A 68,832-nucleotide genomic window follows, 5' to 3' on the forward strand; every position below is an offset into this window, starting at 1 on the left:
ATCCACTCCAATATTCTTGCCTGGAGAATTCCATAGACAGAGGAGAGCCCAGTGGGCTACAGTCCATGAGGTCACAAAGAATCACACACAATTGAGCATGCACGTGAATCACTAAAGCTAACTCTACCAAAAGGCACAATTAATTAAGACAAATGATGGCAAGATGCCTTGGGTGAGACAAGAGCCAGACCCTAAGAGAGCATCAGTTGACAGAGACAGACAAGGAACCTCCCTGGTGGCCCAGTGGTTAAGAATCCGCCTTGCAATGCAGGGAACATGGGTTCTATCTCTGGTCTTGGAAAATTCCATATGACTCGGGACAATTAAGCCCGTGCACCACAACTACTGAGCCCACGCTCTCACACTCTAGAGCCCAGAAGCTGAAACTACTGAACCCGTGTGTGCTGAAGTCCATGCTCTGGAATAAGAGAAGCCACTGCAATGAGAAGCCCAGAGACCACGGCTAGAGAGTAGCCCCTGCTCACTACAACTACAGTAAGGCTGTGCAGAGCAATGAAGACCCAGCGCAGCCAAAACTAAAAATAAATAAATAAAAAGGTAAAAAGAAAGAAAGACACAGACAGGACACAGTTCACTGATTTATTCTCAGACTTGAGATGCCAATTATGCCCTGTGGCCTGGGGCAGGTGGTGGTATGGAGGAGTTAGGGTGGGGGATGGGGATTTCTCTCATCATATCCCAGCCTTCCCTAAGGAGGAAGCAGATTAAATATACAACAGAGGGGATTCTCCCTTTTAATACAGACCCAGGTATAAATAGGGCAGCACCATTAGAATCCTGGTTTCCCCCCAACCCCACCAGTTTGGTCCCCACGCCACCTGGCATGGCAAGGTGTATTTGGGGAGGCATGGAGGGAGACAGTATTCAGAGCTAGGCTGAGGCAGCAGAAAGGGTACGCAGCTCAGTCCAGGGAAGTCCCACTTCCCTCCGTAGTCTGACATCAATCCCTTCACTGCGAACCCACCTGAAAAGAAGAAATGAGCGAGGGGATCCCAGTTTGGGTTCAGGAGACATCCAGTGCTTAACTATGGAGAAGGTAGCACCAAAGGGTGTTGAGAGCACTGACTGAGGGGGTGGGAGGCGGGCGTGGGTGGGGGCATTCATCAGCTCTGAGTTAGAAGTTCATTGCTGGGGTGGGGGTTCAGGGGAAGGAGATGAGTGATGGGCACCGAGGGGAGAAAGAGCCAGACTACAGTTATGCCAGCCGGGGCGCAGTGCAGAGAAATGGGACCCATGGACCAGGGTAGTCCAGCCCCCAGACCCCCTGGAACGGAGAAGGAATACTGTTTGACCGTGATGAGCAGACCGTTTCCTGGCTCCACGCAGTCACAGGAGACAATAAATCCGACGGCTTCAAAGCCTCAGCACCAAATGTGGCCCATCTGGGGGGCTCCCTCATCGTCCCTCCAGCCCCCGAAGCTCTCAGCTGCTAAAGCAGACAGGGCCCAGTTCAAACCCAAACTTCTGGTTCGTCTGGCCAAAGTCAGCAGCTGCCACATCCAACAAGGGCAGAAATCCCACTCGGGAGGAGTTGAACTCAAAGAGGGTCTTCGACTGTCCCTTCCGGAGCTGACACGGGAAGACACGGATGGTGGGTGAGTCAGGGGGAGGGGAGAAATCACAGGCTCCCCTCCCCAATCTGGCCAGTCCCTGCCCTCTTCCTTACCCTGCAGCCATCGTAGGGGACCGTGATGGTGGCGGCTGCCGTCTGGTTGAAGGACAGCTCCTCCCCATTGGCCCCGAGGAAACGGGCAGAGCGGCTGTGGTCACCTGCAGCTTCGTCCAGCCAGGCGGCCGAGTTCTGGCAGGTGAACGTGAAGCTCTGGCGGGCCGTGGCACTCAGCAGCTTCAGGAAGGTCAGCTGTACCACACTCACCGGGGCCCCATCGGCATCCACGTAGGAGAACTGGAGGTGGGACAAAGAGGAGGTGAGGGTATGTCTTTCGCCTCGACTCTCCGAGGTACCCACCTCCCAGGATCTCTATCCACTGCCGACCCGCCCCTGCTGCCCTGACTCCCTCTTTGGCTGCCCCACCAGCCATCTGATCATCCCTGGTTCTCCTGCAAGCCCCTAGGCCTGTGTGGCTATTGAGCACTTGAATGGTGGCTGGTGAGACTGAGAAACTTTTCATAATTTCAGTTAAATTTTAATTTTTTGGGGGGGCACTCATTTCTTAAGAATTGAAGTATAGTTGATTTACAATGCTGTGTTAGTTTCAGGCTTATAGCAAAGTGACTTAGTTATATGTATATATATGTATATAGATATACACACACCCATATACATACATATTCTTTCTGATTACAGTTTACTACAAGATACTGAATATATAGTTCCCTGTGCTATAGGAGGTCCTCGTTGCTCATCTGTTTTATATATAGCAGTGTGTAGTGTGTATATGTTAATCCCAAACCTCTAATATATCCCTTTCTCCCTTTCCCTTCTGGTAACCGTAGGTTGGTTTTGTGTGTCTGTGAGTCTATTTCTGTTTTGTAAAGAAGTTCGTGTGTGTCATATTTTAGCTTCCACATGTAAGCAATATCATCTGATTTTTGTCTTTTCTGACTTACTACACATAGTATGATAACCTCTGGGTCCATCTATTTAAATGATCTAATTTTAAAATGTTTAACTTGATTTAATTTATAACTAACAACTGAGCCTCAACCCATTTATCAGAAAACTGAGGTCTGGAACAACTTGCAGATGCAAATCTACCTTTTCAACTGCAGGTTTTATGCAATCTAAGTATTTCCAAGGAAATTTAGTATCAAAATTATGATGTGCTATAAATATAAAATATGCACCAGACTCTGAGGAACTCACGGGGAAAAAGTTGAAAATGCTTCAGTAATCTTTATATTGATACGACAATATTTTGGATATATTGGGCTACATAAAATATATTATTAAGTTATCACTGGCTTGAGATAACTAGCCCAGTAACGCATCTTTTTTGGCTTCCTTCTCTTCCCTGTATCATTTCACATGTCCTGATTTATGTTTTCTGGACTCACATCACAGATCAACCCCTCGCAATTGAGTCTCAGTGTGTTTTAGGGGAACCCAAACCCATATACCACTTGGCATTATATGATAGCTTTATTTCCTTGGTTATTCTCTGTCTGCTTCCTTGGTCCCATTCCCAATAGAATAGTAACTTCAGGAAGTCAGGAACTGTGTTTCCTTGGCTGCTATGTTCCCAGTGCTTAGCACACATATGTATGTTACACAAACAAGTCTCAAGTGGACCCAAGACCCCCCACCACTGCATAAACCTGATCCTCTTCCCATTTATATATCTCAGAATCTCACTAGACTGTTCTTCAAACCAGGAGCCTGGGCATCATTTCTATCTTTCTTTTCCTCCCCTCCATCTCATCAATTAATATTGATAGGTCCTATTGACTTGCCATCTCATCAATTAACTAGGTCCTATGGACTTGCCCTCTTAAATAACGTTCTAAGCCATTCCTTCCTCTTCATCCCCCATGCCACTAGCTCCAGCCTCTTCCCTTCCTTGCCTTTCTAAACTAACACATCAGTCTCCTCCTGGGTCTTCCAGCCTCCAGTTTCCCCACCACCACCACCAGCAGCCCAGAGGCATTTTCCTATAATAGAGACTGAATCTCAGTCCCTCTCACTTAAACACGTTCCATGGCTCCCTGCTGCCCATAGTCTTTCTGAGGAGGTGGTCTTAGCTCTCACCTACCTGCCCAGCCTCTTCTCCTACCACATTCCCCCTCATTCTCTCTAGAGCAGAGCAAGTCGCTTTTTCTTCTTTTAATCTACCAGGCTTTCTCTTGACTCTGGGACTTTGTATATGCTGTTCCAACTCTCCAGAACACCCTTCCTTGTCCTCCCAAACTTGCAAACCAGTTAATTCCTTAGGCCTCAGCTGAGCTGTAACTTCCCTCAGGAAGCCTTCAGGTCCTTCCAGCACTGCCTTTAGATCACCACCATGCCCTGTGTTTCCCCCCATATCACACATCTGATGCTGCTCCCTCCCCCCCCACCGCCCCCTCAACAAGCCTATGATCAGCATAAAGGCAGAGATGAGGCTATCCTGTTCATCTCACCTCCTCCAATTCCCCATGCTGGTTTACACCAATTTTTATACCATCCCCACCCTGGCTTTGCAGGCAACTCACCTTTTTCCCTCGACGGAATGTGCTATACCAGCCACCTGGCTTTTCTTTGGACCAAGAGGCCAGTTTCACCTGGGGGACAGAGGGAAGGGTGTAACAGGTGCCCTGGCGGGCGGGACTGGCAATGTGTTAATTTTGCATTTACCACCCCACACTGAAAGCCATGAAATTAAAAGACGCTTACTCCTTGGAAGGAAAACTATGACCAACCTAGAGAGCATATTCAAAAGCAGAGACATTACTTTGCCGACTAAGCTCCGTCTAGTCAAGGCTATGGTTTTTCCAGTGGTCATGTATGGATGTGAGAGTTGGACTGTGAAGAAAGCTTAGCGACGAAAAATTTACGCTTTTGAACTGTGGTGTTGGAGAAGACGCTTGAGAGTCCCTTGGACTGCAAGGAGATCCAACCAGTCCATTCTGAAGGAGATCAGCCCTGGGATTTCTTTGGAAGGAATGACGCTGAAGCTGAAACTCCAGTACTTTGGCCACCTCATGCAAAGAGTTGACTCATTGGAAAAGACTCTGATGCTGGGAGGGATTGGGGGCAGGAGGAGAAGGGGATGACCGAGGATGAGATGGCTGGATGGCATCACAGACTCGATGGACATGAATCTGAGTGAACTTCAGGAGTTGGTGATGGACAGGGAGGCCTGGCGTGCTGCGATTCATGGGGTCACAAAGAGTCGGACACGACTGAGCAACTGAACTGAACTGAACTGAAAGCTACTGACTGTAGGGGACTTCCACGGTGGTCCAGAGGCTAAGACTCCGCACTCCCAATGCAGAAGGCTCGGGTTCAATCTCTGGTCAGGGAACTAGGTCTCACATGCTGCAACTAAGATCCAGTGCAGCTAAATGAATAAAAAGAAATCTATTGACTATAAATATCAGGAACTCTTAGGTTACTCTCTGGCTGTGGGACTGGGCTTGGCTGGTACCCAGGACAGATCCAAGAGGCTGGGGGTTTCTGACTTCTGAGGGTGCCTCCACTAATGATTGACAAGAGCTGGTGGATAAATGCTCTGGCTCCCACCTCCCCCCACCCCCCGAACTGAGGTAACTCCCAGGAGCCTGCCCTACACTGTCTCCCTGAAGCCCGCTGTGGACTGGAGCCTTGGGTGTCCAATGGTGATGTTTTAACAATACACCCCTTGGGATTTTCCTGGTGGTCTAGTGGTTAAGAATCCACCTGCCAATGCAGGGGATACGGGTTCAATCCCTGGTCTGGGAAGATGCCACATGTTGCATAGCAACAAAGCCTGTGTGCCAAACTAATGGGCCTATGGGCCACAACTACTAAGTCTGTGCGCCTAGAGCCCATGCTCCTCAAAAAGAGAAGCCACTGCAACGAGAAGCCTGTGCACCACAGCAAAGAGTAGGTCCCGCTCACCACAACTAGAGAAAGCCCACACACAGCAACGAAGACCCAGTGCAGCCAAAAAATAAATTAACTAAAAAAAGAACAACATTACTGTGCACTTTTGCAGGCCCTGTGCTCACTATGTGGTTTACCAGCAGTAGAGATATTAACAAAATGTGTTAGTCAAGTGACTCAGTCGTGTCCGACTCTGCAACCCCATGGACTGTAGCCCGCCAGGCTCCTGACTGTCCATGGAATTCTTCAGGCAAGAATACTGGAGTGGGTAGCCATTCCCTTCTCCAGGGATCTTCCCAAACCAGGGATCAAACCTGGGTCTTCTGTATTGCAGGCAGATTCTTTGCCATCTGAGCCACCAGGGAAGCCCCAAGAGGTATTAACACAGCCCTGCGCACAGTCAGTGTATCAGTGCCATCTGATATGTGTGCTGGTAACATGAGTGCTCAACTACCCTATGAGGTAGATACTTTCTTGAGCCCCCACTTTACAGATGAAAAAACTGAGATAACAGATCTGGATTCCAACCCAAGCAGTCCAGGGTCCAGAGGCTCACTGCTCACCCACTGCTCTCTACAGCTAAGCCTGGTTCTTAGTGTCAGAGACGGTTAGGCTCCCTGATGGAGAACCCCAGGATTTCTGGGGGACCAGATGGGGTCTGGAGAAGGCAATGGCACCCCACTCCAGTACTCTTGCCTGGAAAATCCATGGACGGAGGAGCCTGGTAGGCTTCAGTCCATGGGGTTGTTAAGAGTCGGAGCGACTTCACTTTCACTTTTCACTTTCATGCATTGGAGAAGGAAATGGCAACCCAATCCAATGTTCTTGCCTGGAGAATCCCAGGGATGGGTAAGCCTGGTGGGCTGCCGTCTATGGGGTCGCACAGAGTTGGACACAACTGATGTGACTTAGCAGTAGCAGTAGCAGATGGGGGAGGGGGGCAGTTAACCCATGGGACCTATAAGAGAGCAGGTTAGGAGGCAGTATAGATGGGTGGTTAAGGGCTGAGACAAGGGCCAGGTGGTCATGGGTAATCTTGTCCTTCGTGCCTCAGTTTCCCTATCTGGGGGATGATAACAGAATTGTTATTTTTTTAAATGGAAACAGAGCTGACTTCCAATGTTGTGTTAGTTGCAGGTGGACAGCAAAGTGATTCAGTTACACACATATATCTTTTTTTCTTTTCAGATTCTTTGCCCTGATGGTGTTTAGTCTCAGTTGTGTCCAACTCTTTTGCAGCCCGATGGACTGCAGCCCAGCAGGCTCCTCTGTTCATGGGATTTCCCAGGCAAGAATACCAGAATGGGTTGTCATTTCTTTCTCTAGGGGATCTTCCTGACCCAAAGATCTGACTCAGATCTCCTGCTTAGCAGGTGGATTCTTTGCCACTGAACCACTAGGGAAACCCTTTCTCCCCTTATAAATTATTACAAGATATTGAGTATAGTTCCATGAGCTGTACAGTAGGTTCTTGTTGGTTATGTATTTTAGGGATAATAATAAAATGACCGCATCGGTGGCTGGGACTCAGTAAGTTAATGCAGCTGAGTGCTTAGGGCTGGCACATATATCCTACTATTTCAAGGTTCACCACTATTATTGATTTCTTTACTATTTTTTCTTATCTGTCTTTCCCCACAGAAAATAAGCTCCATAAAACAAAACGAAGCAAAGAAGGGTTTTGTGGGGTTTTTTTGGTTTGGTTTGTTTGTTTGATTCTCTGCCGTAGCCCCAGCATTTCAAGGACTTTGACATACAGAAGATGCTCAATAGACGTTGGCTGAAGGGAAAATAAAATCTCAGTCAACTCCTGGTTGGGGGGAGGGGTTGGGAGCGGTGAGGTATGAATGAGATATTTTCAAGTCCCTCCTTCCACCAACTCCTCCCAGCCCCCATCGCAGGTACTCACGGTCTCAAACTTCTTGTCTGGGTAGAGGCAGGTTTCTCCTCCTGCCGTGAAGTTACAGAAAACCCTGAGTGCATCCCGCGCGCAGCCTTGATTGGGATCAATCCAGTATTCCCCTGCCGCAGAGCCAGTGGGGAGAGGATGAGCTGGGGGCTGGATCCCACGGCTCCCCGCCCTCCGGGGGGAGGGGCGGGACCTCACCATCGGGCAGATGTGGATGGCTGCGGTGCAACTCTTTGCACACGAGGCCCGGGCGCTCAGCCGTGCCGGGAGGGCGCCGCAGCTGCTCTAACTCGAAGTTCAGCGACGCCATCGAGGCCAGCACCTCCTCCAGGCCGCCCTCCGGGGTCCCCAAGCCTGGCAGGGAACGTCGGCGCCGGCGCAGCCCGTGCAGCTCCGCAGAGGGACCCTGGGCAGAGGTGGGGATGGAGGAGAGGAGGACGGCAAGAAGAAGAGACAGGGAGAGAGACAGGCAGAAATGAGAGATGGGGGAGGCAGAAAGACACATTGGTGTCGGGGGAAGAAAAAGAGTAGAGAGAGATACAGACAGGAACCGGGGACATGGACAATCAGAGACAGAGGGAGACGCAGGAAGGAGAGGGACAGAAAGGCTCAGAGATGGGAAGTGGAGAGAGGAAAAAGAAGAGCCAGAACCACAGTCAGGCAAAGGAGAGAGAGACAGAGAAAGACCCGAAAGACAAAAATAAAGATAAAATAGTGAAACAACGTTTTGAGGTAGAGACAGAGAAAGGCCAGAGAGATGGACAGACAGAATCCAATCAGAGCCCCCATGGAGGTCCCCCCAACCCCCTACACACAGCCCAGATCATCCTCCAGCTTTTGAGCCACCTCCCTTCCCACCTGCAATCCCTGAACACGTGGTGTGCACTCCGCCCACTTCTAGTCACTGAGAGACCAGGGGAGACACTGGGACAGAGCCCCATGGGGAACTTACCGGGGGACCAGGAGGACCTGGGGGGCCGGTGTCTCCACGAGGACCTTGGGATCCCTGTAGGGAGAAGTCACTCGGGTGTGAACTCTGTCTATGGAGACCCCTGCCTGCCCACACACACACACACACACACACACACACACACACACACACACACCACTGGAGGAAGGACAGGCAATTTTCAGCCCCAAGCATAAAATGCAAATTTTCTTTCCATAGTTGAACATCTCTGAAATCAGCATCTTAACATCTATGACAAGTCATCATTTACTTGGCAGAACTGTTTTCTTCTGCGCAGTTCATAAAACAATGGCGCATCTTACAATGGAGGACATCTTAGATTTGATAAAATACAATGGTAAGTGTTGAAGAAATAGTCAAATGCCTGACTGAATAAATAAACGAATGAACCCAAAGGCATTGAGGGTTCTGGTACAGTGAAGGGGGCTGGGGAGTTGGGAGGTGAGAGCCCAAGGGAGCAGTGACTACTTACTGGGGACCCCTTTGAGCCTTTCTGTCCTGGAGGACCCTGTAGGGTAGAAATAGGAGGGCTTGGACTCCTGGCCCAACAGGGTGACCCCCCCACCCCCGCAAACCCCTCATACTCACCACCACGCCTTGGGGCCCAGGGTGGCCCAGAGAGCCAATGGGGCCAGGGGAACCCTGGGGAAAGGACATCAGAATCATCACTGACGGGGTTCATCCTTATGGTCCAGACGCATCCCCCAGACCCCATGGACTGCAGCCTACCAGGCTCCTCCATCCATGGGATTTTCCAGGCAAGAGTACTGGAGTGGGGTGCCATTGCCTTCTCCGATCCCCCAGACAAGTCCCCTCAAAAGAAGGCCCTCAACCCCAGACACAACCATCAAGTCCCCCAGATAGAGCCCCACATTTCCTTCAGACACAATCCCTATTGTTCGAGACCCAGGCTTCCCAACCCCCCACACCCAAACAAGCCCCATTTCTGCTTTCCCATCCCCCTCGAACACAATCTTCCCTCTTGGGGCAAGACGAACACTCACCGGTTCTCCCTGGAGGCCAGGGGGGCCTTGCACTCCTGGCAACCCCTGATCCCCTTTCTCACCAGCCTCCCCAGGGGGGCCGATGAGACCAGTTAATCCAATGTGGCCCTGGAGGATATGAGAGACACATGTGGGGGAAGAATGGGGGCAGGGAGTTGACAGACTGTTCCCTTCCAGCCTTGGGGCAGTGAGTTTGGGAGCAGAGGAGACCCCAATCTCCTAGCCCTCTGGCTACGGAGGGAGGTAGCTGGGGGAGAAGGAGAAGAGAATAAAAAGAGGCATCCTTACCTTTTCTCCCTTGGGGCCAGCATCTCCCTTCAGCCCTGGTAGGCCAGAGGGCCCCTGGAAGGAGAGTTAGGATCAGTTGAAAGAGAAAATATTAGTCACTCAGTGGTATATGACTCTTTGCAACCCTATGGACTGTAGCCCGCCAGGCTCCTCTGTCCATGGGATTCTCTAGGCAAGAATACTGGAGTGGATTGCCATACCCTCCTCCAGGAGATCTTCCCAAACCATTGACTGGACCCAGGTCTCCTGCTTTGCAGGCAGATTCTTCACTGTTTCAGCTACCCAGGAAGCCCTAGGGTCAGTTGTTAAGTCTCAAACAGAAAGCCTCATGTGAGTGACTGGGGGGTGGTCAAATGGGAGATTACCTAGATTTCAAATGGAATTACCAGGAAAGTGGTCATGGGGGTGGTCAGGAGAGAAGAGAGATGATGAGAGATGAATGGAGGGGTTTTTGGAGGATGGTCAAGATAAATGATCTGTAGTCCACACTGGTGTGGGTAGTCAGTGTAGACTGTTAAGATAGATGGTCAGTTTGGTCAGTGTAGACCATCAAGATGAGTGATCTGAAGAGATGGTTAGTATAGATGGTCAGGGCAGACAATCAGAAGGATAGTCAATGAGGGGTCAGTCTGCACTATCAGTACCCAAGGTCACTAGATGGTCACTGGATGGATGCCCAGTGTGATTCTCAGTGCTGGGACCTCAGGGATGAAGGAGTCTCTTACCAGGGGACCAGGAGGGCCTAGCAGTCCAGGAGGTCCCAGGAGGCCTGGTTCACCCTAGGGCAAAATAGAACATGAGGGGCCTGCACTCTGCCAGAACTCAGTGTGGCGCCCCACCTCCCACCCCGACCAGGGTCAGCTCCTCCCAACTGTGATGACAAATTACAAGAAGCGAGCAGACAGGGAGGGCCTGATCCCGCACCCAACCCCAACCCTATTCCCAGTCCACTCACCACAGGTCCAGGGATCCCACGAAGACCCTCAGGTCCAACACGTCCAGGGGGCCCTACAGCCCCCACTGGGCCTGTCCTCCCTGGGGGTCCATCGGGACCTGGTTCCCCCTGAAAAGGAGCAAGGTGGAAGGGAAGAGGCAGAGAGAATCAGGGGGAGCCTGCCTCCTGACCCTCCAGCCAAGAACCATCAGGGAGTGGGAGAAATTGGGGCAACTGTGGTGGTCACAGGTCCCTCCCCATTCTGCTGGCCCAACTGTTGACCAACGGGTCAGGACAAGGACCATTCCCTGGGACTTCCCTGATGGTCCAGTGGTTAAGAATCCACCCGCCAATGCAGGGGCTGCTGCTGCTGCTAAGTCGCTTCAGTCGTGTCCGACTCTGTGCGACCCCATACACGGAGCCCACCAGGCTCCCCCGTCCCTGGGATTCTCCAGGCAAGAACACAGGAGTAGGTTGCCACTTCCTTCTCCAATGCATGAAAGTGAAAAGTGAAGTCGCTCAGTCGTGTCCGACTCTTAGCGACCCCATGGACTGCAGCCCACCAGGCTCCTCCGTCCATGGGATTTTCTAGGCAAGAGTGCTGGAGAGGGTTGCCATTGCCTTCTCCACCAATGCAGGGGACACGGATTTGATCCCTGCTCTGGGAAGATCCCACATGCTGCAGGGCAGCTAAGCCTGAGCACCACAGCTAGAGGGTAGCCCCCACTTGCTGCAACTTAGAGAAAGCCCACACACAGCAATGAAGACCCAACACAGCCAAAAATAAAAGGAACTCACCTTGGCACCTTTCTCTCCTTCTCTGCCTTCTCGACCCATGCGACCAGAAGGACCCTGAGGGGTGAGTAGAAAGTGTGAGTAGAGGGCTGTGAGCTGAGTAGGGGGCTGTGAGCTGACTAGGGGGTTGTGATGGTGAGTGGAGGGCTTGTTGGGATGAGTGAGGGCCTCTAGGTATGAGGGGGGCTTGTGGAGGTAAGGGGGGCCTATGAGAGTGAGTGGAACCAAGTTAGAGCCAGGGGGTGGGGTGTCATCACTCACCCTTTTACCAGGAGGCCCAGGGGCACCAGGCTCCCCAGAAGCGCCAGGTGGACCCTATGGAGATTGTAACCAGCATGGGAGTCAAGGATGACGGTTTCAGGATGCCTTTGATGGGAAGACAGCCTTCCCCAAACATCACCCCAGCACCAGCCATCCCTCCATCCCCCTGCCTCCTGCTCACATTCATGGTACAAAGCAGATGCGTCTCTGGGGGCCCTGGGGCCCTCACTAACCCATTCTCCTGGCCCTCAATTCACCCACTCACCTGCCCCGACACCCCTCTTTAGGCACCACCTCCTCTGTTCCCCTACTCACCGGTCCCCCCACATCTCCAGGGTTTCCCTTCTCCCCTGGGGGGCCACCTTGACCCTGTGGTAGAGGAAATGAAGTTGGGAGGGATCGTGAGGGCACAGCAGAATGTTGGGGTGATGCTTGGAGGAAAGCGGAGGTTTTTTGCTTCATTGACCTTACTCAGGTTTGTGATGAGACTGGGGACAGAATAGGGAATAGGCTGGGCTTTTGAGGAAGAGGGGGTAACACTCACCGAAACTCCAGGGTCTCCGGGGGGGCCTAGGTCTCCTGGGAGGCCTGCGGGGCCCTGGGACACAGAATGATGACAAATCATATCTCTGAGTGAGGGAGCATTCATCCATCCATTCATTTATTCACTCATCCAGCTGTCCTCAGACACAGCTCTGGTTGCTGGGGATGCATTGGTAAAGAAAACACAAAACCCCAGCCCTGCTAGAAGGAACATTCTGGTGTTTAATGGGAGCTAAAAATGTTCCATGAATCATTTCACTGCATCCTCCCAGCTAGGGATTCACAGATAAAAATCAGAGAGGGGACCCGGTAAGGGGTGGGGTACTGAAATTCAAATCAAGGTCCCTCAGACTCTGAAGCTCCTCACCACCCTCCCTCCCCACCCGGAGCCCCATCACCGTGGCGGAGCCCCATCACCGTGGCAGGAGGGGTCAACCTCTACCCTGATGGCAAATCCCAATCAGCCAACCCTGATCCCTCATCAGTTGCAACTTTGACCTTTCCAGCACTGTTAGAATGACTCGATGTGGAAGCAAGTTTCCCCTGCTGCCACGACCAATTACCACCGTATGTTTACACTGACTCATTCTTTCATTCAACCATTCATTCATTCGGCCACGTTCTGGGTTGCTTGTGGAATCAGCACACTGATCAGCACACAGGACCCCTGGCTGGAAGTTGGGGAGCAGGTTCGAGTTGACACATGTGCCCCTCCCTGGGTCATGGCCTCCATGTGCCCCAGGACTCACCACATTCCCCTTTGCTCCATCCTCTCCAGGGGGGCCTTTCTTGCCTGGGGGTCCAGCAGCCCCAGATGGGCCTGTATCCCCCTTTTCACCAACTTCTCCCCTGGGGCCCTTGGCAGAAACAGAGATCAGAGGTCAGAGTAGCCTGGACTCTCCAGGGGTCAAGGTTAGCATACCTGAACTCAGGAATCTGTGTGGCTTGGGACTTTCCTGGGGTTAGGGGTCAAAGTAGCCTAGACTGCCCAAGGGTCAGAGGAATCTAGGATTTACCGGAGTCAGGGGTCAGGGTGATCCAGTTGACCAGAGGTCATGGGCAAGTTTGGGCTAGCCCATGTGCCACCCTGGGGTGAATCAGAAAAGAGATCCCAGGACCTCCCTAGTGGCCCAGTAGTTAAGAATCTGCCTTGCAATGCAGAGAACACAAGTTCAATCCCTGGTAGGGGAACTAAGACCCCACACGCTGTGGAGCAACTAAGCCCACATGCCACAACTACTGAACTCTCGCGACACAACTGGAGCGTCTGTGCACCCCAAGGGAAGCTCCCACACGGCCCAGCGAAGCTCCCACGTGTCCCAGCTAACACTGGACACAGGCGAACAAATGAACGTCAATACTTTCAAAAGGAAAAAGAGGGATGCCCTGCGGGCAGCTCATCCCCAAGCCAGGGCTTGTGCTTTAGGTCTGAGCCCCCCTGCCCCCCAGCCGCGCACCCTTGCGCAGTGCACAACCTAGAGAACTTGATGTAGCAACCCTGACACTTTCCAGGTCTCTGTCATCAAGATAACGGGGGATGCCCAGAGGTCTGGGCCCATGAGTGACCTAGGGCTGCCCAGAGGTCATGGGGGCCCAGGATGCCCAAGGGTTGGGGATTCCCTGAGATGGGTGCAGGGGCCCAGAAGAAAGTCACTCACCGGGGTGCCTGGGGTCCCTGGGGGTCCTGGGTCTCCAGGCTCTCCTGGCTCACCCTGCGGGAGGCAAAGTGAAAGTGAAGAGGGGTCCCCTCCTGGCAGCCAGAACTGCCACCACCCCCCACCCCCCCGCAACCAGGCAGGACTGGTTGAGCCTCCCAGACCCTGGGCAGCCCCTTGTTCTCTCTCTCACCTTCTCACCCACAGCGCCGGGCTGACCAACTCCCCCAGGCAACCCTGGAGGACCCTGGAGAGACAACGAGGGGTATGGGTGGGATGGAGGGATTCCAACAGCCCCTTCTTGGGAAAGTGATGTCCTGAGGCCTCCTGAGGCCCTCCCCCCAAGTCCTCACCTCTGATCCGCTGGGGCCCTGGGGGCCCCGAGGGCCTGGAGCTCCATGGGGACCCTGTGGGACAGTCAGAATAGCATCAGTGACCTCACAGCCCCTCAAAAAGCTCCAAGCAAGAGGAGAAGGGAGCAACAGAGGAGATGGTTGGATGGCATCACTGACTCAATGGACATGAATTTGAGCAAACTCAAGGAGACAGTGAAGGACAAGGAAGCCTGGCGTTCTGCAGTCCATGGGGGTCACAAAGAGCCCAACACAACTGAGTGGCTGAACAACAAACCACAAACACCACCCTTGATACTGGTGACCCACACGATCCTTAAAACAATGTGCCCCATGACCCCCCAAACAGATCTGATGGCCAACCCTGCCCTACCACCCCTCCCACTTCCCCCCATAGTTCATACCATGGACCCTACATCTCCAACTTCTCCCTTTTCTCCAGCAGGGCCTGGCATTCCCTGTGGAGCAAAGAAGCAAAATTGGGGCACAAAGTGGGGAGGACCAGAGGCCATACCCTCAAACTCAGACACCCACCTGTAGGCCAGGAGGACCAATCGTGCCAGGGAAGCCCCTCACTCCATCATCTCCTTTCTGCCCAAAGAGGCCTGGGGGTCCCCGGCGTCCCTGAGCCCCATCTGCTCCCTAGAAGGAGGACAGGGTAGGACACAGTTAGGGTCTGTGTCAAGGGTTGGAGTTAGATTCAAGGTCAAAATCAGGATGGAAGTTCAAGGTTGGAATGAAGTTTTGGGAGGGTCAGGGTTGGGTCTGAAGCTAGGGGTGCAGGTTAAGGGTCAGGGTTTAGGAATGAAATCTAGGACGGAGTCAAAGTTTTGAGATGAGCCTTGGTGGAGAGTCAGGGTCAAGCTGAGGTCAATTAAGGTCCAAGTGGGTTGAGAGGTAGGGTTGGGCTTGAGCTCAGGTCCGAGGTAAATTCAGAATTGGAGCTCAGGTTTGGGGTCAGTATTGGAGGGTGGGTCTGGACTGAGGTCAAGCGTAGGACTGGGTCAGGTTCAGCTAATGTTGGATGTGAAGATAAGGTCTGAGTTGGGATTGAGGTTAAGGTCACAGTTAAAATTAGAGTGTTAAAATTAGGGCTGTGATGGAGTTTGAGGGTTGAGGTCAAGACTGAATCAAATTCTGGGGTGAGTTTGAATTGAGCAATGACACGAAGGAGTAGGGGTTAGGGTTGAACTGGGGCCTGAGTCACAGTGGAGAACACTGTCCCTTCCCATAAGGGATCCAGAGGAGGACCACAAAGCTGGGAGTACTCACTGGAGAGCCTGGGTGTCCCACCAGACCCCGTATCCCTGTTGGTCCAGGCGGGCCCTGGAGGCGGGAACAGAGTAAAGAAACCCTCAGGTTTAAGATTAAGGTCGCAGGTGGGGAACGTCCCTGGTGGTCCAGTGACTAAGACTCTGCACTCCCAAGGGGGTCAGGATTCGACCCCTGGTCAAGGAACCGGATCCCATGGGCCACAACGAAGATCAAAGATCCCATAAGCAGCAACTAAGACCCAGTGTAGCCAAATAAATAAATATTTTTTTTTTAACTGAAAAAAGATGAAGGGGGAACACTAACGACATCAATCACTGCACCCCTGTCCACTCCCCACTCCACTAGAAAACTGCATTTCTCTCCCCACAACCCTGTCTTCCTCGCCACCAACTCATGGGACCAGACACAGCATCTCTCATAAGCTTGGCCCATCAGAACGTTGGCCCCAAAGTCCCATCGATTTCCCAGAACTGAGCTGGCTTCCAGGTGATGGGTGCTGAGACTGAATTCCTGGAGGGAATTTGGGAACGCAGTTGGCCCCTTTATTCTGGGTAGCTTAAGTGACTTCTGTTACTTGCGAATGTCAAGATGGGGCTCAAGAAGGCAGGAAACCCCTTGACCCACGCCCCTGCCCATCCTCTCAGTATCCCTTTTACCCTCTCCAAAGACAAAGACCAGCTCCCTCTCTGGGTGCCCCACTCACCGCATCTCCCTTGTCTCCTTTGCTGCCTTTGTGACCGGGGGCACCCACTTCTCCCTGCAAAGGAAACAGGATGAGCAACGACCCAGCGTCCCTCTTCCCCTGTCCTCCCCCAGCCCCTCCCCTCTGCCTCAACTCTCTCTCACCTTGTCCCCTTCCTCGCCAGAAGGCCCCGCAGCTCCAGGGGGTCCAGGAAGGCCCAGGGGCCCGGGGATGCCATCTTTACCAGTGGGGCCAGGGGCGCCACGTTCACCCTGTTAGGGGGAGTAGAAAGAGTCAGGGCAGAAATGCAGTCCCGGTATGTGGAGGGCTGGTTCTTGGGGATGAATGGAGGGGGCAGGAACTTACCGGGGAACCCTTCTCGCCTGTGGGGCCCACGGGGCCTTGGCCTCCACTTTGACCAGGAAGCCCAATGCCCCCTGCTGGGCCTACAGGACCACGCTCCCCAGGGGATCCCTGAAAACGGGGGGGGGGGGGGGAGGGTCAGGAATGATAGCAATAACAGTAGATCTCATTTATTGGAGGGTTTGCAAGCAGCCTGAGTTAGGTGGTTACCACCAATCCAGGCCGTTCCCCACACAGCAGCCAGAGGGCGCTGTGAACATCCAAGTCAGAGCACGTGACTTCCTCTGCCGGAAGCCCTCCAAGGCTTCCGCTCACGTGGAGCAAAAAAGCTCTCCCAGCAGCTCATGAGGCCCTCCGCGACCTGCCCCTATCTCCTCCTTGCCCTCACCTCCTCCCACTCACTTCCCTCCAGCCACACGGCCCCCCTCACTGCTTCCTCCAGCCTCAGGACTTTGCAAGTGCTGTTCCCTCTGCCTGGCACCCACTCCTCCTAGCCAACCACATGGCTCTTTCCTCAGGTCTCAGCTCAAATGTCATCTTCTCAGGAGACTCTCCCTAGTCAGCTTTTTAATTTATTTTTTGGTGCCTCAGGGTGGCATGTGGGATCTTAGTTCCCCCACAAGGGTTTGAACCAGCGCCCCCTGTACTGGAGGCACGGAGCCTTCACCACTGCACCTCCAGGAAAGTCCCCTGGCCAGACTATTTAAGGGCTCTTCCCTGCTCCTCACTAGCCTGTGGTGTTTGGCTTTGTGGCATTCACTGCCGCTGATCCATTATCTCCTTGACTAGATAGTAGTAAGCTCCAGAAGAAAGGAGCTTTTTAAAGGGGCTCATGTCCAACTTCCCTGAGGTCCAGTGGTTAAGACTTTGCCCTTCCAATTCAGAGGGCACAGGTTTGATTCCTGGTCAGGGAACTAGGGCCCACATTTAAACGGTAAGGTCTGGGATGCCAGTAAGTATGTGTTGGACAGATCATCTCATTGAGGTTTACAACCTAGAGACAGGACTATTTTACAGACAAACCAACTGAGGCTGGTGGAATGATAGACTGCCTGGCCAGTGAGTGGCAGAGAGGAGTGTGACTCAAGCCTGTTTGGCTCCCAAAATAGCTGAACATGATCATGACCATACCCAGCTTCCCAGATATTTTGAGACCTCTCCACCCTGCCCACCCCCCCATAGCAGATGGATTTACACTTACGTTGGCACCAACAGGACCTGGGGGGCCCTTGTCACCCTTTAAACCAGTTGGTCCCTGAGGAGGAGATGATTCATAGTCAAGAGACCCCCAAAGGTAATTCACTGGTAGTCCAGTGGTCAGGACTCTGCTCTCATTGCTGAGAGTCTGGGCTCAATCCCTGGTTGGGAAACTAAGATCCACAGTTCAGTTCAGTCACTCAGTCGTGTCCAACTCTTTGCGACCCCATGAATCACAGCACGCCAGGCCTCCCTGTCCATCACCATCTCCTGGAGTTCACTCAGACTCATGTCCATCGAGTCCATGATGCCATCCAGCCATCCCATCCTCAGTTGTCCCCTTCTCCTACTGCCCCCAATCCCACAAGCCCCCATGAATTGCTTCCCCAGAAAGAGAGACCCCCCCAAAGTGCTCCCAGGACCTGTGTTTACTCTGGGGGGCTCAGAGTTCCCACCCCCTTCCTGGCACTGAGATTCAGGGATCCATCCCTCCTCCTCCATGGTCAGGAGGCTATAGCCATGTCCCTCCTCAGCCCCCCTTTCTTTCTCCATTTCACAGCCCAGCCAGGCACGTGCAAACCATACTTACTGGTTCCCCGGGGGCTCCATGAGGACCAGGGAAACCTCTGGGTCCAGGTGGCCCTTCCTTCCCAAGGGGTCCCAGTGGTCCCACGTCCCCCTGCAGGAGTCCAGGGGAGGGAAGTCAGACTGTGGAGGAGGGGGCGTCTCCCCTCAATCTGTGAGTCTGGCTCCCCTCCCCCACAGGGTTGATGCTGAGCCTGGGGATGACAGTAAGGCCATTCCAGGATCTTTGAGGTCACTCAACTGAGATGTCCTGTGGGGTGGTGGTCTCACCTTGGCCCCCTCTCTGCCTTCCAGGCCCGGAAGACCTTGTTCACCTGGAGGTCCAGGGGGCCCTGGAGGCCCCCTCTCACCCAGAGGCCCTGCTTCTCCTGTCTTTCCCTGGAGAGGAAGAAGGCTCATCTTGAATGGAGGTGGCCTGGGGTAGTGGTTCTGTCTGGGATCACCATCTCCCCTCCCCCCAAATATCCCCAAACTGGTGCAAAACTGGGGAGACCTGTGGGGGCCACGCTGACCTGAGGACCCACGACTCCAGCTGGTCCAGGTGGGCCTGTCTGACCTTGGAAACCCTGAGGAGAAACGTTGAAAGAAGGTGTCATGGCACTTCCCTGGTGCTGCAGTGGTTAAGACAGCATCCGCTGCACAGGGTGCAGGCTCCCTTCCTGTAAGGGAACTAAGATCCCACATGCCACAAGATGTGGCCAAAAAAAAATTTTTTTAATAAAATATAAATGAAAAAAATATCATGGAGTAGAAGAAATGAAGAGCCCAATGGGGTCAGGGGTTAGAGGTCAAAGGGTTGCTCACCAATTCTCCTCTCTGTCCAGGGTGTCCAGGTAGCCCATCTTTCCCCTGGGGACCCTGACGGACAAAGCATGAGAGAGTTGAAGCACAATAAGGAGTTTCCCCTCTGCCTGGCTCCCCCTCCCCCCAGCAGGATATGCTGACTTACAGGGGGACCCTTTGGTCCGGAGAACCCAGGAGGACCTTGTAGACCTGGGAGGCCCTGAAATGGAAGCAGAAATCATTAGAGCATCCTCTCTGCTTTCCTCCCCCTCCCTCTGAGTCCCACCTAATGACAACAAGCATTTTGGGTGCTTCCTGCAGGCCAGGCATGGGGTCAAGCATTCTGCCTGCAGGAAGTCATTTCATTTGCCACTGCAGCCCTTTGGGAGGGGAACTGTGGTTATTCTCATTTGGTAGAGGGAGAAACCAAGGCACAGAGAGGTTAGGTGACTCAACCAAGGTCACGGAGCAGATGAGCAGCAAAGTCTTAAGACTTGAACTCACAGCTCTCAGATATCAGAGGCTCTTTCTGCATTCTGCATTATAATGTCTCCCTACCTTCTGGGCTTGTCTCCCACCCAAAATCACACACACACACACACACACACACACACACACAAACACACACTCACTCACTCACCTTTTCTCCAGGGAACCCAGGGGCTCCATCCTGGCCCACATCACCCTAGGATAGAATGAATTAGACTCAGGCTGCAGAACAAACTCAACAGGGATGTATTGGGAGGGACTTGGTGAGCCTGAACCAGAAGGCTTGCATGGGGTGCCTGGCCACCCGTCCTCTCCATACCTTAGGGCCCGGCTGCCCTGTGGCACCTGGTTGCCCTCTCTCTCCACGGGCACCCTGAAGAGAAAAGAAGCAAAGATTAGAAGGGAGAGGGTGGGGGGGCCCAGGAAGTGAGGCCAAGTCCTTAGGGTCCCTTCCCTCTGTGACCACCCAAGGACCACTGACATGCCCCAAACTCTCTTCCCAGCCACCTCTCCCCTCATAGCCCATCTTTCTGGCCCTGTCCCCATTTTCTTACTGGTGGTCCCCGCTCTCCTTCCAGGCCTGGCTGCCCAGCCTTCCCCTGGAATATAAATTGGGGCGAGGGGGAAGAAGAAGGTGGTGATGGTGCAAAGACAGGACAGACACACACAAATACACCCAGTCAGAGACCTGGAAAGATGTCTGTCTCACATTCACTCACAAGCCTTTCACTCACTCATATACATAAACACAGCTTACACATCCAACTATGACAAGATGACACACACCCAGTTATGTTGTGATTGCACCTACAGGGTCCACACCTAGAAGCACGCTCACCCACACAGACGCCTGTTTAGCTATCACAGCTGCATGGTGTGCATACAGGATTGGGTACCACCGTGGCCTGCAAGGGGTAACCACAGCTTCGAGATGACACATGGAGCTTGTCATGTAATATGTTCTTTGCCTATGTGTCTACCCAATGTAGTAAACACACATGTACGTGGGCTCATGTGAGGACACGGTCTTGATAAACATAGTAGTATACACGCTGGGTGCATATACGCAATATCCATTTCCATAGCTGCAGTGCACACATAGCCAAACCATGCACACAAGTGTACACAACCCCTCAGGTGCACAGAAACACACACCTATGTGTGTTTCCCTATTCTTTCGTACACATCAACATGGCCTCTCATGCATTTATGCCCACAGTCACGCAACAATCATGCAGCTGGTGCCCTTGTTCACCCACAAGCCCCGAGGCTGCAGCATCCAGGCCCCATCTGATTCGCACTGAAGGGCATGTAGGATGCGCATGGACACATGGGCACATGGGCACACATGCTGTAGTGCCAGGTGGGATCACCTACATGTGCCCTGCATTGCATGTGGCAAGGTGTGTGCACACAAGGGCTTCCAGGCATAGACACACCTGCCTAGGGTCCCACCTGCTGTCACGCACAGCCACACACACTCCTCCTCTCATGCAAGCCCTTCCCCTCCCCCCTGACCCCTAGATCATGACTCACCCGCTTCCCTTTTTCTCCTAATGGTCCCAGGGGTCCCGGAAAGCCAATAGATCCCTGAATCAAGAGAATGAGAGAGAAGAAATGGAGATGAGGCATGGGCAGTGGGCAATGTTAGCCTTCCATTTGGCCATCCCATCGTTTCAGGCATTTCCAGGCCACTGATTCCAGAGGCTTCTTTGGTGCCTCCAGCTCCTGCCTCCTCCAAGACAGCCCTCAGGCATCCTCTCCTCTCTCCTCTTGCTCTCTCCTTTCCAGCCACACTGGCCTCTTTAATGCTACTCACATACCAGTACATTCCTGCCTCAGGGCCTTTGCACTGTCTGCCTTTGCCTAAAATTCTCTTCTCTCAGATCCCCTCCTCATCTAGATCTCATTCAGATGTCACCTCCTTCCAGAAGCCTCCACCACCATCCTGACCACCTCATCCTCAAATCACGCACTAACACATTTTCCTATTTTGTTTCCCCTATAATATTTGTCTTGAAATGACCTTGCTTATCTGCTTACTTATTCAATGACTGGGACATCATGCTCTGGTCCTAATCCCCACTGCCTGGCATATTAACTAACTCCAGTAGTTGCTCTCCTGCCCATCATGGAGGCATCCTCCCTTGACCTGGGGGGAAGACGCCATAGGCTCCAATATCCCTCTCACCCCTCACTGTGTTTTGAACCCTAGATCCATCACTGGACTAGCTGTGTGGCCCTAGACAAATGGCTGAACCTCTCTGAGCACCAGTCTCCTTGTTTGTAGCCTGGGATGATATGAACAATACCTCCTTCACAAGGTTCTGGTTAGGAGAGATGCGATATGTGTAGAAAGTGTCTTGTTTAGTTTTATTTTTTGTTATAAAGTACTTGGTACATAGTATGAATTCAAGGAATGTTAATTGTCATTTTATTCACGCAATTACTAACTGCTATGGGTTGAATGTTTGTGTCTTCTAAAAATTCATATGTTGAATCCTCAATCCCTAGTGTGATAATATTTGAAGGTGGGGCCTTTGGGAACTAAGTAGGTCACGAGGGTAGGAGCTTCGTATATAGGATTAGTGTCCTAATAAAAAGAGACCAGACATACTGAGTGAAGGAAGTCAGACAAAGAAGGAGAAATATCGTATGACATCCCTTATATATGGAATCTGAAAAGAAATGATACAAATAAACTTACTTGCAAAACAGAAAGAGACTCACAGAATTAGAGAACCAACCCATTGCTGCCGGGGGAAGGACGGGGGAAGGGATAGTTAGGGACTTTGGGATGGACATGTGCACACTGCTATATTTTAAATGGATGACCAACAAGGACCTACTGTATAGCACATGGAACTCTGCTCAGTGTTATGTGGCAGCCTGGATGGGAAGGGAGTTTGGGGAGAATGGATACATGCATATGTATGACTGAGTCCCTTCATGGTTTACCTGAAACTGTCACAACATTGTTAATTGGCTATACCCCAATGCAAAATAGAAAGTCGTTTTTTTTTTTTTAAAGAAAGAAGACTATATCTCTCTTGGTCTGTGTCTCTCTCTGGCTCCTCCCTCTCTCCTTTGTTGTTGTTCCATGGACTGTAGCATGCCAGGCTTCCCTGTCCTTCACTATCTCTCAGAATTTGCTGATTTCTGTCCATGGAGTCGGTGATGCCATCCAACCGTCTCATCCTCTGCTGCCCCCTTCTCCTTCTGCCTTCAATATTTCCCAGCATCAGGGCCTTTTCCTCCCCTATGTGAGGACAAAGACAGAAAATGTTCATCTACAAATCAGGAAGAAAGCCCTCACAGAATCCAACCATGCTGGCGCTCTGATCTCAGACTTTTGGCCTCCAAAACAAATTTCTATGTTTAGAACATCCAGTCCAAGGCATTTTTATTCTAGCAACCCAAAACTGACTTCAACTTAACTAATACATCAGGCCTCCGGTAATGTGTTCAGTGCTTGATGCCCAAGGCACACTGCTCAGTCTTGGCTATGAGCCTTTGAATTTCTTTGAACTCCCAGGAATTCCTGCTCCAACAGGCTGAGTTCTGCTCCGAATTTTGGTGCCTTGAGTTAATTCCCAAACCTGTTTATAGCAGTTACCCTTGCCAATGGACTCATGTGATTTAATGAAAGCTTATGAAAATGGATGAAATGTAGAAAGGGAAAAGAAAGATATCTCTAAAATCAAAGTTACATAGAAAAGACAAGAATTCCCTGGCAGTTCAGTGGTTAAGGTTCAGAGCTTTCACTGCCGAGGGCCTGGGTTCAATTGCTGGTCTGGGAACTAAGATCCTGCAAACAGCAGAGTTCAACCAAAAAAAGAGAGAGAGAGAGAGAGAGAGAGAGAGAGAAATGGAAAAGACTTAATATAAAGGAAAGCAATTAAAAGAAAAAAATCACTGTCAAATTAGGCATGGGCAAGATAACTATGGGGCTTCCCAGGTGGCGCTAGTGATAAAGAACTCATCCGCCAATGCAGGAGTAAGAGAGGCGGGTTCCATCCCTGGGTCTGAGAGATCCCCTGGAGAAGGGCATGGCAACCCACTCCAATATTCTTGCCTGGAGAATCCCACGGACAGAGGAGCCTAGCGGGCTACAGTCCATGGGGTCACAAAGAGTCGGACATGACTGAAGCCACTTAGCATGCACGCAGGCAGGGCATCCAGGGTATGCAGGGCCCTGGTTAAAGGGAAGCCTCAGAGGCAGCACCAGGGGCAGGGTCAAGAGCGTGGGGGCAGTTGGGTAAGGGGCAGGTTAGAGGCAGGAAGATCCCCTGCAGGAGGGCATGGCAACCCACTCCAGTATTCCTGCCTGGAGAATCCCATGGACAGAGACTAGCGGGCCACAGTCCATGGGATTGAAAAGAGTCAGACACAACTGAAGAGACTTAGCACACACAAACGCAAGGTAACTGTGCCAGAACAAGATGCCAAAAGTATGGAACTCGAGGATTCTGTGCTCAGATTTCTTCTAAATGTCTTTGATTTTCCTGCTCCACTTTATGTAAATAAAAACTACAAATCATCAGTGATGTAATACGGGTGTGGCTTAGGCAGAAAGACATGTCTTACCAATAGCCTCATCCATCAAAACATTGGCAGCCAAAGGTACATTTTTACACAAATACACTCTAAGTTATAATTAATTCAAGATATGTAAGCTGCGTGTTTTTTATGATTCTCCTCCTTACTGACTTTTTGTTTGAGCCAACCTTAATCATACCAGTAAGAAGGATCCTACCGATTTATTATCACCAAAATCATCAACATTATTATAATCAAATTGATGAGGTAGCTACTGCTGGTATCTCCATTTTGCAACTGAGAAAAATGGCTCAATAGACTTGTTCAAGTTTGTTTAGCAGGTATTAGGGGGTGACTTACTCAAGGTCATTTAGCAGGTGAGGAGCAACTTACCCAAGGCCACTTAGCAGATAAGGTTGGGTATTCGAGCCCAAGTTTGATGCCAAAGCCCACATCTTATACTTTCAGTGCCCCATGAGGTGGCCAGTTCACACCCCCAGACCATAGCCTAGAACCCCAGATGTTAATCAGTCTCTAAACCCTACCCTTGCCCACCACCTGCCTCGTAGCGTCTGACCTTAGGGCCTGGACGTCCTGGATAACCTGGAAGACCCGGCACGCCAAGCTTGCCCTGCAGAGAGATTGTAGGGAAAAAGTCAGAGATTGCAATTTGGGTGTCAGTTGGGGAGGGGCAGGATGGCTGAGGCACGGTGGCAAAGGGAGGAGGGTGGGATCCAGAGAAACATGGGTTCAACTCCTGGTCCCTGCCTGCTAGGGGCATGTCCTTGGACAGCTCATTCAATCGTTCCAAATCTCAGTCTACTCGTCTGTAGAACGGGGATAAAAATGTCTGTTGCCTGTAGTGGTTATAGGGATATAAATAAGATAGAGTGCATGGCATTGCTCTATCATGCTGAGCTCCAGAAGTGAAGAAATGAAGAGCCTCCTAAAGTTGGAGATAAAAGAACAGAAGGCTGAGGGCAAAGGGCCAGGGAACACCTTGGCTGGAAGCTGGGGACAGACTGGAGGGGGGTGACCAGGTCCACTCACCTTCTCCCCAGCCGAGCCTGGGGGACCCTCCTCGCCAACCAGCCCCTCCTGCCCCTTGAGCCCTTCAGGACCATCCTCTCCCCGAGGACCTGGAGGTCCGGGTTGCCCCTGAAACAGAAAGGAGAAACCCTGATATCAGTCCTTCTTTGTCACCCCTGCCCTCTGTCTTTGCCCCAGTTCACCTCCTCACTGTTTTTCCCAAGTCCCCCAGATTCACCAGACTCCTCCCTTGGAGAGCATCTTACCCGATCTCCTTTAAGCCCCGCATCACCCTTGAAGCCTGGGAAACCATCCTCTCCCTGGGTGGAACACAGTGCAGAGATCAGAAATCAAGGTTTTCACAAAGGGGCAGAGTCAGAGCCCCATTATTAGGGTTCCCCTCTCCCAAGGAATCCCCTTCTTTCTTACCCTCTCTCCTTTCTCCCCCTGGAGGCCTCGGTTGCCAGAAGTACCCTGAAAAGAAAGAAGCTCTCAGTCCCCACACTGCTCCCACTTAGAAGGGCCCGGAACTCAGTCCTCTGCCTGAAACAGCCAGGACAATCCCAAGAGGATGCAAGACTAGAGGGAGGGGGTGGGGAGCAGCCCCAGAGAAAATTATCTTGTCCCATCATCTGCTAGTATGGTGTACAAGAGATTGCATTTCCCCCGCCCCTTCTCACTGGCAGCCTCCCAAGGTCATCTGTGTGGGGGTGTGAAGGGAAGGCCAAATTTCCAAGTAATTGATTTCCATCTCCTAGGGACACTGTGTCCACAGTTCCTTCTGGCAGGAGGAAAAGGATGAACATTCCAGAACCCAGCTTCATTCTAAAGGCGAAGGAATGTTTCCCATTGTGCTGGATACAGCGCGACTCTGTGCCTGGCAACAAGGGGAGTCTGTGCTTGGCTACAGCGCGACTGCTCAGTGCAAGCCCAGATGCTGCTCACACCAAATTCTTGGCTTGGGCCATAAGAAAAGCTGCACTTGGCTACAGTGTAACTGAGCTAAGTGAGTTAAATGAAATTGTACTTGGATACACTATAACTATGTTTTGACAATAGCATGACTGTTCCCAGCCACAGGGAGACACACTATAATGGAATTCAGTGACTACAATGAAGTGACACTTGGGTACAATGTAACTATGTGTTTTGACAATATCACCACTGTCTCTAGCCACAGGGCAATTCATGGACCACGATGTAACCAAGTTTGACTACAATTGTTCTCTGACCATGGCTATGGTGTAACTGCTGCTAAGTCATTTCAGTCCTGTCTGACTCTGTACAACCCCATAGACGGCAGCCCTCCAGGCTCCCCTGTCCCTGGGATTCTCCATGCAAGAACACTGGAGTGGGCTGCCATTTCCTTCTCCAATGCATGAAAGTGAAAGTGAAGTCGCTCAGTTGTGTCCGACTTTTTGCAACCCCACGGACTGTACCCCACAAGGTTCCTCCATCCATGGGATTTTCCAGGCAAGAGTACTGGAGTGGGGTGCCATCGCCTTCTCCGATGGTGTAACTAGACTCAGCCAAAACATAGCCTTCAACTCTATATAGAAAACCATGCCTGACTTTCAATGGAGCTCTGAGTTTGGACACCCACAGGACTTCATGGCCAGCTACAACATAACTACACCTCCTTGGTTATAGGGTAACTAAACTGGTCTATAATGCAAAAATGTGAGGAGCTGGCTTTTAGACTGTTCTTAGACTAACCAAACTCTGTTCTTAGACTACAGGTAATGGATACCTGTACTTGGCTACAAGGTAACTGGACTTAGCTACCATACATTTTAATTACAATGTCCCTACAGCTGGTCAATAGTAAATCTCTATTCAGTACACCTCTCAACTGGTCCTAGCATTTCTAGGCTTGTAGATTGTATGGCTCTTGGCTTGAGTTTTTGTTGCTTTTGTTTGTTTTAATTTATTTCTTTTTAATTGAAGGATACATGCTTTACAATGTTGTATTGGTCTCTGCCATACATCAACATGAATCAGCCATAGGTATACATATGTCCCCTCCCTCTTAAAATTCCCTCCCACCTCCTACCCCATGCCACCCCTCTAGGCTGTTACAGAGCACTGATTTAAGCTCTCTGCATTAAACAGCACATTCCCACTGGCTATCTTTTTGAGCTTTTAAAACAACCCTCTGCTTGATTATAATGTGTTGACCTGGGGATGTGATATATGTGCTTAACAGTGAAATGGGTTCAGCCTGTAATGGGTTTAACTACTCTCAACTACAAGGTGACAACTATGCTGTAATGTTACCCTTTGGCTGTTCAGCTTCAAAGTAGCACACACCCTACTGTATACGGTCAGTCCTACCACACCTTGCCTGGCAGGCTGATTCCTCTCTCACACTCTTGCAGAAGTGTCTGATGGAGCCAGCTTCCCGAAGTCAGTGCTGATGAATCAGCCCTAACTGCAGGCCCCAAGCATCACTTACCTTCACACCCCGAGGTCCCGGATAGCCCGGAGGGCCTGCTGACCCTGTTGGACCCTGAGATGGAGATAAGATCAACGTCAACCTGTTCTTCCCCCTCCGAGTTCCCAGTGCACTCATCTCTCTTCTCATGAGACTCCCGGCCCTGCCTGCCAACCCCCATCCCCAAATCAGCCCCTCTTCAGGTCACTTACCTGGGCCCCTTTCTCTCCTGTTGGGCCCTCATGACCTGGGTGACCCTGGGAGAAAGACGTTCTGAGTTGTCAAAGACCTGATTTGCCATCCAAACTCCCAAGCCTCCCCCTTCTCCTTCCTCTTTCTCCCAGAATCTAGTTCTCACCGGAGGGCCTTCAGATCCTGGGAGGCCTGGAATTCCTGGGTTTCCAGGGGGACCCTGAAAGAAGATGAAAAGTAGGGAGAGATACAGGGTCTCAGAGCCTGGCATCCCACCAGGAACATCCCTGCTCAGACATGCAGCTGCCTCAAGGTTAGAGAAAAAGCAGATTCTACTGGTCACGCAATCTATTCTCAGCAATTCCGAACTTGCTGTATGACCCTGGACAAGCCGCCTCCCCTCTCTGTGCCTCAGAAAGCCTCTGCTTCTGGGAGAATTCAGGCAAGGGATATAAAACCAGTGTGAGAGACATGCTGGGACGGGGGACCCCTTCCTTTAGAAGCCCCTTCAACCCATAGTGCCACCAAAGACTGGTGGGTCTACAGAGGCATGGGGTGGCCTCTCTATGTCCTGCAAACAGTTGATGAGTCCAGAGGGAGGATCCTGGCCAGTCAGCTAAGCCAGTCAGACTCTCTCCTGAAATTCTGAGGGAAGTGACACCTTGCCTCATAGAAACTATGATCAGATGGATTCGGGTAAAGAAACTATAAGATCCTAAGGAGCTGGGGACTGAAATAGTGACAGCAGTACAAGATTGTGTAGAAATAGGAGTTGGAGTAAGAACAGACTTGGACGGTAAAGAATCTACCAGCAACGCGCAAGACATGGGTTCGATCTCTGGGTTGGGAAGGTCCCCTGGAGAAGAGAATGGCAACCCACTCCAGTATTCTTGCCTGGAGAATCTTGTGAACAGAGGCACCTAGTGGGCTACAGTCCATGGGGTCAGAAAGAATCAGACGTGACTGAGCGACTAACATTTTTGCTTTTTCAAGGTGTATATAGAAAGAATCCTGTCCTTCAAGGGGAGATGGAAACAGGCTTGCAGAGGAACAAAGACGACACTGCAAGACCCCCAGAGAAAAGGATTTCTTGGCCCATGAATCTTGGTAATACTTTCTGGCTTCTGAGAGATTCCCTCGTGTCTTGATAACGTCCCCCTGTGCTCCAAACTTGGTGGAGGTCTATTTCTCACAATCAGCCCTTCTCCAACAATGACACTTGGTTACTCTGAGCTTGTTTAGGGACTGTTGCAACTGATCATTATCCATGGCTTACAAAAGGGGCCCAGTGGGAAGTTTTTCCTGCAGGCAGAGTTGGAGGAAGAAGACATGAAGGGGGAGGAGGGAAAGCAGACCTGTCACTCACCTTCTCCCCAGGAGTGCCGATGGGCCCCTGGGGGCCAGGAATTCCCTGGAGATATTTTAAAAGAGAGAGAAGAAAAGCTTTAGAAAGGGACAGTGAGTGCAGAAGTTGGAGGAGCTAGGAATGATCTATGACCTTCAAGGACCACGCTCCCCCCATTATTGGAAAAATAGCTCAAACCTGGGACCCAGGATTTCCCTGCTGTCCTGGGGGGCCTGGTTCTCCTGGAGGACCCTGGGGAGAAAGTGAGGCTTCTGTGAAGCTGGAAAGGTTGTGGTGTTGAGGTGTCGGTGAAGCTGAAATGAGGGAAGGGGTCATGGGAGTGGACAAGGATATGGGTGGCCATAGGGTCAGAGTGTCTGAAAGCATCAGGGGGACTTCCCTGGAGGCACCCTGGCTGGGAATCCACCAACCAATGCAGGGGGCATGGGTTCAATCCCCGGTCCAGGAGGATTCCACATGCCGCGGGGCAGCTGAGTCCATGCACCACAAGTACTAAGCCCAAACCCTATAGAGCCCACAAACTGCCAACTACTGAAGCCCGTGGGCCTAGAGCCCATGCTTTGCAAAAGGAGAAGCCCGCACACCACAGTGAAGAGTGGCCCGGGCTTGCCACATCTAGAGAAAGCCTGTGCCCAGCAACGAAAACCCAGTGCAAGCAAAACTTTAATTAATTCATGAATTTAAAAGAAAGCATCAGGTGGGGCTTCCCTGGTGCCTCAGTGGTAAAGAATCCACCTGCCCATGCAGGAGACACAAGCTGGATCCCTGATTTGGGAAGATCCCACATGGCAAGGAGCAACTAAGCCCGTGCGCCACAACTACAGAGCCTGCGCTCTAGAGCCTGGGAGCCACAACTACAGAGTCCACGCGCTGCAACTACTGCAGCCCATGGACCTAGAGCTTATGCGCCTAGAGCCCGTCCATGCTCCGCAACAAGAGAAGCCACTACAATGAGAAGTCTGTGCGCTGCAACTAGAGAGTAGCCCCCATGTGCAACTAGGAAAAAAGCCCGTGCAGCAGCAAAGACTGAGTGTAGCCAAAGATACAGAAAGCAAGCAAGCACCAGGTGTTGGAACACGTACCACATTTCCTTTGGCACCTGGAGCACCATCACTTCCAGTCACACCCTGGGGGAGGAGAGGGTGTGAGACCAGGGCAGACACACGTGCAGGAGCCTGCGTCTGAGACGCTGAGAGACTCAGAGGGAACGGTGAGTGGGCAGAGAAGCCAAGCAGCAAGGAATGGACACGCAGAGGAGAGAACGGTGAGGAAAGGACAAACAGGGATGTCGAAAGACAGCGACGTTCTCACCGGGCGTCCCAGGGGTCCGGGGGAGCCTCTAGGGCCAATCAGTCCTCGGGGGCCCTGCAAGGAAGCGGGAGCTAATGTTATTCCAGCATCCCTGCTCTGAGGCCCGAGGAGGCCTGCCTCCCTCCTCTGTGTCAGACAAGCAGTCCAGGGGTCCCTCATACTCACCGGCTCCCCCGCCTGGCCAGTGGGCCCCGGAGGTCCCTCTACTCCCTGTGGGAAAATGGCATCACTTGGGGAGGCAAGGGAATAATCTTCAGAGAATCACCTTCCCTCATCTGGGCAGCCCCTTCCAGGGCATCTCAGAGTCAGAACTTGCGGCAGAATCCAGCCAATGGGGTGTACGTGATTTGAAATTCAGGCCCGTGACCCCAGTCCTGGACCTGCAGTCCTGGGCCTCACCTCTGAACTCTAATTGTTATCTAGTCTCTAAGTCAAGCCTGACTCTTTTGCAACCCCGTGGTCTCCAGGCTCCCCTGTCCATGGGATTTCCCAGGCAAGAATACTGGAGTGGGTTGCCATTTCCTCCTCCAGGGGATCTTCCCCACCCAGGGATGGAACCCACGTCTCCTGCATTGGCAGGTGGATTCTTTACCGCTGAGCCATAGGGAAAGCCCGGTAACTCTAGTACTAACCCCCAGCTCTCCATCTGTCTTTTTGAGCCCCTGATGGGGCCTCCTGACTCTCCAGTGCAGACCTTCACCCCTCCCCCAGTTTCCTGAATGTTCTATTTCCCTCATTCTGGCTTTCTGGCTTCCAAACCACCCCCTAACTTGCTTCCAAACTTACCTTCCGCCCATCTTCTCCTGGGGGACCAGGTTTCCCCACATAACCAAAGTCACCCTGCAGTGGGGAACACAGAGGGCCATTCAGGGTCAAAAGATGAGGGTAGAGAGCAGCCCCCAAGGAAGGGAGATGGGGTGTGAGGGGTGAGCACTCAGACACAGGGATGGAGGCTCTGATATTGGGGATGGGGAGAGTGTCATGAATATATTGGGAGGGGCTTGGATGGGGGGGAGGGGCCTCACACACTCACCCTTTGGCCCTTCTCACCAGGCAGCCCTGGCAGGCCATCAAAGCCCCGATCACCCTGCACAAAGAGACAGCATCTGAGCCCTGGATCCTCTACCCTGACCGTCCCTCCAAGTCCCAGTCCTGGCCACATCACCTACCTTAGGTCCCGTGGTGCCTGGGAGGCCCCGAGCCCCATCTGCTCCAGGGCGGCCCTGTGGGGGGTAGGGGTCACATAGTTGAGATGTCTATTACCGTGTGTGGAGTACTTTCCTCATGCAGTCCCCTGCACTGGCAGTTTCTCTGTGTACTAATCGAAGCTCTCAAGTATATCTCAAACCCATCCATTACTCTTTACCCCTAGTGCCCTTTCTCTAGTCCAAGGTACCAGCATCACAAAAATGAAGAACCCTCATCTTTAGGGAATTCCCTGGCAGTCCAGTGGCTGGGGCTCCATGCTCCACTGCAAGGGGGCAAAGGATCCATCTCTGGTTGGGGAACTAAGATCCCACATACCGCATGGCCAAAAAACAAAATAAAATTAAAAGAGGACTTCCTTTTTGGTCCAGTGGTTGAGAACTGGTCCCTGGTCCAGGAAGATCCAACATGCCATAGTGCAACTGAGCCTGTGCACCACTACCAAACCTGAGCTCTGAGTCCATGAGCTACAACCACTGAAGCCCGTGGGCCCTGGAGCCTGTGCTCCACGATGAGAGAAGCCCCCACAACGAGAAGCTTGTGCACCACAACTAGAGAGAAGCCCCCACTCACTGCAACTAGAGAAAGCCCTTCACAGCAATGAAGACCCAGCACAGTCAGAAAAACTAAAAATAATCAATTTTTTAAAAAGAGAAGAAAGAATACACTTTATTTATTTTTTTATTATTTTTTTTTATTTTTTTAATTTTTATCAACATTTTATTTTATTTTTTTTTATTTTATTTTTTTTAATTTTTTTTTAATTTTAGTTTTTTATTTTTTAAATTTTAAAATCTTTAATTCTTACATGCATTCCCAAACATGAACCCCCCAAGAATACACTTTAAAAAAAAAAAAAAAGCCCCCATCTTCAGTCCCCATTAATCTCCTCGCTGTATGTTCCCCATGGAATGTTAATACTATCTGGAAATATCATTTTCCCCAATGTGCCAGTCTTTTCTTTTGCAAAACCCTCAGTGGACTGCCATTCCCTGTCCTCAATGCTCTTATCCCACCAATGACACCAGCAGACCCTGAGAGCACAGAGCCAAGGCTCGTGTTGGGTGCTGAGAGATGGCTAAGGGATGACCTGAAGACCTACGAATCACTCACCATCTTTCCCTCTCGGCCAGGGGGCCCATGAGGTCCCTGAAGCCCTCGGGGACCCTAGAAGAGAAAGAAAAGGAGGCAGAAAAGGAATAACAAAGAGTAAGGACTTAGTTTAAGTCATTCCCTGTTGTGTTCAGTCACTAAGTCATGTCTGACTCTTTGCGACCCCATGGACTGCACCACGCTAGGCTTCCTTGTCCTTCACTATCTTCTGAAGTTTACTCAAACTCATGTCCATCAAGTTTGTGATGTTATCCAACCATCTCATCCTCTGTTGCCCCTTTCTCCTCCTGCCTTCAATCTTTCCCAGCATCAGCGTCTTTTCTAATGAGCTGGTTCTTTGAATTAGGTGGCCAAGTTATTGGAGCTTCAGCTTCAGGATCAGTCCTTCTAACAAATATTCAGGGTTGACTTCCTTTAGGATTGACTAGTTTGATCTCCTTGCTGTTCAAGGGACACTCCAGCACCACAATTTCAAACATCAAAAAGGCAGTAATTGCAAGCGTATCACCAGCCCTTTTGCCATTTTCCCCAACTCGCGCTTTATCCTGTGGCCGTGGGAGACATCCACCTTCCCATCCACCCCGCCCCTCACCCCACAAATCTCACCTGAGGCCCCATTTCTCCCATCTCTCCTTTCAGACCTGGATACCCAGGGAGGCCCTTGGAGGAAGAAAGATAGGGTGATGCACTTAGAGGGAGTTTGAGTTAGAGTCATCTCCACGGATGCGTCCCCTCTTCCATGCAGCCTCCTTACTCACCACGGGACCTGGGCGTCCAGTGAGCCCCACCGGGCCAGGAGGGCCTTTCATAGAGAGCTAAAGAGACAGAGGGGAACAGAGCCTCAGGTCTTCCATATCCCCACAAAGTCATCGTCGAGAGTTAAATACCCACCTGTCTGCTGACTATTCACTGTCTCCCATCTTTGGCATTCTCTCAGTGTCCTCCCATTACCTCCCGATATGCATGCTTAATTGTATGCCACCTCATAGACAGTAGCCTGCCAGGCTCCTCTGTCCATGGAATTCTCCAGGCAAGAATATCCGAGTGGGTGGCAATTCCCCTCTCCAGGGGATCTTCCCGACCCAGGGATCAAACCTACATCTCCTGAATTGCAGGCAGATTCTTTACCGCTGAGCCAGTGGGGAAGCCCCACCCTCCAACAGTCCCCATATTATCCTCCCCTCACCTGAGCTTGTTGCAGGACTGCCTGAGCCTGGGCCTGCTGGAAGGATACTGGGGGTCCTTTGTGAGAGCCTCCTGCAAACTGGAACTAGAGGGCAACTAGTAGTGAGGGTAACTTCTACAAGAGGTCCCCACTTCCTGGGTCAGGACTCCACTCCCCAAGGCCAGGCCAGCCTGTCTCCCTCTTACCGGTATCATGATCACAGTGCCTGGGAGTCCCCGGATCCCATCAATGCCAGGGATGCCTGGGAGGCCAGCAGGGCCCTGAGAGAGGAAGAGAGACACAGAGGGATGGAGATAGACAGATGGAGCAAAAGAGAGGGGAAGGAGGGGACAGAGAGAAACGGAGCGGGAGAGAGCAAGAGAGACAGGTGAAGGCAGAGAGATGGAGAGAGAGGGGCAGGGAGGGAGAAGATATGGAAGACAAGACAAACACAGAGAAATGGAGGGAGGGAGGGGGAAAGTGACAAAAAGTGAAAGAGAAACAGAAAGAGACAGAAGAAAGAGGGGTGAGGAAACAGACATAGAGAGAAAGAGACAAGAAACACTCAGGGATAGAGACAGAAGGAGGAGAGCAGGGGATAGCCCCCCCCCCAAGATGGCAGAGGAGCCAGATGGCAATTCACAAATGGGGAAAAAGAGGAGCAGGAGGGGATAGTGCCAGCCCCATGTGATGTCCCCAGCCCCAGCCATGCTCCCAGCTTCAGCTCCACAGCTTGAAATCTCCCTCCCCCAAAAGGTTACATGCCAGAGAGACTCTCTTACCGGTAGACCACGGTCTCCAGGGAATCCTGGGGGCCCAGGAGGGCCTGAGGGGCCAACCACCCCCTGTTGCAGACAGGAACAGAGGTCATGAGAAGTGCAAAGTCTGAGCCAAGGGGACTTGCGGCCCACCACTGACCGTGGCCCCGTGTTGACCTTCCTACTCCATCGCTGAGCCACTCCTGGCCCCTCAATGCTATGCTGATCCATATAAAGCTCCAGCTTCACATCTCAATCCCCTTTTTCATTCATCTTTTGAGCCTCAAGTATCTAACAGTCTTTGAATGATATGGCAACATTACACTCCAACTCCCCACCCCGGGAGATCAAACACTCCAACTGGAAGTAAAAGGCAAGAAGAGAGGAATTCAGTCATGACTCACTTGGGGTCCTGGGGCTCCTGGGGGTCCTTCAAACTGCTGTCCCTGGGGGAGAAAGGAGTATGACCCCCATTCTTGCCCATACCCCTGCAACTCTACCCGCCCCAGACCCCTTACCTGTTCAACCACGGCTGGTTCTCCTTTTTCTCCTTTCTCCCCAGCACCCTGGGGCAGGGGGTAGAAAGAAAAGAGATGTGAGCCTGGAACTCAGACACAAAACTCTCAGCTAACTGACTTCACACTAAACACACACACAGACACTCATGCATACACAGAGTCCATTCTCTGAGCTGCCTCTGTTGTTCTTCCTTCAACCAATATGTTTCGAGCAGCTCAGCTTCCAGTTTTGAGCTGGCTGTGCTGCAGCAAGGTGGAGACCATGAACTCTGGGACATGCTGTGGGACCTTAATCCTGGAACTGCCTCTCACTTATTCAACTTATTCAAGTCCTGCAGACTCACCTGCAAAGTTCATGGGTCAAAGCCTACCCTATACATCCCATGGGAGGATGAAGAAGTTAAAACAATGCTTAGTACACCACAAGCACTCAGGCTAAGATGGTTAGGATTATTCACTTTCTTCCCTGTCCAACATCAAGGCTTGGTTGAATAGAAAGGGGTAACCTGGATGAGAGTGGGGGCGGGGGCCTTCCCTATATGTGGTATTTTTCTAGACAATCTCCTCCAATCCCTGGACTAAAGATAGAATCTCTCTGCTAATGAGTTCTAAGTCTTTATCTCTAGTCTAGACCACCCCTTGAGCTCCAGAATTTTCTAACCAATCACTTGCACGGACAACCAAATAAAGGTTGCCAATTTGTCACTGTTGTTTAGTCGCTCAGTCAAGTACGACTCTCTGGGACCCCATGGACTGAAGCCCCCACCAGGCGCCTCTGTCCATGGGATTTTCCAGGCCAGAATACGGGAGAGGGTTGTCATTTCCTTCTCCAGGGGATCTTCCCAACCCAGTGATCGAATTAGCGTCTCCTGCACTGGCAGGCGGGTTCTTTACCACTGAGCCACCAGGCAAGCCCAGTTGCCAATTTAGCACATCCAAAATAAGATCACTGACCCTTTCCACCTGCTCCTCCCTCATTCCCCATCTTACTCAGTGGTGCCACCATGCATCTACCCAGTCATCTCAGCATCCTTCTTCACCTTCAGCAGCAAGAGCAAAATGGGGCATGGTTCAAATCAGTCCACTCCTGTCTATCCGCTCCCCCACCCCTTCCCTCCCCTCACCACCACCACTCTCATCCAGGTCACCACTTTCTATTTTGCATGTGTGTGTATATTAATTGCTCAGACATGTCCTACTCTTTGCGTCCCCGTGGACTGTAACAGGCCAGGCTCTTCTGTCCGCAGGATTCTCCTTTTGCATAGACCGCTAGTTTCCCTGGCTCCCCCTACAGTCCATAGGCTGTTCCGCACCAGAGAGAGCTTTGAAAACTTCCAAGTCATGTTTCCTCTCCAGGGGCTTCTCATCATGCCTAGACTAAAAGCCAAATGAATCACTCTACCCACAGAGCCATTCATTAGCACAATGCCTGTCACATTAGCACAGTATCTGTAGATAAATATTTGTCAACTGCACTGGGGTGGTGGGAAGGCATTCTAGGCCAGAGCAAAGAAAGCAAAAAAGAGGATGTGGCCAAGTGTGGCTCCAGGAAGGAGTCCCTGCACCTAAGCCACCCAGACTCACAGGAAAGATCTGGAATTCAGTATTCCATGACTGTTCTGCTGCCCGGAAGAGGGGGCCCATGGTGGGACCATCTTCTTCTTCATCTTCTCTGGCTAACTCAGTCTCCAGGGTCTCCAGTTCAATTCCATTGTCAGGGTCCAGGCCCTCCTGAGGACATTGGAACAGACCAAAGTTTGCCCCTGACCTCTTCATCGTCTGCCACCGCCACCACCCCAGGACCTTCCCTCCCAGCCCAGTCCACTTCCCACCAACCTCTAGGATGGTGCCATTGCTACCAAAGGTCACAGCTGTGGTGATGACCAAAGGCGTGGATGTCGGAGACAGAGGTGGTTCTGGTGTCTCTGTCTTGGGGATGTCAGTGGAGGTCTGGAGGAAGGACAGAGAGAGAGTATCAGGTCTGGGGCCAGGACAATCAAGGTGGAAGGGAGTTCCTTCCCTTGTGGTCCAGCGGCTAAGATTCTGCACTCACAATGCAGGGGGCCCAGATTCAATCCCTGGTCAGAGAACTAGATCCCACATGCTGCAACTAAGAAAGATCCCACATGCCACAGCTAAGACAGTGAAAGTGTTAGTCACTCAACTGTGTCCAACTCTTTGCGATCCCATGGACTGTAGCCCGTCAGGCTCCCCTGTCCATGGGATTCTCCAAGCAAGAATACTGGAGTGGTTTGACATTTCCTTCTCCAGGGGAACTTCCCAACCCAGGGATCAAACCTGGGTGTCCCACATTCTGGGCATATTCTTTACCCTCTGAGCCACCAGGGAAGCCCAAGACAAGGTGAAAAGGGAAGATACTTTAAAAAAAAAAAAAAAGGCAAAAGGGAGGTGAAGGAAGAGACAGACCCTGTCTCTCAGAGCACTCAGTCCAGGGAGGGGGACAGAGGAGGATTCTCAAAAAACATCAGAGGAGTATAGGCCACCCGCAGGCCTATGGAGGCGAAAGTGTACTGGCTGGATGAGGACAGCCAGCAGGGGGAGCCCTCGTGTGTGGAGGCCAGACGGGGCTGGCCAGGGCTGGGAGGCACAGCAGGACTGGATCCAAAGCCCAGTGGTCAAGGTCAATGTCCAGCACTCAGGGCCAGACTCCCAGAAGCCTAGCTCATGTGTCCGTTCCCAAGGCAGAGCTCAGCGGTCAGCCAGCCAGGCTGCAGTCAGAGGGGGAGTTCGAGCTCCTGCTGGCCCAGACAGCTGCAAAGGAACTGGGTCAGGGTGCAAAGCGGGTGGTGGGGACCCAGGTGAAGGGTTGGCACTGAGGAAGGGGCTGAGGAAGGGTAGAATAGTCCTGGCATCTCTGTTCTAGGCTGAAGTGCTAACCTCTTTCTCCACACTGATGCTGAGAACAGATGTAATGCAACCAGTGACCCTCCAAACAGGGACCCCAACAAAGGGCACCTATCAGGGACACCTACACAGTGGCCCTGCCAACTGATGACCACCATCACTGGCCCCCAATTATTCCTACAGTCATGATCCACTGCACGCATGCATGCTAAGTCGCTTCAGTCGTATCCGACTCTTTCTGGCCCCATGGACTATAGCCTACCAGGCTCGCCTGTCCATGGGATCCTCCAAGCAAGAATACTGGAGCGGGTTGCCGTTTCCTCCTCCAGGGGACCTTCCCAACCCAGGGATCAAATCTGCATCTCCTGCCTTGGTAGGTGGGTTCTTTACCACTAGCTCCACCTGGGAAGCCCAATTTAGTGACCCTCCAATTAATAACCTGTGATCAGTGACCCCCATTAAGAATCCTAACCAATGACTAACCAAAACACCTCCTAATAATCTATCATTGATCTTCCACCAGGTATTCCTATAACCAGTCACCTATCACTGGCCCCCCAATTAATGACTTCCATCAATGACCCCAACCAGTTACTCCTTCAGTCAGTGACCTCCCCAACCAATGACCCTCCACAAGAAGTACCAACCAGTGACCCCCTAACCAATGAATCCTCTTAGCCAGTGATCTTCCAACAACGAATACCCACAAGTGAACTCAACTAGTGCTCTCCAACCAATGACCCCCAGACGGTAATTTCATTAACCAATGGCCCATCAATGACTTCCCAACTAATTGCCCATCAGGGACTCCCAAATTAACTATGTCATCCATGATACCCCCAAAATCACTCCCCAACTAGTGATTCCAACTGGTGACTGCACTAGTGCTTTCTAATCAATGGTTCCCCACTGGCGCCTTCCCCAATTAGTGATCCTCAACAATGACACTCCCCCACCATTAGGCCTAAACTAGTGACACCAATAACACCAACAGTGGCCTCCATCAATGGCTTCCAAGAATGAACTCCAATTAGAAACCCCCAAACATCAACCTTAATAAATATCTCCCTACAGTAACCCATCTCAACCAGTAACCTCTGTCAGGGAGTCCAAATAGTGTGCCCCTAATTGCCATGGTTGTTGTTCAGTCACCAAGTCACATCCAACTCTTTGGAATCCCATGGATGTTAGAAGACCAGGCAACTCCATCCTCCATTATCTCCTGGAGTTTGCTCAAATTCACATTCCATTGAGTCAGTGATGCTATCTAATCATCTCATCCTCTGCCATCCCCTTCTCCTATTGCCTTCAGTCTTTCCCACCATTAGGGTCTTTTCCAATGAGTCCCCCCCCGCCTAGTGAGTGACCCTTCACTGAATAACCCCAACCAGTCAACGCCAAACAATGACAAACCAACAAACCCATCACTGAACCTAGCCAGTGGCTCTTCTTAAAGAGCAGCCTTCACAAGAACCCTGCTAATAACAATGTACTCATCTGGGTGTGCCCCCTCCCTCCAGCACCCCCACCCCCAGAACTGGAGGTTGGGAGGAAGATATGAGAGAGCTCCTAAGACAGGATCAGCACCCCCTCCAACAGTGACTGGTCAGCCGAGAGAAGTCAAAAGTCAGGGATTGGAGACCAGAGGGGGAGACCCTGGATGAGGCAAAAGGGATCAGTGCAGATCAGAGGCCAGAAGCAGGGCAGTCAAAGGGCAGACCCCTTACCTGGTTGTCCAGGGGCCCAGGAGGCGGACTCGCAGCCAAAGCTTCCTTGAGCTTCTTCTTCCTGCCCTTCCCCTTACGACCTCGCCCTTTCTTCTTCCCTTTTCCTTTCCCCTTCCGCCTAGGGGGAGGGGTTTCTGGCTCCCCCTGAGGGGCCTGGGGAGAGGATTCCAATCAGACCCAGAGTCCCTGAGTGGAAGCTCCATCACTCAGATCACTGGAGGTCATGCTGGCAAATGGGCCACTGGCCCTGTGTTTTAAAGCCAGGGCTCGCTCAGCACTGGGAACAGGGGTCAAGGTCAATATACGATCTGGGGCCAAGGGTCAGTTATGTGACTGGAAGTCAAAGTCACTCATGCCTAGGAATGGTTTGAGGGCGGGGGTCACTGAGCCCCACGGACAGGGCTCGGAATTCACTTATTCCTGAGACCTGGGGCCAGCGATGTCTGAGCCGGTGACTGCAGGACAAGCCCCGTACTCACCCTGGTGACTGTAGGATCCAGGTCATCACAGCCAGGAAGGTACCGCTCACATGCCTGGAAGGCGGCCTGGGGATCTGGGCTTATCACCAGCTCCTGGACATCTCCCTGGGAAGAGAGTGGGGGTTGGCGAAGGGGTCCACAGGCTGACCCCAATTCCCATTCCAAGCATCAAGGTCTCATGTTTTTCCACTCAAATCACCACTACTAAGTATAAGGAAGGGATAGCCCCACCACAGCCCCAGAAATCCCTCTGCACCCCAAAACTGAGAGCAGGAAGATTCCATCAGGCTAATGCCAAACCACAAGCCACACCCCAAAAACATCTGTCCCATCAGAGGCACATTTGTTCCTTTTTTTCTCAGGCACATGGTGACACCTACTGTGAGTCAGGTGCCCTTCAAAGTACCAGGGACAAGAAGGGAAACAGAAACTTTCCCAGTGGTCCACTGGTTAAAAATCTGCCAGTGCAGGGGACATGGGTTCGATCCCTAGTCCAAAAAGATGCCACGCGCTGCAGTGAAGCGAAATCCATGCATCACAACTATTAAAGCCCACGTGCCCTGGAGCCCGTGTTCCCCAACAAGAAAAGTCACCACAAGGGAAAGCCCACGCACTACAACCAGAGAGTAGCCACAGCAGCAACGAAGACCCAGCACAGCTGTAACAATAGACATTTTCTTTTTTAGAAAAAGAAGGAAACCAGATGATGAGTTCCCTGGATTTTTATGACACGCACGACAATCACTTCATTGAAAACACATCTGTCACAGAGCCTCATGACACCTTGCCCTGCTGGCAACACACACCATCACAACAGCCAGTGTGGTCACGCATCACAGTCTTATCCTCCCACCATAAGCCAAGTAGGTATGTGCATGCTAAGTCGCTTCAGTCGTGTCCAACTCTTTGTGACGCCATGGACTATAGCCCGATAAGCTCTTCTGTCCATGGGATTCTCCAAGCAAAGATACTGGAGTGGGTTGCCATTTCCTCCTCCAGGGGATCTTCTCGACCCAGGGGTCAAACCCACGTTTCTCTTGTCTCCTGCATTGCCAGGCAGGTTCTTTACTACGAGTGCCACCTGGGAAGCCTAAGCCTAGTATGCACCATCACAAATGATTGATTCGTGGTTCTACAGTCTCACAGCACACAACAAAGATGCATTAGAAAGGGCTCCCTTCTCTCAGCTTCCTGGTGCTGAATTGAAGCTGGATACTTCCCTTCTCCGATCTCTTCTCCGGATTCAGGCTGCAGACAAACCTTCCTTCAGCCCTCTGCCTCAGTTTCCCCATCACTGAAGTGAAGTGAAGTGAAAGTCACTCAGTCGTATCTGACTCTTTGCAATCCCATGCCCTATACAGTCCATGGAATTCTCCAGGCCAGAATACTGGAGTGGGCAGCCTTTTCTCCAGCAGATCTTCCTAACCCAGGGATAGAACCCAGGTCTCCCACATTGCAGGTGGATTATTTACCAGCTGAGACACAAGGAAAGCCCAAGAATAGTGAAGTGGGTGGCCTATCCCCTCTTCAGGGGATCTTCCTGACCCAGGAATCGAACCAGGGTCTTCTGCATTGCAGGCGGATTCTTTACCAACTGAGCTATGAGGGAAGCCCAATCCCTGAAAGGCTACCTCAAAAGTCTCCTCGCCAAGGTCCTGGGTCCCTAGCACAGTGAGTCCCGCTGTACTGATGAATCGAGGTCCCTGAGCCAACACGGGGAGCTGAGGTTCACAATCAGCCACCAGGGTCACCATCCCACCGTCCACACTGACTGCCACACGGTGCCACCTGCAAGAGCACAGTCTCAGAGGAGGGGCGCCCCTCACCCACCCTCCCGGGATCCCCCACCCTCCCCATATTCACCTGCCATCCGTGAGGTTGACCTGCTGGGGGAGGGGGCTGAAGGAGTCACCTAGGAGGTCCAGAGCTGGCCCCAAGGCCAAGCCCAGCTGCCGGACGCCACCCTCATCATAGATGGACAGAAGGACAGAACGGTTGGTTGGCTGGCCCCGCAGGGTGATCAGGATGGAGAAGTTCTCAGGAAAGTGCCCATCTGGGAGGACAGAGGGAAGGGGGCAGTTCGTGTTGTGACCCCAGCTCCCAGGATGACCCAGAGCCCCTCTGGCCCCGACTCACCTTGGAAGAGCTCTTGCGTGGGGACACCAAGTGTGCTGGTCTTGCCCACCCGGAATGCTCGGTCACCCTCCGGGGCCCTCTGGGGGCAGAGGCCGGGGCCCTCAGGGATCCCAGCCTGGCCCCCCCGCATGCCCAGCGCCTTCAGCACATCCACAGGATCTGCTAGAGAAAGAAGGTGGGTTGCGGGGCAGTTAGAACAAGCCCAGGATTCTGTGCGATCAGCTTCAGTTTGGAGGACTCAGCATCCCCAACTGTGTTTATGGGTCGGGGGAAGGAGCAGGCCTGGGACCTGTGATCCCCTCACCCCTCCACAGCTGTTCCGGCCTCATCAGCCTGTTGACTCCTGTTTTTTTCCCCTCGGTTTTTGGTGAGAAGAAAAAAAAAAAGCTGACCTAGTTCTGGGATGAATCAAAGCTTCCTGGCCTGAGCCCCAGAGCCAGGCGGTCCCCCTCTCCACACTCCCCCGCACCAGCTCCCTGGGGCTGCTTCCCAGGCCTGAAGCCCCCTTGCCAGGGGAAACCCGCTTAGAGAGGAGGGGCTCCTTTTGTATGTTCTTCCCACCTCTTCCCTTGGCTCCACTCCCTCTGACCTCCTCCCTCTGACCACCCTCGTCCATGACTTCCTCTGACAGCCTTCACCCATGACTTCCTCCCTCTGACCACCACCTCTCCTGGCTTCTCCCTCTGACCACCATCACCCAGGACTTCCTGTCTTTGACCACTGCCATGTTGGATCTCTTCCCTCTGACCACACTTTATCTGATCCCCACTGATTTCTGGCCATGCCCTCTGACCTTCCTCTGCCTGACCCTGACCATCTCCTTCTGACTACCCCCTGACCTCTTTCCTCTGCCTATCCCAGTCTCTTTCAACCCATGACCTCCCCATTTTATCACCCTCTCTGAACTTCTCCTCTGACCACCTCTCCCTGATAACCTCCTGACTTCCTCCCTCTGACCCTCTCCCTCTCATCCCAGCAAAGAAAGAGACTGGTCCAATCAGATCTTAACCCAGGCTGTCCTACCAGCCCCACCCGGCGCAGCCTGGCCAGTGCTAAGTAGAACCACATGGCTTGGGCAAGGGTGGGCGGGGTCCTCCCCTGGGCCCAAAGCCCCTGCCTGACCCCCCTCCCCTCAGCAGACTGTCCCACTGACCCCCTGACCCAGCCTCTTGGCAGGAGCCAGATTCTGCCGAATCTGCCATGACCTCACCCTGGGGGCGGCTCGGCTGAGCTCACCATTGGGGAGCCAGGGTGAGGGGCCAGACTCGGGGGAGATCGGGGCTCAGATGTGGGCTTCCCATCTCCACTCCTCCTGGGTCAGATCCCGCGTTCACCAGACTACAGAGCCCTGTTCTAGCCTCAGCTCTCTCTTGCCCCAAACTTCTGCTATTTTTCCTCTCTCCCCCTCCCTGCCTTCTCCGCAGCCCACTCTCTGTGTCCAGCTCTGAATCAGTCCCTCTCCCTCTCTTTTGCTAACTCTCGCTTGCTCGCTCGCACTCTCTAGCTCTCTCTGTCTCTGCCTCTTGGTACTTCCCTGGTTCTCACATCTGTTTTTCTCTGCATGCCTCTCTCTATCTCTACATGCAGATTACTCTCCCCATCTCTCTCTCTCTTTCTCTCTCTCTCTCTATCCATACCCACTCCCCAACAACTCTGCTGTTTCCACCAGCCCCATCTTTAATTGCCTGAATTGCCTGTTCTATGGCTGGGCTGTCATTAAGAGGTATTTGGGTTACAGCCCCCTGGGGCTAAGATCTGGACTCCCAGGCTCTCCTGACCACAAGGGTCACTCCTGGGTGGAATAATCAGCCCAGCTACCCTCTCTCCAGGCTGGAGCCCCAGGGAGGGCTGAGATTCATGATTCCACCCAGCGTGGCTCTCCCAGGCTCTCTTTTCACCCAGACTCAGAAGGATCTCCCCTCGACCAACTGCTCAATCACATTTTAAAAGCCTTCCCCATCACCTAACCCAAATGTCTCCTACTTCAATCTGAGTTGCTTCTGTCATGGCCTTTCAGAAACTAACTGCCCTTTCTTTTCATAGCTGGCTTGGTGACAAGGAAATACACAAGAGGCATTGAGTTCTGCCTGCAGGGCCAGGAGGTGGGGGTCTGTCAAGCACCCAGCTTGCCCTTCTCCCCACAGACTCTCCCCCGTGCTGGTTAGGACCCCAGGGAGATGCTGGGTGGGGTCTAGGATCTGGAGGGAGGCAGGCAGGGATCAGGCTGGGACAAGGCTGGGACCCCTCAGATGTGTAGGGGAGCTTCTATATGAATGTGCAAATATGTGTACGTGCTATAATGTATGTGGGTGAGGCTGTGCAAGCATGTGTATGACTCTATACGATCCAGGGACTAGCTGAGCGTGTGCTTTGCGGTGTGTCTATGTCTGTGAATATTCGGCCTATGATGGAGTGTTTAGGTGCAGTTCTTTACTTGTTCTGGCATCCCAGCAGTGAGTCAGAGGTTCTGCAGGTGATTCAGGGAAATCTGTGATTGTTATAGCTCAGACTTGAGCGAGATACAGGCGTGAGGTTATCTGTAAGACTGCGGCCAAGTCAGCAAGTGGGTGACTGGTTGAGAATATTTACTGCTTTGTGTAGATGCCAGTGGGAGAACGTGTGAGAGTTTGAAAGTGTAGGCGGGTGACAAAAGCTGTGGCCATGTGGCGGATGGCTGATGGGGTGGCCTGGGCGTGGGCATCAGGTGTTTAACATTCTTGGTGTCCCAAGGGCCTTATATTCGAAATGCATCCCTGAGATCGCACGACTGTGTGGATGTGAGCATAGGAACGGGGCATAGGCTAATATGGGATCATCTGAGTGAGCAGGGACCTCTCTGAACTGCTGAGAAAGTTGGAGGGGCCAGGGTGCTCGGGTGGGAGTGGGCTGCGTCTGAGTTCACCTTAGTGGAGGATTACCGGGAGGGCCTGACTTGGGGTATCTTAGACCAGGGAAGCCCCCTTAATCACACTTGAAGAACCACGACCTTCCCAAAGCCCTGGGGGCCCCCCGACCCAGAACCCTGAGGGGAGGGGCGTGGCGTCCGGCCAGAACCGCACAGCTGGGCGTGCGTCAGCGCTGACTCATCCGTCCGGCGGCCCCCGGGACCCCCTGGGGGGCCCTGAGAAATTCCCCGGGAAAAACACCCGAGGCTTGCTCAGCTTGGGGTAGCAACTTCCACTCCCCCCACCACCCGGCCCGCACTCCGCCCCTCCCTTCCCTGAACCCCGCCCCGTCTCGCCCCTCCCCAGGGCCCTCCCGAGGCCCTGTCCATGGTGCTGATCCCGGCTCTGGGGAGCGCGGGGTGGGGGAGGGGGGCAGGTATGGGGGGGAAAGGAGGTGGGAGCGCGCTAACTGGGATCAAAGGAGGAAGAGGAAGAATAAGGTGAAGCCATTTGGGGAGCCGCCAAGGGAGCTCTGAATCCCAGGTCAACCCTCTACAATCCCCACCTACCATCCCCCTTAGAATGAGCCTCATGGGCAGTTATTTACCTATGTATCCCCCAAGTCACAACCACAGCCCTCATAGCGTCACCCAGAGACACACAATCACACGCATAACACACGCGGTTGTTTTTAAAAATCAGCCCCACACACAGACACACCCTCGCGATACAACTCAATCACAGATTCTCCCAGGGATTATCCCATCGCCCATATCCATACAATCGTCAACTCCCACTCCGAGCACACACATAAGCTCACGGCTGCGCACGCACACATACCTATAAATTGCATGCATTCCCATGCATACACCACGAAACAGGGTCACAGGTTTCCATGCCCCCCCAAACTGTCACACCCGCAAACCGCCCAGAGTCAAACACTAGCGCCCCACGCAACGTGCACACCCGCATTCCCCACTCCGCGGCGTCTTTGGGAGCCTCGCTGGACCCTGCACTCCAGGTCCTATTTCCCCTCTCCCAGCTCACCGGCCTGCGTCCGGGGCAGAAGCTGCAGAGAGGCCAGGAGCAGGCAGAGGCCGGCCCGCGGCTGGCCCGGGCCCCGGCGACTCCCCATCCCGGCGGGGCCCACACTCAAGGCGGGGGACCAGCCCGGGCGGCTGCGGGGCGCGGCGTCTCCTAGGGCTCGGTGCAGTCCCTCCGCGGCCGACTCCACTCGGGATCCGCAGGAGACTGCCCGAGACCCCGCCCTGGCCTCGCCCTGCGCTCCAGCGCCCGGCCAGGCGGAGCTCAAGGGAGGGGGGGCAGCTGACAGCTGGTGTGGGGAATTGGGAAAGTTTGTGCTGAGCGCTGATTGGCCAGCTAAGGGTGGAGCCCTGAGCCGGGAGCTGGGCCCTTTTTGCCCCACCCCACAGTAGCGGAGAGTGAAAGAGCCAGCTTAAAACTAAATATTATTTAAAAAACTAAGATCATGGCACTTGGCCCCATGACTGCAGCCATGAAATCAGAAGACGACTGCTTCTTGGCAGGAAAGCAATGACAAACCTAGACAGTGTGGTGAAAAATAGAGACATTACTTTGCCGACAAAGGTCCGTACAGTCAAGGCTGTGGTCTTCCCAGTGGTCAGGTACAGTTGTGAGAGTGGACGGTAAAGAAGGCAGAATGCCAAGGAATTGATGCCTTCGAAATGTGGTGCTTTAGAAGACTCCTGAAACTCCCTTGGACAAGGAGATCAAACCTGTCAATCTTAGGGAAATCAACCCTGAATACTGGTTGGATGGACTGATGCTGAAACTGAAGCTCCAGTATCTGATGTGAACAGCCGGCTCATTGGAAAAGTCCCTGATACTGGGGAAGATTGAGGGCAGAAGAAGAGTGTATCATAGGATGAGATGTCTGAATGGCATCACCGATGCAATGGACATGAACTTGGGCAAACTTCAGGAGATAGTGAGGGACAGGGAAGCCTGGTGTACTTCAGTCCATGGGGTCGCAAAGAGTTGGATACAGCTGGCCGACTGAACAACAGCGGTGGTGGAGGAGGGTCACTCCCACCTAGCCTTAAATTCCGGGGTCCCAGACTTTTTCTCCAAACAGGCTCTGTCGAAGAGCTTAGTGGCTTCCAAAACTGCAACCTCCATCTAGGGCCTGGAATTAGAGGGTAGAGCTTTATACCAGATCCTTTGTCTCAGTCAGGCCCTTAGATGGGGTCCCAGTTCAGTTAAGTTCAGTTCAGTTCAGTCGCTCAGTCATGTCCGACTCTTTGCAGCCCCATGTATCACAGCACGCCCGGCCTCCCTGTCCCAGCCTGATGCTAAATCCTCACCCACCTGTCTGACCCCACAATAAGGTACCAGCCTCACCCCCTGCCTCCCCTGTGTGTGCTCAGCCATGCCTGACTCTTTGGAGACCTCATGGGCTATGGGCTGCCAGGCTTCTCTGTCCATGGAATTCTCCATGCAAGAATACTGGAGTGGTTTGCCGTTTCCTTCTCCAGGGGATCTTCCTGACCCAGGGTGATTCTTTGTTGTCTGAGCCACCAGAGAAACCCAAACTCTTAATCTTCAAATAAAGCCCCCCACCTCCATCCTCGACGCTCTTCTCCCAGACTCAGATCCCAGCGGGATGTCCCAGGCAAAACCCCCGAATCTTTACACATTTCCCTATTAAATCAGGGAGTCTGGTCCTACCCTCAAGCAGGGCACTGCTGCAGGGAGGGGTGAACCCCTGTCATTCCTGGGGTGAGGCAGAACGCTCCCTTCACCCCACTGGGAACCCTCCCCCACCCCAGTGTGGGGAGGACCCAGGGGGTCAGGTCAGGCGGAGCTGTCTGTGCAGTTGAACAAGCACAGACAGGCAGGATCTGAGAGAGCTTCCGCAGGGAGGAACCCAAGGGGCGTGTCCCGGGCCCTGAACTGCCCCGCCCCCAATGGGGAAGAGGGAGAAGCCTCCCTCCAGGCCTCTGACTCTTAGACAAAGAGACTTTGTGTCCCTGGGGAGGAGGGGGTGGGGACCCATCTGGCGTGAGGGGGAGGGGGGGCCTTGAGTGGGAGGAGGAGAGGGAATCTCCTCAAGTCACTTCTCCCTCTTCAGGGACACTGGAGACTAAGACTTCCCTAGCTGAAGACCCACAAAGTTCCTGCCCTGCCCTGTTTTGTTGGGAAGTTCTTTCTATAGTCTAACCTCATCTTCTGCCATTTCTATGCCCTTTCTCTCTTTGAAAGGACCCTTCTGGGACCACATTCTCTCCACCAGAGATTCTTTGCCCAGGGTGGAAACAGCAAGAGAACACCCCTGCTCATTCCCCATGCACCCCAACCACCCCCCCCACCAGCCCTGAATAACTCATCATCATAATAAAAGCCCCCAGTTATGAGTGTATTGGGGAGGAGAGGAAATATTTGACAGATAAAAATAAAGGACTATATTGAAGTTAAGGGATTCTCCCCCACCCCCACCCTCCCGCCCTGTGGCTGCCTGCGCAAAGTCAGTTCATAATCGAGGGATCCCAAGGTCCCTTCACGCTGCTGGGGATCAGGTGGAGGGTGCTTAGGAGAGAGCAGATGAGCGGATGACAGGTGGTGGGAGTCAGCTGCTGGCCAGTGGAGGTCACTCGTCCAGGGAGGAATCAACATGGCTGATGCACCCCGGACTGTGCTCATCTCAGGATGCTCCTCTGGGATTGGCTTGGAGCTGGCAGTGCAGCTGGCTCATGACCCCAGGCAGCGCTACCAGGGTAAGGGGGCCTGGGGGTGGGGAGGACAGGCCAGGCAAGACAGGAGTGGGCATGGTTTCCCAGGACCTCTCGGCTCTCCCCAACTATTTCCACTAGTCCATGCCTTCAGCTGCCTTGGTGAACTTGGGGAGAACCCAGAACACCAAGAGGCCCCCTTCCCACCTCTGCTTGTGAATCATCCCCCATCCAAAGGAAGTTTCTGATGCACCTATTGGGTCTCAGGGTTTAGGTGTGGAAATACAGCTGCGGGAAAAAAAAAAAAAAGACAAAAATCTGGGGGAGGAGAGGGAAGACAAATACTAAACAGATAATTTAATTGCATTATATGGCTAGTGCTGATGAGTGGTCAGAAGCAAAATAAAGGAAGCAGGGTGCACGTGTGTGATATTTTTAGAAGGGCTGGCTGGGGAGGACTTTTCTGAGGTTTCACTTAGGCATTCCCCAAAGACTCCCTTCCCCCACCCCTCCCCAGATTACTATTCAGTGATAAGCCTCTTAAGTGACCCTGACCTTGAGGGTTTGTGGGGGGGAGCGCTGTAGATCTAAAGACTTGGCCTCCTGCCGCTCTGGAGTCAATGGCCCCAATCTGCACCCCACCCAGAACCTCTGACCCAGAGCGCACTAGAGTCAAGCAGCCAAAGGGCCATTACTTAATAGGATGCAAGGATGAGGACATTGCCCCACTTGGCAAGGCTGCTTCTCCCAAGCGCTCTGCTCTCTGTCTTAGAGACATGCACAACTTTGGCAAAACCCACGGTCAGAGGAGCCTGACAGGCTACAGTCCATGGGGTCGCAGAGAGTCAGATTTGACTTAGCAACTAAACAACGAGGATAAATTAGGCAAGAAATTTCATTTTGTTGAGACTTGGTGAGTTAATGGGGATACTAACATTATCTATGCGTTCTGATTACTACTGTTAAAAACAGAGCACCCCCAGATGTATGGCATACAACAGCTGTGATCACCTTTCTTGAGAGATTTACAAAGGTTATGAATTTGGAAGAGCTCAGCTGCTCAGTTCAGGCTCAAGGTCAAAGGCTACAATGAGAACAGAGGAGACTGGAGCATGTCAGGGTTGGGCAGACATCTCTCCCTTCCAGCCATCTCGGGGCTGCTTCGTGTGGTCTTTCTGTCTGGCCTGGCTTGGGCTTCCTCCCAGCATGGTGGCCTCAGGACAGGGCTGCTATAGGGTGGCTAAAGGCTTCACCAGTAAGTGTTCCAGCAAGCAAGGCAGAAACTGCAACATCTTTTCCATCCGAATCTCCAAAGCCACACAGTGTTACCTTTATCACAGTCTATTGATTCCCAGCTAGTCACAGGATTCAAGAATCAGATTTCATGTCCTGCTGGGTGAGAAGCTACATTGTAGAAGAGCATGAGCAATATTATAGGATTCCTGTGAGGATTAGAGTTAGCATTTATTAAAAAATGTTTAACATAGTATATGGCACATAGTTGGAGAAGGCAATGGAAACCCACTCCAGTATGCTTGCCTGGAGAATCCCAGGGACGGGAGCCTGGTGGGCCACCATCTATGGGGCCGCACAGAGTCGGACACAACTGACGTGACTTAGCAGCAGTAGCAGCATGGCACATAGTAGGCATTCAATAAATTGCGATCTATGCTGATGATGTAAATGTGGCTATTCATACTTACATGTGCATATTTGCACATATGTTGACTTTATTTTTTTATTGGAGGATAAGGTGGTGCTAGTGATAAAGAACCCACCTGCCAATGCAGGAGACATGAGAGATACGGGTTCAATCCCTGGGTCAGAAAGATGCCCTGGAGAAGGAAATGGTAACCCACTCCAGTATTCTTGCCTGGAGAATCCCATGGACAGAGGAGCCTGGCGGGCTACAGTCCATGGGGTCACAAAGAGTTGGACACGAAGTGACTTAGCACAGCACAGCGGCTTTACAATGTTGTGTTGGTTTCTGCCATACAATGCAAATCAGCCACAATTATATTATATCCTCTCCTTCCCACTCCCATTCCTCTAGGTCATCACAGAATGGAGGCTCGGCGCCCTGTGTTATGAAGCAGCTTCCCACTAGCTATCTATTTCACACATGGTAGTGTATATATGTCAATGCTACGTTCTCAATTCATCCTACCCTCTCCCTCCCCCACTGTGTCCATTCTCTATGTCTGTGTCTCCATTCCTTCCCTGCAAATAAGTTTATCAGTACTATTTTTCTAGATTCCATATATATGCGTTAATATACAACATTCGCTTTTGTCTTTCTGACTTACTTCACTCCGTATAACAGGCATATGTTGACTTTAGATGTTCACGCATTTCTTTTCTCAAACCAATCTGTTCTATGCTTATTTTATTGTCTCACCTACAGGTTTTGAATTCCTTGAAGGCATGCACTTTATCTTATTTCATGGGATAGCCTCTGCACCTCGAATAGGGCATAGGGTAGAGTGGATGTAAATAAATGTTTGTTAGATGAATGGATGGATGGATGGATGGATGGAGGTACATATAAATGTCTGTACATAAGCATGCATTTGTGATTGTATGGCGAATGTAGATGTATAAACCTATGGGTCTCCATTCCTCTGTGACATTCCTCATGCAGTATCACAGGAACATGGAAGTTCACTCACAGGGTAAAGGAACCCCAGTGCCTGCTCCAACTCTGCTCTCTGTTCCCAGTGGTGGCCACCATGAGGGACCTGGGAAAGAAGGGGACACTGGAGGCAGCTGCTGGGAAGGCTCTGGGTCAGACCCTCACCGTGGCGCAGCTGGACGTGTGCAGTGATGAGTCAGTGGCCCAATGTCTCAGCTGCATCCAGGGAGGGGAAGTGGATGTGCTGGGTGAGTCTGAGCATCCCCTGGGGTCACTTGCCTCCTCCTTGGCCTAAGCAGAGATCCTCAATCACAGCAAGCCCTCTCCAGTGTCTGGGAACCAGCCCTCTTCTTTCACCAGTAACCTCTGACAGTGTACGGAAGGGGTAGACCAGTTGACTAAGAGCCCAGGATACCATCCAGTTTATTAAAGAAACAAAAAATAAATTGAGATCTGGGAATAGGGTGGATTTTTTTTAATGGAACTTCTCACGTATGAAGAAAACCATACGTGGTTGGGGAAATTAATTTGATGAGTCATTGAGGGAAAGGAGCATGATGAAGAAGCAACTCATGGTCCCTAAATGGTCCTCTAAGGAGGGGTGGTTATGGCTGTTTTGATGCAATTTGGGGTCAGAGCTGAATTGCTCATGCACTGAAGGAGAGGCTGTTCCCAGCAGTCCTCTTCCCCAGCCAGGGTTAAGAGTCCCCTATAACAAACGCTAAACTGTATTTAAAGATTTTCAAGGTTCCACATTTGTCTGCCCTAGATACCCTGGATTAACCCCAGACTTGGAGTGGGGGAGGGGTGGGACTATTTAGCGAGTGTCCCTGGGAGAGTAACCCTAGAAGGGTTGAGGGACTTCAAAGTAACCCTCACTCCTACCCCCCTTAGTGAATAATGCTGGAGTGGGCCTGGTGGGGCCCTTGGAAGGGCTCAGCCTAGCTGCCATGCAGAACGTCTTTGATACCAACTTTTTTGGGGCTGTCCGTCTGGTCAAAGCTGTGCTTCCCAGCATGAAGAGGAGGCGCCAGGGCCACATCGTGGTGGTCAGCAGCGTCATGGGGCTGCAGGGTGAGTCCTGAGGATCCAATGCTGGGAATCCTCCCAGTGTCTGACCCTCCCCCAGCTGGAAGGATGGCAACTAGGTTTTAACTCATATTCCCTAAATAGGCCTGCATTGAGAAGAATACTGAACTTCAGGAGGAAAAAGTTCTGGGATAGATAAATTATGTCTAACATGGTACAGGAGTAGACAGGGCTGGTATACATGCTGCCAATGGCCATCCACATCCATTATCAACCCCACTTCTGGAGACGTCCAAAAATCTCTTCCAACCATCCCACAAAACTCAAAGGAACCATCAGCACTCCTCCTGAGACTCCTTCTTGCCAGACCCCACCAGACCCCAGAGATGTCTAGATCTGGGACTCTGAGGTTCTGTAGGAAAGAGTGGTGATTGACTAGCGATGTCTGCTATAGGCCTACTATGGAGGCCACCTACTTGCCATCCTTGTGCCTGGCTCCTTCCTCCTCGAACCTCTCTCAACTTCCTTCCTCTCCCTGGAAATTTCCTTGGAGCTGCCCCTCTCTCCAGCAGCCCCCTAAGAAATCCATCCTACTTGTAACCTTGACATGGAAAATCTGCATTTAACCAGCTCTCTGGTCCCTCTTCCAGCTACACTCCCTGACTTTGGGGGGACACATTCACTGTTCAATAAAGGGGCCAATAAAGACCCTGGTGAGTGGGGCTTGTCCTTGTGGACCCCAGGAATCCCATGACCAAGCAGCCCAAGCGTTTAGAGGATGGAGGGAAATAGGAGAGTTCCTTGGACTAAGGATGGATGGAACACTGCAAGGAAGAGGTGGGACCTGGCACCCCAACTTCATCCTGACCCCACATGGTCCCATAATACACTTCCATACACCCATCACATTGGCCCCAGATATCCTCTGATCCCTAAATCCTCTTTGCTCTGTCTCCCAAGACCCCATCCCTCTGGACCCACTAAGCCCACCACCCAGACTCCCAAAGGGCCCGCCTTCCTGCCATCCTCTCAGGTGTCGTGTTCAACGAAGTCTATGCGGCCTCCAAGTTTGCCATGGAGGGGTTCTTCGAAAGTCTGGCTGTCCAGCTGCTACAGTTCAACATCTTGTGAGGCGGGCATTTGGACAGTGATGGGGGGATGGAGGCAGTGGCAGGACAGACAAGGAGAGAGGAGTAGCAGAGGAGACGGGTGGGAGCAAGGAGGCATGAAATAACAATGGGAGGCATGGGGAAATGAGGAGAAAAGAGGGACAGTATTGGAGGCTTTCCTGGCAGTCCAGTGGTTAAGACTTCACTTCCAATGCAAGAGGCATGGGCTCAATCCTTGGCCAGGGAACTAAGATCCTACATGTCATGCAGCCACAAAAGAAAAAAAAAAAAAACAAAAAAACAGAGAGACAGAGAGAGAGACAGCATTAGACAAAATGGGGTATCTGGCATTTGGGGGGCACCAGACTCTCTCCCCTCCCCCTTTTCTCAGCATCTCCCTGGTGGAGCCAGGCCCAGTTGTCACAGAATTTGAGGGCAAGCTCCTAGAGCAGGTTTCCACAGCCGAGTTCCCAGGCACCGACCCTGACACGCTGAGCTACTTTCGAGATCTGTACCTCCCAGCCTCCAGGGAGCTCTTTCACAACGTGGGACAGAGCCCACAGGATGTAGCCAAGGTGAGGTGGGGCCCGGAGCCCCAAGACGTGGCTCAGGTATGTGAGGGGGCCCCTCCCTACAGAAACCCTGCCCCTCCTTGGGTCCCAGAGCTCAGGGCTCCACCCCACAGGTCATCGTCAAGGTCATCGGCTCGGCCAGACCACCCTTGCGCCGACAGACCAACACCCGCTACACTCCACTGACCGCGCTCAAGGCCGTGGACCCCTCCGGCAGCCTGTATGTGCGAACTTCCCACCGCCTGCTCTTCCGCTGGCCACGCCTTCTCAAGCTTGGCCTTCGGTGCCTGGCCTGCAGCTGCTTCCGCACCCCAGTGTGGCCCCGATGAACAGAGCCTCACCCAACCCTCCTCACCCCGGAACAACCAAGCCTCTTTAGTTCACACCCCTCTCTGGATGTACGACCCTTCATTCATTCATTCATTCATTCATTCAACAAACTCTGCCTGACACATTTTTGTGTCTGGGCATTGCTGGAACCCCAGAGAGCACTCAGCCTCCAGGCACAGACCCCTCTGTGGTCAAGGCTAGGAGCAGAGAGAGTGGGCCCTGGGATCTTGGCATCCTGGGCTGAGGAGCCCAGATCAGAAAGCTGGAGTTGTGTCTGGGAAGGCAAGGAAGGCTTCCTGGAGGAGGGGGCATTGTCCCTGGACCTTGAAGGATGAAACAGGCTGTCTCAGTCAACCTCTGGACTTCATTATCTTCAATGTGGGGATTTAGGAATGATCCAAACATCCCCATCCCTCCTCCCCTCCTACACACACACACTCAAAACTGGTTTGACTAAGGGGTTTCCAGACTTCCTTGTCACATACTCCATCAGGACGGCTTCCCAGGTGGTGCTAGTGGCAAAGAACCTGCCTGCCTGTAGGAGATATAAAAGATGAGGGTGCGATTCCTAGGTTGGGAAGATCCCCTGGAGGAGGACATGGCAACCTACTCCAATAGTCTTGCCTGGAGAATCCCCATGGACAGAGAAGCCTGGTGAGCTACAGTCCATAGGGTCACAAAGAGTGACCCTATGGACGTGAATGAAGCAACTTAGCATGCACACATTCCATCAGTAAAATATGTTTGCAGACACACCAGCAATGTATGTGTATTTTTTCATAAAATACATATTTGCAACTAATAGTAACCACTGTAAGTAATAAAGCTCAATTCCTCACGTATAAATAAAAACATTAAAAAGAAATAAGGCCTTTCTCACACCTATTAGCAAGACTACATTTTTTTAAATGCCCAGAAAATAGCAAGTGTTTGCAATGATGTAAAGAAATTGGAACCCTGTGCACTGTTGGTGGGCATCCCGGATGAATCAGCAGGTAAAGAATCCGCCTGCAATGCAGGAGACACAGGAGACTCACATTCAATCCCAGGGTTGGGAAGACCCCCTGGAGGAGGAAATGGCAACTCACTCTAGTATTCTTGCCTGGAAAATCCCATAGACAGAGGAGCCTGGTGGGCTGCAGTCCATGGGGTCGCAAAGAGTCGGACATGACTGGGCACTTGGCACATTCCGCATTAGGCAGGCACTGTTGGTAAGAATGTAAAATGGTGCAGCCACTATGGAAAGTGGTACGGCAGTTCCTCAACCAATGAAATGAAATTATCATATGACTCAGCAGTTCCATCCCTGCTGCTGCTGCTAAGTCACTTCAGTCGTGTCCGACTCTGTGCGACCCCACAGACGACAGCCCACCAGGCTCCACTGTCCTTGGGATTCTCCAGGCAAGAACACTGGAGTCCATCCCTGGATATTACCCAAAAGAATTGAAGAGATATTGTACACCCATGTTCAGAACAGCATTGTCCATAGTAGGCAAAAGGTGGAACCAACCCAAATGTCCATCAACAGATGACTGGATAAACAAAATGTGATCCATCCGTACAAGGGAATATTTATTCAGCATTCAAAAGGAAGGAAATTCTGACACATGCTAAAACATGGGTGAAACTTGAGGACATTATGCTGAGTGAAAGAAGCCAGACACAAAAGGATAAATACTGTATGATTCCACTTATATGAGGTCCCTAGAGGAGTCAGATTCAAAGAGACTAAGTAGAATGGTGGGTGCCAGGGGCTGGGATATGGGGGAACAGAGTGTTAGTGGTTAATGGCGATTGAGTTCCAATTCTGCACGATGAAGAAAGAGTTCTTGGCGACGGATGGTGGTGGCAGTTACACAACAATGTGAATGTACTTACCACTAATGAACTGGAGGGGCTTCGCTCGTGGCTCAGTGGTAAAGAAGCCACCTGCCAGTGTGGAAGACATGGATTCAATCCCTGATCAGAGAAGATCCCCCACACCACGGAGCAACTGGGCCTGAGTGCCACAACTGTTGAGCCTGTGCCCTAGAGCCTGGGAGTCACCATTACTGGATCCCGAGAGCCCTAGAGCCCATGCTCTCAGCAAGAGAAGCTGCTGCAATGAGAAGCCCAAGTACCAGAGCTGGAGAGAACCAGAGACTAGAGAGAGAGCAGTCCTTGCTCACGGCAGCTAGAGAAAGGCTGCACACAGCGATGAAGATGCAGCAACGCCAAAGATAAGTGAGCAATTAAAAAAAAAAATCTAGTCAACTATACACTTAAAAATAGTGAAGAGGGGCTTCCCTGGAAGTCCAGTGATTAAGACCCCATGCTCTCCATGCAGGGGGTGCAGGTTCGATCCCTGATCAGGGAACTCAGATCCTGCACGCCTTGGCCAAAAAAAAAAATAGTGAAGATGACACATTTTGTATTGTATATACTTTGCCACAATTTAATTTTTTTTTAAACCAATAAGGATTCCATCTGAACCCTGAGACAAGTGTCCCCCAAGTTTCTTGGCCCTCCTCTTGAGAATTTGGAAGCAAATGGACTCTGGGTGTAAATGCAGACTTTGCCTATCATTCAGTGGGTGGCCCTGGGCAGGTGACTCCCCTGGTGTCATCTTCTACCAAGCAGGACTAGCAATAAAGTGCTGAAACCAAAGTCCTCTGGACTGTTTCATTTCACTGGGAATACTTGTTGTGGTTTTGAGTTCAATAACCACCTTGAAATGCCAAGCTCCAGGCAAAGTGTTTTAATTAAAGTTTGCTCGGCAGCTTTATGAGATGGAGTCACTCAGAACATCCCCAGTTTCAAGAGACAGGGGTGGGAGGGGTGGGGAGAGACAGGAATCTAGTCTGGGGCCATCCAACTCCGTCTATGCTGGTCTTTAGAACCTCTTCCAATAAAAGGGAAACTGAAAGGAAAATCCCAGATCCTCAGAAGAGATCTTTTTGAGTCAGTGCGGGGGCTTCTCAATATTTTTTCAAATCAGTTCCTCCTTTCTGCTCCCTCTGTACTGGATTTTTGAACAATATTGGAATACCTGCAGAAGAGTATCTGAGAGTAGATAATGGTGATGGTTGCACAAGCTTATGAATCCACCCAAACCCACAGAATTGTGCACTTAAACAGGGCAATGTTTGTGGCATATAAATGATATCTCAATTAAAAAAAAATTCTTTTTGAGTCTATCTGAAGAGGACAAGGGTTCAATCCCTGGTCAGGGAACTAAGATCCCCATCATGCTGTATGTGATCCCCACATGCATGTGGGACTCAGAGGGTAAAGAATCTACCTGCAATGCAGGAGGCCTGGGTTCCATCCCTGGGTTGGGAAGATTCCCCTGGAGAAGGGAATGGCTACCCACTCCAGTGTTCTTGCCTGGAGAATCCCATGGATAAAGGAGCCTGACAGGCTATAGCCCATAAGATCACAAAGAACTGGACATGACTGGACAACTAACACTTCCATTTTCATCCCCGTAATTTAATTTCATGTGACCTGAATACTGATTTTTTTAATTAATTTTTATTGGAATATAGTATTCACCTGTGATGTAGGAGATGCAGGTTCGATTTCTAGGTCCAGAAGATCCCCTGGAGAAAGAAACAGCAACCCACTTCAATATTCGTGCCTGGGAAATCCCATGGACAGAGGAGCCTGGCAGGCTAAAGTCCAAGGGATCACAAAAGAGTCAGATGCAAACTAGCGACTAAACAACAGCACAATTGTGTTAGTTTTTGCCGTACATCAGAGTGAATCAGTTATACATATACATATTCTTTTTTATTTTTAAATATTTTTCCCATTCTTTTTTAGATTCTATTTCCATATAGGTTAGTATGGTCTTCCCGCGGCACAGTGGTAAAGAATCCACCTGCCAAAGCAAGAGACCCAGGTTAGATCCCTGAGTCGGAAAGATCCCCTGGAGATGGAAACGGCAACCTGCTCCAGTATTCTTGCCTGAAAAATTCCAAGGACAGAGGAGCCTGGGGGGCTACAGTCCATGGGGTCACAAAAAGTTGGACACAGCTGAGCGACTAAGCACATAGGTCATTACAAGGAATTGAGTAGAGTCTCCTATGTCAATTTTTAAATTATATTAAATTTTAAAAATAATAGGTGAGGGACTTCCCTGGTGATCCAGTGGTTGAGAATCCTTCTTCCAATGCAGGGGACTCGGGTTTGATCCCTGGTCATGGAACTAGATCCTTCATGCCACAGCTAAAAGGTCCCATGTACCACAAATAAGACCAGGTGAAGCCAAATGAAATAAATAGATAAATAAACACTGTGCTTCCCAGGTGGCACTAGTGGTAAAGAACCCATTTGCCAATGCAGGAGACGTGGGTTTGATCCCTGGGTCAGGAAGATCCCCTGGAGGAGGGCACGGCAAACCGCTCCAGTATTCTTGCCTGGAGAATCCCATGGACAGAGGAGCCTGGCAGGCTCCAGTCCATAGGGTCGCACAGAGTCAGATACGACTGAAGAGAATTAGCACGCACAGACAAATAAACATTTAAAATAAAAAAGAGTAGATGAAATACACATATGCAAAAGGTCTTCAACCAGGAGGCTCACCCAAGGATTAGATCAATCAGTTTCCTTCACCTCCGGCTTCCAGTTGCATTGGGTTCTGCCAGTGGGAGGCATCAGCAGGAGGTCAGAGGGTGGGAGGGGAAAGACCAGGGTGTTGTCCCTTCCATGCAGAGTCCCTGTGGATTTCAAGCATCTGTCCATCTCAGGCCCTGACTCTAGTTTCTGAGGACCCACTCCCTCCTTTTGCCCCTTTCAGCTAAAGATAGTGATGGGACCCCATGGTTGGCAGCACGAAGGCACTGTGTTATCCTCCATTAGGCTCCCGACCCCGGGCCCTTCCTTTAACCATTGTGCCTGTCCCCATCATTCCCCGAATTACCCATTGTGAGTGTGATCTCTCTTCCCACCTGGGACGCTGACTGATGGAATACATGCACTTGACAAGACAGAGGAGCAAAGTGCATACCCAGTAGCTTACCGTCAGACTCCACCATTAGAACGTTATTGATATTGGCTGCCTGCCTCACCCCAAAGGGCTCCTCTGCCCTGAATTTTATGATTTTCCAGTATTTCCTTGCTTTAAAAAAAAATAATAACTCCGATTATTTTTTTAGGACTTCCATATTGGTACAGTGATTAAGGATCCACCTTCCAATTCAAGGGACCTATTCAACCTCTGGTTGGGGAACTAAGATCCCACATGCCTTGGAGCAAGCCGCAGCTACTGAGCCTGGGCACTCTGGAGTCCATGAGCCGCAACTCAAGAGAAGCATACCTGCCACCACTGAGACTAGGCACAGCCTAATTAATTAATGCAGAACCTCCTTTAGAACTCTCCGGAATATTCTGCGATAACCTCTACGGGAAAAGGATTGGAAAAAGAATGGCTATATGTGTATATATAACTGAATCACTTTGCTGTACACCAGAAACTAACGCAACATTGTAAAGCAACTATACTCCAACACAAAATAAAATCTGTATTTATAAAATGTTTTTAAAACTCCCTTAAGTAAATTATTTTAAAAGACACAATTACCTCCTTACCAAGAAGGAAGAGCCATCATAGCCAGGATGAGTGAAGCCGAACTTGACTTTTATTTGCAGGTGGGGCGGACAGTATTCCAAATCCTGTTCATATAGATTTTTTTTTTTTTGGCTGCTCTATGTCTTCATTGCAGCTCACAGGCTTTCTCTAGTTGCAGCGAGCAGGGATTGCTCTTCATTCTGGTGCACAAGTGTCTCATTGTGGTGGCTTTCTTGTTGCAGAGCATGGGCTCCAGGCATGTGGCTTCAGTAGCTGTGGAGCGCAGGCTTAGCTGCCCTGCAGCATGTGGGATCTTCCCATACCTGTGTCCCCTGCATTGGCCGGCGGACTCCTAACCACTGGACCACCAGGGAAGTCTCCGTATAGACTCTTGGAACAAGAACACACCAGACCTTCTCTCCCAGCTTCCCTTGCAGCTTGAGGGCGAGCATGTGACCCTGATCCCACTCTGTAGATGCACAGGATTTAGAATGGAGAGCTGCCCACCCGGAGGAATGATCAGGAAGAGGAGGGGGCAGAAGGGATGCAACCGTGGCATCACCAGTGTTGGCAAGAAAAGCCAGAGCTGCTGGCTGGTTCCAGGGGGTGATTTAAACTGTGGTCTTAGCTGCTGTCCTGCCCTCACTTTGTCCTTTTCCATCTTCCAAGGCTGGTGATCCTATGAGCCCCCAGTATCCACCCAAGAAATTCCTCTGCAGCTTAAATCACTGTGAGTCAGTTTCTGCTGCAAATCAGAAAGAATCATCATCAATCCAGATAGCAACTCTACAAACAAATGCAGAGCCTCCCTGGTGACTCAGTGGTAAAGAATCAGCCTGCCAATGGAGGAGACATGAGTTCAATCCCTGGTCCGGGAAGCTCCCACATGCCACAGAGCAACTAAGCCCGGGCATCACAACTACTGAGCCTGTGCTCTAGAGCCCGGGAGCCTCAACTACTGAAGCCGTCTCGCCCTAGAGCCTGCAACAAGAGAAGCCACCACAATGAGAAGGCCACACGTGGCAACTAGAGAATAGCGCCCAGCTTGCTGCAACTAGAGAAAGCCCACCAACAGCAAAGAAGACCCAGTCAAAAATAAATAAATAATTTACAAAATAATTGCAGTGGGAAGAGAAAGGCTGCTATTAAATTCTAGGTGGATGCTACCACTGACCAGCAGAGACTGGTCAGAGCTCAGAAGGTGATAATAACCAGCCTACACTTGACTCTCGATTTCTACACTCACACACCCCCCCATCCCATCTTCCCATCTTAGCAAAAATGAGTCCATCCTAACTGCTCGAGCCAAAAATCTTGGCATTATCTCTACTTTCTTTCACACCTCATAGATGATCGGTCAGGAGATCCTATTCACCTGATCTGCAAAATATACTCAGAACCAAGTACTTCAAAACACCTCCTTGGCCTCCAGCCTAGTCCAACCACCAAGATTTCTCACCTAGAATATTGCCCCAGCCTCCTCCCCTTCTGCATTTTCCTCCCTACAATATAGTCTCCAGACAACAGCCCAGAGGACCTTTAAAGATATCTTTCAAATAGTTAAAACATTCACAGTACTTTTCAAAATCAAAAGAACATACCCAAAAATAAAAATAAAAAATACGTATTAAGAAATATTTTTATGCCATTCTCTGACCCTCATCATTACTCAACTACCAAGTTTCTGATTCCCCACCCCTGCCTGTTATGATTTCCATGAGTTATTTATCCAGATTTTCTTTCTGAATATACAAGGGAAAAAAATACCTAATGAATGGATAAATGAACTGTGGTATATACACACAAAGGAATAGTATTCAGCCTTAAAAAGGAAGGAACTTCTCTGGTGGTCCAATGGTGAGGAATCTGCCTTTTACTGCAGGGTACACGGGTTCAAGTCCATGTCAGGGAACTAAGATTCCACGTGCCACCAGGCAACTAAGCCTGCATGATGCAATTAGAGAATCCCACGCACTGCAACAAAGACCCAGAGCAAGCAAAATTTTAAAATAAAAGGGAAGGAAATCCTGACCTGTGCTACAACACAAATGAACCTTGAAGACATTATGCCGAGTAATACAAGCCAGATGTCAAAGAACAAATACATTGCGTGATTCTATTTATATGAGGTACCTAGAATATGTAAATTCATAGACAGGAAGTAAAATAGTGGTTCAAAGAGTCTGAGGAATGGGAATGGGGAGTGAGGGTTTAGTGGGGATAGGGTTTCAGTTTGGGAAGATAAAAAGAGTTCTGGAGACGGAGGGTGGTGGAGGGTCAACAACAATATGAATGTACTGAATGCCTGTGAACTGTACACGAAAAATGATCAAAATGGTCAATTTTATGTTGTGTGTATATTACCACAACTTTAAAAATAAGGGGGCTTCCCTGGTGGTTCAGTGGTTGGGACTTCGCCCTACCAAGGCAGAGGGGCACGTGTTCCAATCCTGGTCAGGGAACTAAGAGTCCACACACTGCAGGGGTGCAGCCAAAAATAATACGAGAAGATTTTTTTTTAAATTTTTTAAAATAAAATGCTCAAATACTGCCTACATTTAAAAAATAAATAAAAATAAATGTGTAGCATTTTAGTGGAAAAAATGAATATACACTTTTAAAACTTTTTCACAAAAAGCAACATACTATACACATAAGGGTGAAGAGCAAAGTGAAGGGATATTTCCTTGAGTATGTCCTGGGAGTTTTCCCACATCAGCCGGAGGAGACTTCCTCATTCTTTGGTTCAGCCGTAATATATTCCATTGTGTAGATGGAGGGTAATTTATGCAACTGGTCCTGGAGTTCATGAAGAATCTTAGGGTTTCTCTGCAGTCTTTAGTGATGACAGAAATGGCTGCAACGAATAACCTTGTGTTTATACATCATTTCATACATTTGCAAGCATTTCTATCATGGGATTTCTTGGCCAAAGAAGCTAAGCATTTGTAATCTTTATGAACATCATCAAATTCATCTCTACTGGGGAGGACTGAAGTCCATATATTAATATGCTCACTTTTTAACAGCTCAACCATATTGAGCATCATTTTGCCAATCTAACATGTAAAAATTGGTATCTCACTTTCCTCTTATTTTAACTTGCATTACTCTTATTAAGAGCAAGGCCCAGTGTCTTTTAATGCATTAAAGAACCCTTGTGTTTCATTTTTTGTGAACATTCTGACTATACCATTTGCTCAATTTTTTTCCTATGGGATTTGCATATTTTATGTAAATATATAAATTTATATTTATATGTTTATCATTAATTCTTAGAAACTCTTTACATATTATAGACATTAAGGGGTCTATAATATGAAGTACAGTTATGTTTTCCCAGGTTTTTTTTAACTTTTCTGTGGTGGCATTTGGCCCTTTTTTTTTTTTTTAATGAAGGTGCATTTGTTTATTTGTTTATTTATTTTGACTACATTGGGTCTTCCTCGCTGTGCTTGGTCTTTCTCTAGCTGTGGTGAGCACAGGCTACTCTCTAGGTTCAGTGCGTCGGCTTCGCATTGCAGTGGTTTCTCTCGTTACAGAGCATGGGCTCCGGGGCGCACAGGCTCACTAGCCGTGGCACTTGAACTTAGTTGCCCTGCACCGCGGGGAATCTTCTTAGACCAGGGATGGAGCCCATGTCCCCTGCACTGGCAGGCAATTTCTAACCACTGGAGCACCAGAGAAGTCCTGGCCTTGTTTTTATGTTGTGGAATTATTCACCTTTCTTCTTGTTACTTTTGGATTTCAAGTCATAGTAATAAAGGATATCCTCAGACTAATTTGCTAACACAGAAAGAAAATGCCCCTCCCTTCTTCAAAATTCTCCACCGCTCCTTCTCTAACTTAGAATCAAATCCACAATGATGAGGCCTCCTACATGATCTGATCCTTGAATATTCATCTCAAATTATCTCCATCACTCTCACCATCGCTCACTCCAGTCCCGGAACACAGGCCTCCTTGCTGTTTCTTAAACCTCCACACACTTCCGCCTCAGGGCCTTTGCACTTGCTGTTTCCTCTGCCTAGAACACTTTTCCCAAATACCCACAAGTCTCCCTCCTTGATCTCATACAGGGACTCAGAGGGTCCCTCCCTGATCACTACAAGATGGCGCAAGCAGCTTCACTGTGTGCCTTGGACCTGGTTTATTTCTCATCACCTGACATATTGTTTCTTGCCCATCTCCACCCGTTAGAATATCGACTCCACTGGGAGGAGACTGTTTGTGTGCTCAGTTGCATCACCAGCACCTATGGCACATGGTTGCTTGTTGTTCAGTCACCAGGTCACATCTGACTCTTTGCGACCCCATGGACTGTAGCCCACCAGGCTCCGCTGCCCATGGAATTTTCCAGGCAAGAATACTGGAGTGGGTAGCCATTCCCTTCTTCAGGGGATCTTCCCGACCCAGGGAATGAATCAAGGTCTCCTGATTTACAGGCAAATTCTTTACTGTCTGAGCCACCATGGAAGCCCTGAGAATCTCTGATTTCAGCCTAAATACCACTTCCTCCAGGAAGCCTTCCTTAACTCCTCAGACTAAATGGGTTAGCAGGCTCCTCTGGGCTCTCACATCTGCTTATTTGTGAGTAGTTCTACCTGACCTGGCTGTGAGCTCTTTGGGGACACATATTATTGAAATTCCATGGTGCTTTCAAACCCAGTAATCAACCCCAAATGTGATTGCTAAATTATTCTTTCTCCTCTGTTGGCAATAAGCTTCCCTGGAAAACTCTGACTTCAGAGACCGCCTTTGACCAGCAGAGAAGGCATGGGATTCCCGTAGGAAACAGGAAGCAAAGCCAGTTCTTGAAGCTCTGAGGAAGCCAAGAAATGGCCCAAGGAGCCTGAGCTAGGGCTGGAAGTGACTAAACTGGCCACATCCTGGCCATCCCTTCCACACTGAGAAGCTCCCGGCTCCCCCTACCTGAGCGATCAACCGTACCTCTATGAGCGTCAGTTTCCTCATCTGTAGAATGGAGCAGTTGGTGGAAAGTCCCACCAAGCCCAGGAATTCGTAGGTGTACTACAGATGACAACTATCCGTTGTTATGTTGTTATGGGTGTTATTCCCTGTCTCCTGGGTCCTTCCCGGCCTTTCCCGGGAAGCCTCGGGCTGGAAGCCCAGGCGGAGGGGGACGAAAACAGACGCCACGGATCCGTGCAAAGCCGCTCCTCCCGCCCCGGCCTCCTTTCTGCAAGCCCGGCGTCCCACGGAGGGAGGGGGAAGGAGGGCGGAATCAGCAGCGGCAGCAGCAGCTGCTCCGGGCTGGCCGCCAAAGTTCCCTCCCTCCGCCACTGACATTCCTGAGGGAGGAGGCCGAGCGCCACTCAGCGTCTGGCCGGAGGTTCGCGGGCGCCCTCTCGTGGCCAAGTTCAAGAGGTTGGACTTCACTGGTGGCTGCCGAAGACGTGGGTGGAACCCAGGCTACTCTCCCCAGTTCCTACCCTTCTTGGGCTCTCTTTTTGTTTCGTTTTTTAATCGAAGTAGAGTTGATTTACAGTGTTGTGTTAGTTTCTGGTGTATAGCAAGGTGATTGAGCCACAGGCTTCTCTGGTGGCTCAGATGGTAGAGAAGCTGCCTGTAATGCTGGAGACCCGGGTTCCATCCCTCGGTCGGGAAGATCCCCTGGGGGAGGAAATGACAACCCCCTCCAGTATTCTTGCCGGGAGAATCCCATGGACAGAGGAGCCTGGCGGGCTACAGTCCACGGGGTCGCCAAGAGTCGGGCACCACCGAGAGACTAACACTTTCACTTTAATATATATATATAAGTATATTCTTTCTCATATTCTTTTTCACTATTTCTAAGCCTTTATTGAATATGTTACAATATTGCTGTTTTGTTGGATTTTGGCCCCCAGGCATGTGAGATCTTAGCTCCTGGACCAGGAAAGGGAAAGAAAATTAAAGTCACTCAGTCGTGTCCGACTCTGTGCCGCTCCATGGACTGGCCAGAATACTGGAGTGGGTAAGCCTTTCCCTTCTCCTCGACCGGGAATAGAACCCAAACCCCCTGAACTGGAAAGCACAGTCTTAAGAATGGACCAACAGGCAAGCCCTCTCCATTATGATTTATCGCAGTATATTGACTGTAGTTCCCTATGCTATACAACAGGACCTCATTGTTTATCCATTTTATTGATATATATATAGTTGTTTGCATCTGCTGATTTGGGCTCCCTCTTAAGTCCAGATTTCGAGGTGCAGTTCCATCTCTTAACTTGCTGTGTGACCCTGAGTGAGTCACTTAACCTCTCTGTGCTTCAGTTTCCTAGCAGTACAGTTTAGGGCAGGAGACTTCACTCTGAGTTTTTTTCATGTGCAAAATGGGCCAATGATGGATCTTCAGATTGCTGAGAGGATTCCAAGAGTCCAGGTGAATGTGGCTCTGGGAAATATCCACTCCAGGAGGGCCGTGGTTTCCATTCTGTTCACTGCTGTGTCCCCAGCACCTACAGCAAGGCTGCGCATGCAGTAGATGTTCCAATTTATTTCAATTACTGAGCGAACACTTACCATTTTTCTTTTGGGGGACCTGGATTGGGGTAGGATGGAGGGGTCAGGCGGATGAGATATGAACTCTTGTCATCACTCATTCAGTCAGCACCCATTCTTACCCCCATGCATTAGTTCATTGGATGGCAAGGTTATATCTCAAAGGATCCCCACCCGAGTAGTCTAAGTGCTTCCTGCCTCCTCTGCTGCTCACTGGCGCCCTAAGGCAGTTTTTCTTTCCTGGACCCACTTCCAAATCAACATACTGATAGAAACTCAAGAGACTGCTGCAGGCCCGAGTGTGCTGAAGAGAGGCTTGGAGGCACCTACCTGGCAAAGATTCCCACTCAGGAGACAGATGCATTGGCATGGAGGAAGGAGCCCAGACTGGAGAGAAAGATGAGATTATACAAGTCTCTGCAGCCGCTCACCATTGGGTATCCCCCATCCTGGACATGTGGGGGCCCCTGGGATGGGTGGGGGGGATGTGAACACCTGGTGTAGGGATGAAGATGTGAAGTGGGAGAGCTCACCCCAGCCAAGGGAGAGCTGAACAAGACCAACAGAGGTTCCCTGAAATCCTGGGACAGCGGTAGAACATGCCACCCCAAATGGACACCAGTGTTCTAGAACTTTCTAAATTAGGTCTCACCTGCATCCCTAATCCAGGCCGTAATTCCATTCTGTTGATTCTTTGTTTCATAAGAGACTGTTTACCATAGACTTAAGGTAAGGGCGTTAACCAACCCGCAGGGCTCACGGGCCTGATGTAGGGAAATTGCCCACCATCTCTGGGCCTCGGTTTCCTCGTCCATACAATGGGTGGTAATTCTTACTTCCGCATGACTCTGAGACTTCAGCGAGTGTACATCTGGCACGTAGTAGGTGCACAATAAGTGCCTGAGGAATAAATGACTACCTTCTTTGTGTCTGACACACTCAGTTTCCCAGCTCTCTACAAAGCTAGAATCCGCAAAGTGGGTACACAGAGAACCAAGGTCATGGGAAGCTATGAAATCCAAGGAGAAAATAAGTTCTCAGAAAAGTATCCACTCCATGAAAGCAGAGACTTTTTCTATTATGGTCACTGCTGTGTCCCCAGCATGCTAAGCAGGGCCAAGCTTGTAGGTGAATCTTTGCAGCATAAATGCATATTATCATTGTTTGGGGAGGTCTGGGTTCCTCCTAGGCAAGATTCCCCAAGCTAGCAGTGTTGGCCTCATCGAAGGAGGAGACCTCTTTTTATTTATCTTTGGTTGCATTGGGTCTTCACTGCTGCAGGCGGGCTTTCTCTAGTTGCAGCGTGTGGGGGCTGCTCTTCAGGTGTGGTGCATGGGCTTCTCATTGCAGTAACGTCTCTTGTTGCAGAGCACAGGCTCTAGGGTGTGCGGGCTTCAGTACTTGAGGATCCCAGGCTCAGGAGTTGCGGCTCGCAGGCTTTGTTGCTCCGTGACATGGAGAATCTTCCAGGACCAGGGTTCAAACCTGTGTCCCCTGTATTTGCAGGCGATTCTTACTTATCCACCGTTCCACCAGCAAAGTCCAAATAGAGCATATTAGACAGCCAGTGAGAATGATTTCAGGTCAGAGAAAGCCTTCTTCCAAGAATGCTTCAATCAGGACGTGTTTCCCTCCATGGTTTAATGGCACCCCAGTCCAGTATTCTGGAGAATTTCATGGACAGAAGAACCTGGTGGGCTACAGTCCAAGGGCCACAAAGAGTCAGACACGACTGAGGGACCAACACTTTCACTTTCACTATAATAGCGTATAATTTGCCGTCTGGAAAAAGAACCCAGAGAGACTGGTGTAATTTTGGAATAATGGACAGTGGGCGATTTACCAAGTGTAACTGTCTCCTGCTTCCCCGATAGCTCAGATGGTAAAGAATCTGCCTGCAGTACTTGAGACCCGGGTTTAATCCTTGGGTCAGGAAGATCCCCTGGAGAAGGGAATGGCAACCCGCTCCAGTATTCTTGCCTGGAGAATCCCATGAACGGAGGACACTGGTAGGCTACAGTCCATGGGGGTCGCGCAGAGT

General features: G+C 51.0%; 2 protein-coding genes across 3 annotated transcripts; one reads left to right on the forward strand and one right to left on the reverse strand.

Moving 5' to 3' along the window:
- Nucleotides 1-586: 586 nt before the first annotated feature.
- COL5A3 (collagen type V alpha 3 chain) lies at nt 587-46,688 on the reverse strand. Of its 2 annotated transcripts, none has more exons than XM_069589225.1 (67): nt 46,402-46,688; nt 42,470-42,628; nt 42,197-42,386; nt 41,965-42,121; nt 40,334-40,438; nt 39,855-40,007; nt 37,099-37,212; nt 36,847-36,993; nt 35,263-35,310; nt 35,149-35,190; nt 34,769-34,831; nt 34,193-34,267; nt 34,008-34,091; nt 33,580-33,636; nt 33,428-33,481; nt 32,822-32,875; nt 31,672-31,725; nt 31,536-31,589; nt 31,289-31,342; nt 30,668-30,712; nt 30,503-30,556; nt 30,274-30,318; nt 29,369-29,422; nt 29,192-29,236; nt 27,992-28,045; nt 27,846-27,890; nt 27,655-27,708; nt 25,629-25,673; nt 25,466-25,519; nt 25,221-25,328; nt 24,748-24,801; nt 21,168-21,221; nt 20,186-20,230; nt 19,951-20,004; nt 19,783-19,827; nt 19,309-19,362; nt 19,164-19,217; nt 18,872-18,925; nt 18,630-18,737; nt 18,364-18,453; nt 17,779-17,832; nt 16,581-16,688; nt 16,379-16,486; nt 16,236-16,289; nt 15,530-15,583; nt 14,792-14,899; nt 14,662-14,715; nt 14,258-14,311; nt 14,098-14,151; nt 13,908-13,961; nt 12,999-13,106; nt 12,251-12,304; nt 12,022-12,075; nt 11,707-11,760; nt 11,449-11,502; nt 10,672-10,779; nt 10,442-10,495; nt 9,717-9,770; nt 9,429-9,536; nt 9,013-9,066; nt 8,897-8,932; nt 8,407-8,460; nt 7,653-7,860; nt 7,455-7,567; nt 4,174-4,242; nt 1,688-1,927; nt 587-1,590 (listed from the first exon to the last, which is right to left on the reverse strand). In XM_069589225.1, the coding sequence occupies exons 1-67, from the start codon at nt 46,487-46,489 to the stop codon at nt 1,444-1,446; spliced, it is 5,238 nt and encodes a 1,745-aa protein (XP_069445326.1). In that variant the 5' UTR covers nt 46,490-46,688; the 3' UTR covers nt 587-1,443. The 2 variants fall into 2 exon arrangements, with proteins under 2 accessions (XP_069445326.1, XP_069445325.1); XM_069589224.1 differs by having other exon boundaries at nt 42,470-42,631; nt 46,402-46,658.
- A 2,318-nt stretch (nt 46,689-49,006) lies between these two features.
- RDH8 (retinol dehydrogenase 8) lies at nt 49,007-55,458 on the forward strand. The gene is made up of 6 exons (XM_069592817.1): nt 49,007-49,109; nt 51,783-51,944; nt 52,591-52,770; nt 53,759-53,852; nt 54,226-54,409; nt 54,520-55,458. The coding sequence occupies exons 1-6, from the start codon at nt 49,007-49,009 to the stop codon at nt 54,733-54,735; spliced, it is 939 nt and encodes a 312-aa protein (XP_069448918.1). The 3' UTR covers nt 54,736-55,458.
- Nucleotides 55,459-68,832: the final 13,374 nt, after the last annotated feature.

This window comes from Ovis canadensis, chromosome 5 (assembly GCF_042477335.2).
Source record: "Ovis canadensis isolate MfBH-ARS-UI-01 breed Bighorn chromosome 5, ARS-UI_OviCan_v2, whole genome shotgun sequence".
In the NCBI taxonomy this organism is placed as follows: domain Eukaryota; kingdom Metazoa; phylum Chordata; class Mammalia; order Artiodactyla; family Bovidae; genus Ovis; species Ovis canadensis.

Excerpts from the sequence above, each read along its gene's own strand:
- COL5A3 (XM_069589224.1), bottom strand. The coding sequence starts at position 46,489 with ATGGGGAGTCGCCGGGGCCCGGGCCAGCCGCGGGCCGGCCTCTGCCTG. Across the intron at positions 27,709-27,845 it reads CAGGAGAGAAAGGGGCCCAG|GGTCCAACAGGGTCAGCAGG; the intron begins GTAAGTGACCTG and ends TCTCCATCTCAG. Across the intron at positions 19,828-19,950 it reads CAGGGCAGCCGGGCCCTAAG|GGTGATGTGGGCCAGGATGG; the intron begins GTATGGAGAGGA and ends ATTCTATCCTAG.
- RDH8 (XM_069592817.1), top strand. The coding sequence starts at position 49,007 with ATGGCTGATGCACCCCGGACTGTGCTCATCTCAGGATGCTCCTCTGGG. Across the intron at positions 49,110-51,782 it reads CCCCAGGCAGCGCTACCAGG|TGGTGGCCACCATGAGGGAC; the intron begins GTAAGGGGGCCT and ends CTCTGTTCCCAG. Across the intron at positions 54,410-54,519 it reads GCCCACAGGATGTAGCCAAG|GTCATCGTCAAGGTCATCGG; the intron begins GTGAGGTGGGGC and ends TCCACCCCACAG.